This window comes from Ursus americanus, unplaced genomic scaffold (genome assembly GCF_024610735.1).
Source record: "Ursus americanus isolate L20-20 unplaced genomic scaffold, mUrsAme1.1.p SCAF_159, whole genome shotgun sequence".
Taxonomy (NCBI): domain Eukaryota; kingdom Metazoa; phylum Chordata; class Mammalia; order Carnivora; family Ursidae; genus Ursus; species Ursus americanus.
Window position 1 is genome coordinate 60,349 of NW_028273741.1, and position 71,608 is coordinate 131,956.

The 71,608-nt window shown below is 47.1% G+C and overlaps 1 protein-coding gene and 2 pseudogenes across 12 annotated transcripts; all 3 read right to left on the reverse strand.

Annotated features, from left to right (window-relative positions):
- Positions 1-4,806: 4,806 nt before the first annotated feature.
- Positions 4,807-9,509, reverse strand: LOC148106681 (thyroid receptor-interacting protein 11 pseudogene; annotated as a pseudogene).
- Positions 9,510-10,898: 1,389 nt separating this feature from the next.
- On the reverse strand, positions 10,899-51,605 carry LOC148106682 (uncharacterized). Of its 12 annotated transcripts, XM_087860585.1 has the most exons (7): positions 51,241-51,605; positions 24,215-24,306; positions 22,218-22,338; positions 21,424-21,629; positions 20,051-20,168; positions 17,804-17,878; positions 10,899-16,283 (listed from the first exon to the last, which is right to left on the reverse strand). In XM_087860585.1, the coding sequence occupies exons 4-7, from the start codon at positions 21,560-21,562 to the stop codon at positions 16,208-16,210; spliced, it is 408 nt and encodes a 135-aa protein (XP_087716711.1). In that variant the 5' UTR covers positions 21,563-21,629; positions 22,218-22,338; positions 24,215-24,306; positions 51,241-51,605; the 3' UTR covers positions 10,899-16,207. The 12 variants fall into 12 exon arrangements, 1 of the variants encoding a protein (XP_087716711.1); XR_015723632.1 differs by adding exons at positions 22,999-23,135; positions 36,225-36,304 and having other exon boundaries at positions 10,899-16,727; positions 17,804-22,338; XR_015723635.1 differs by lacking the exons at positions 20,051-20,168; positions 21,424-21,629 and having other exon boundaries at positions 10,899-16,727.
- Positions 51,606-60,521: 8,916 nt separating this feature from the next.
- Positions 60,522-66,894, reverse strand: LOC148106683 (thyroid receptor-interacting protein 11 pseudogene; annotated as a pseudogene).
- Positions 66,895-71,608: the final 4,714 nt, after the last annotated feature.

Sequence of the window (71,608 nt, forward strand, 5' to 3'; positions counted from 1 at the left end):
AGGGTGGCCCACCTTAACTGAGGACATGGGGACAGCGTGAACTGTTCCTTTGTTATCTAACTACCCTCAGAGGTGACAAGCACTATCTGGGAGGGAACTGGCCATCGCTGGCCAGCGTGTGTGTTAGCTCCTGTTCTGTTTTTCAAATGGAAGTCACCATCCGTTTCCAAACTAATGTCCCATCTTTGCCAACAAGGTGAGAACCAATGTGAACTGACTGTATCTAGGCGTGAGGTGCCATGAATGTGACTTGCATCTGGCCTGTATGGGTCTCCAAGACTCCCTGTTGAGGTCCGCAACCACACATGCTGACTGGTGTGCTTGAGTTCCACCGACTGGGAGCTGGGCCAGTGCTGGGGCAGACATGCAGATCCTGTTGGGGAAAGCGCACCCCAAGCACAGTCCTGGGGATGACCCTCTCTGGTGTTGGTGGAAGGAAGGAGACCACGACCCCAGGGAGACATAAGAATGGCTCCGTGGCTGCCTCATGAGCACTGTGGTTCAGGCAAAGGGAGTGGCCTTGCCTGTCTCCCAAGCTACCACTCCTTTCCCTGTTACCCTGTGTCCTCCTGAGCCCTCAGAATTTTGAGGTGCACATCCATGGCAGCCCAGGGCCCAGGAGCTGATGAGAAACACAAAAGTGGGGGGGGGTGTTTGGTGTTCCACTTCTCTCCCAGTGCAACCCTCTCAGCCACACACTTGCATTTCTCTTAGTGTTGTTACTTCCCAGCCTGTCGAAGGACTCTAGATGTGATCGAGAGGCTTAAGGCTCCCACTGCGGCCACAGACAAAATGGTCTTCCTGGCTGTGGACTCCAACACTGGGGAGATGGACTGGCATTCCCCCAGGAAGAGGACAGTCAGCCATGGTGCTACCCCCCAGCTGCCTTTCCCCATAAACACCCAGAACATGTGCACCATGTGTGATTGGAGACAGAACCCAAAACTCATGACTTTATGTGGCTAGAAATGAAAAACTATCCTGAGGCAATCTGCAGAGCAGGAACAGTGGGGAGGGGAAGCAGTCCACGGGAGAGAAAGGCTGTAGCAGAAGATGGTTTTGCTTCATCAGCGTCTGGGCTGTGGGTCCTGTGCTCTTTCACTGACCACTCGCTGCCCAAACCTGCTTAGCACAGGATCCCGATCCTCAAGGTTATGGGGGATAGATCCACGGCACCCCTGTGGCACAGTGAAGGTATCAATTCACACCCTGACTTAAGCCAGGAGACTTGAAACCATACAACTATTGCCATGACAGAGGCTCCAACCCTGATGATACTGATTGGAGACTCTCTGGAAGAGAAAACGGAAAGATGAGCAGCGTAAAAAGACACTCCCCCGCCCCCTACGGAAATCCAGGAATAAATAAACTGACAATAAGGAGGAATGGAACCCTCCCCCCCACCCCAAATTAATTCAATGCAGTGTCACAATTTGACCCCATTGGAAATCCAAAATTTACAGGGACATCTGGGTGGCTCAGACGGTTAGGTGCCCGCCCTCTCCTGGGGTCCTGATCCCTGGATTCTGGGATTGAGCCCCATGTCAGGCTCCCAGCTGGGCAGGAAGTCAGTCTGCTTCTCCCTCTGCCTCTCCCTGCAGCTCCCCTTAGCTCCTGCTCTGTCACACCTCTTGCTCTCTCTCAAATGAATAAATAAAATCTTAAGAAAACAAAAAAAAGGAAATCCAAATTTACTAAAATTATTTGTATGGCAAAAGATAAAAGGAGGCCAATTGGCTTTTCTCCTCTACAAAATAATTCTGAATTAGCTTTGTTTTTTTTAATAATAATATTTTTTATTATATTATGTTAGTCACCATACAGTACATCCCCAGTTTTTGATGTAAAGTTCCATGATTCATTACTTGCGTATAACACCCAGTGCACCATGCAATCTGAATTAACTTAATGTCTGCTAAGATGCACGGGTTGGCTAACCTTCATGGACTTAATACGAGGGTTCAAACGATGGTTATACTAGTAAAATAACTGCATTCTCTAGCTTCTGTATTTAATGCTTTGACATCTCAGGCCTTGGTGACTTTGGAGGGACTGTCCCTGACAGGCATAGTTAATTTTTGGAGATGGTCCACAGCTTGCCTCTGAGCACACCTTTCACATGTAAACCAACCAATTCAGGGCCTTTGCCCCCAACCACTCCCTCTAAGAAGCTCTTACACTCTGGGCCACCATCCCCTACCCTGATCACCCCAGGGCAGGGACAGAGTACTCCAGACACCACTGTGGCCCAGGCCCACTGAAATTATTCCAACTAACCAGTCTTAAATCTGCTCACCCTGCCTCACCTGTCCCTTCCCGTGGAAACCACAGTGAAGGCTCTTGCCCACATTTTCCCTTCACTCCCTCTTTCTCCTGACTGACCCTGGTGCTTCCCTGGATGGCCCTTCATGGCTCTCATGACCTCCTTTCTTGGGATCTGTGTTTCTAAAGAGCTTCTTCCTTTGTGACAGTTATTTCTATATCTTCCTTTCTTACCATACCTGATTAGAATATACCCTGGTCCCATTAAAACTCTGAGACCGCCTAGGGGCAGCTGGGTGGCACAGTCAGTTAAACTTTCGGCACAGGTCATGATATCAGAGTCATAGGATTGAGCCTCTTGCTGGACTCTGTGCTCAGGGTGGAATCAACCTGGGATTCTCTCTCCCCCTGCCCCTCACCTCCCCCCTGTTTTACTCTCTCTCTCTCTCTCTCTCTCTCTCAATCTCTAAAATAAATAAGATCTTTTAAAAATAAAACTCACAAGGGAGACCAACAAATTTAAAAGTGGTAAATATTTTGCTATTATATATTTGGCCAATATGTTCTGTTCAGTGCCTATTTCAACATCTTGAACTTGAAGGCGACATGTTTTACCTTGTTATGCACAGGGCACCCAAACCACACTGTTATCACACACAATCCTTGAGGGCAGGAACTTACTGCACCCATCTTTCTCCAGGAAGATAGGTATGACATCACTTTTGTGACATCCTACTGTGAGGACATTTGTTTGACACACTTGTTAAGGACATACAAGTGCAGGGGCGCTGGGGTGGCTCTGTGGGTTAAGTGTCTGCCTTGGTTCAGGTCGTGATCCCAGGATCCTGGGAACAAGCCCCACATAGGGCTCCCTGCTCACTGGGAAGCCAGCTTCTCCCTCTCCCTCTGCCCCACCCACCCTTTGTGCACTCACTCTTCTGCGCTTTCTCTCTGGTAACTAAGTAAAATCTTTAAAAAGAAAAAAGGACATACGAGTCAAACATCGCTCTGTATTTTTTGGGTTCTGGACACAACTTATTTCTTGTTTATAAATTTTACTGAAACCCATTTATGCTGTTACTTGTAAATGAGCCCACGTTGGGTGGGGCTCCCCTCAACAAAAGGCTCTAGGATCGGTCCAAGTTAAAATCCCCTGTTAGGGGGGACTGGGTGGCTCAGTTGGTGAAGCGTCTGCCTTTGGCTCAGGTCATGATCTCGGGGTCCTGAGATAGAACCCCACATTCGGCTCCCTACTAAGTGGGGAGCCTGTTTCTCCCTCTCCTTTGGACTCCTCTGCCAGCTCAAGTTCTCTCTCAAACACATAAATAAACTTTTTAAAAAATCCCCTGTTAGTGCCCTAGTGAAAAGGCTTTAGCAACCTCCTCTCCCACTTTCTGGAGTCCCTGGACCACCCATGGTATCTGTAAATTGTCCATGGGTTCCCAATGCAAGAAACGACCCTCGTTGGCCCTGGGTTATAGACCATGAAAGCAACAATTGCTGGCCATGCACTGGGCTCTCCTGGAAATAGAGACTCTCACGGATTCTGAGCCTTCATATCCAGCTGTCTGTTATTCCGTGGGTCATGGTACCGCCCACGAGCTCAATATGGTTAGCAAGGCCTTCTTGCTACAGGCTGAAGCCAAAGTCAGCTTATCCTACCTGAGGCTGGGGGTGGCTGCCTCTGTCCACAGTCCATTGCCAGACTCCATGGTGCTGGAGGACGTCAGCCCTTCCTTCTACCCTTGGACACCTGGAGATTCCCATGGGATCAACTGAGTGAACATCAATGGAATTGATACATTTGGTTTTGACGACCGCCTCTCACTCTTGCTCGGGTGCCAACTTCACTTCCTAGGGAAGCACCTGTCCTACACCTTAAAAGTCTCAGTGCGGGTTGAAATTGACATGGAGACAGTAGAATCCACTGTGACGGAAAACCTCAGATTAAGACTCAGTATTGGGGCACCTGGGTGGCTGAGTTGGTTGTGTGTTTGCCTTTGGCTCGGGTCACGATCCTAGGGTCCCAGGATTGAGCCCCACATAGGGCTCCCTGCTCAGCTGCAGGCCTATTTCTCCCTCTCCCTCTGCAGCTCCTGCAGCCTGTGCTCTTCCCCTACTTTCTGTGGCAAATAAACAAGTAAAACCTTAAAGTAAAAATGCAAAGAAGTCTGAATGGATGGTTTCCTGCATACAATGGAGCAATTAGCCTTGAACTGCAAATGAAGATTTGGAGTGACTTTTGAGAAAATGGACTAGGCAGTCCATCATGGACATTTGGAATAAAAATCGCTTAAATCCTGATGATAAGAGCTAGTTAAATAATTTAGGGTATATCCATAAAATGCTGGGTTTTCTTTTAAAGAACAAATTGGAATTCATTCACATTTTGGAAGATCTCTAAGGCAGAGTGATTTAAAAAAAAAAAAGTCAGAAAATACTATACTCCCAAATAGGCAAATACACATATATTTCTAAAAGGCCGGAGAGAAATCCCGTTACCCATAGAGTGATTTCCTAGGCAACAGAAAAACAAACGGAACAACAATTAAAAATGAAAAAAAAAGAGAGAGAAATGGGACTTAGCTGAGTAAAGCAAATTTACATTTTTTTTTGATTGTACGCATCTTGTACTTTCACGCTGTTCACCTTGTTTCTCGTACGAGGTGTGTGTGTTCGTGTATTTGGTAAGTTCGGAACATTAAAACCAGTTGATGTGTTCCTTACCCAGGGTATATGTAGATACCTGCTCCTTGTGAAAACATTACAGCATTACAAACAATATTGGAAGTATCCTTGGACCACAGCCTCCAACCCCACCAATGTCTACTCTCATAAGAAGTCACCACTGTTTTCAGTTTGGGGAATACCTCTGCAGTCATTAAAAGACCTCTGTTCTTGTTAAGTCATAAAAGAATATTTTTATTAAGCTGAAAGCAAAACTGCAAATATATTACGTTTTGCAAAAGGCCATTTTGGGCTAAGGTAGACACACAGAGTGACTTGCGTTCTTCAAAGAGCCGTCTCCTCTCTGGCTTGAGAATCGTCTATTTCTTTGAGGGGCCTGTGGCCACCATTCCAACCTTCGTGGCAGGTGACAGTATTTGGGGCGTGTATGTGGGGAAAGCATCAGTGACAGCATTTAGAAGAAGGTGCTCCGATCCATCCGTTTCTGGTCCTGGGGGGGTAATGAGAGACACAGCTGTGGTGCGGGGCTTCACATCTTTTTTTCGGGCTGTGGATCCTAGGGCAGTGTTCAGATGTTGTGGGCCTTGTTTCTTAGCCACTTTTCCCCTTCCTCCTGAATCTGGGGGCTTCACGGCATAAGCAGAGGGTTTAGGTGGTGGAGAAGCTGAATGTGATTCCGCTTCTAGAAACTGGACGAAAAGTCCTGAAAAAGAATTGTTGGCCATAGCTCGGTGACTTGGTTTCCCGGGTGTGTTGGGGGCGCTTCTGGATCCAGGCCCCCCAGTCACCCAGCTGGTAACCCCACCTGGCCTTTCACTGAACAGCTGGCGCATCTGGTCTTCTTGGATCCCCAGCGTGCCTGCCATCAACCTTAAGGCTTCCTGCCGGTCGGCATCAGGTGCTTGCAAAGAGCCCACGAAGAGTCTCCTCAGGAGGGTTTTGTCCACCATGCCTTCGGACTTACTTACTAAGTCCATCAGTTTCTTCTGGGTGTCCTCCAGGACTTCCTGCTGGACCTCGTTCTGTTTCTTGACTTCTTGGAGCTGGTCTTCCTTCAGACCCAAGTCAGCCTTTGCTTTCTGGAAGCGTCCCTGCAATGACTTCAGTTTCCCTTCTAGGCTGTCTGCCTTTTCCATCCACTCGGCGAGTTCCAGCTTGAGGGCGGCTAGAACGTGACCGTACTGCCTCCCTTCCTCCTGGGAGGCTGCAAGCTGGAAGGCGGCTTCCTCTTTCTGCTGGGTGACCATGTGCAATTGCTCCCGCAGCGACTGCACCTGCACACTGGCTCGATGGCTCGCGTTTTCCAAGGCCGTGGAAGACAAAACGAGCTTTCCCTGCAAGACCGTCACTTCCTCTCTGAGTTGAGCCACTTTGCCTTCTGAGACCAAAGCTTCGCGGCGACGAGAATCTTCGGCTTCTGAAGCGACGTGACGCCGTCTCTCCAGCTCCTGGGTGAGGCGTGATTCTCTCTCCCGTAAATGGTGCACCTCCTTCTGGAGGGCACAGGTTTCCATTTGTTTCTGTGTCAGTGTCAGCAGGACTTCCTCTCTCTCCTGTGGACACACAACTGTCTGGTCCTGCACGGATGCAACTGCATCGACGAGCCGCTTCGCTTCCCCGGTCTCGCCCTCTTCTTTCCCTCGCAATACTTGCTCCAAAGCAAGTGCCTTCGCTTCCACCGCAGCGGACTGGGATTCCTCCTCTCTCGGCAGCATGGAAAGCCGCCTGTTGGTCTCTTGCAAGGCCTGATTTTCCATTTCCTTTTCTCTACACGTTTCCACGAGCTTTGCATTTTCCTCTTTCAGTTGACACACATCCGTTTCAAAATCTGCTAGTCTCTCCTTCAAATCGGTGACTGCCTGCCTCAAAAGGTCATTTTCACTCACTTGGCTACTGAAGTTCTCCTGCAAAGAAAGCAATCCCAAACTTTTCGCTTGCAGTCGGAGCTCTTGATCCGGAATGAAATTTTGCAGAACGGCCTGTTTCTCCTTCAGCGGCTCCATGTCGGAATCCCCGTGTTCCTGTTGTTTGCCTTCTCCTGGGGACGCGGCCGACACGGAATCCATCCATCTCTGCTTCTCTTCCTGGAGGGTTCGAATCATTGTATCTTTTTCTTGCATTGATTTTTTTAGCTCTTCTACCTCCTCTTGGCGCAACTGAGAAGACTGGCTCACTACGTCAGATGTCATGGCCTTCAGAGAGTCCGCTGGCTCTGAGGAGTCAGGGGAGGGCTGCAGGAAAATCGCGTCCAGTTTCCCTAAGAGGAGATCCTTGGCGTGGCAATTCTCCCCGATGCTGAGCTGAATTCGTGCCAGGTCCTTCTCTAAGTGTTCTAAGGTTATTTCCTTGCCTCTGTAAGTCTGGATCAGGTCCATAGAGGTCGCCTGCAGTTTGGAATCCTCCTCGCTGCCAGTGCAAGCCCGCGCCTGGAGCTGGCGAAGATCGCTCTGAAGCTGGGATGCCCCCCGCTTCATGTTTTCGACCGTGGTCATCACCTGCTCTTTCCACTCTTCCATGATCTTCACTCGCTGTTTGAACGTGTCCCGTTCCCGCAGAAGCTCCTTGAACTGATCGATGTGAACGCCGCGAACCTCATCACCAGTGCTGGAGGTCTGCAGGATGGTCAATAAAGTCTGACATTTCTGACTTAAGGCATCCACTTCGAGGTCTTTTTCTCGAATAATGTGTGATAAATTCTGAATCGTTTCTCTAAACATCTCCTGACCACTACATTCAATTCTCGGGGACAGTTTCCGATTTTCCTCTTGCATCCTCTGGAGCTCTGCTTCTTTGGCAGCAAGTCTCTCTGTCATTTTCTGATACTCCCTTGTCAGATGGCTATTCTCCCTCGTTTTCTCATTTAAGACAGCCAACACTTGGTCGCTTTTTGAAGCACACTCTTGCAATTGCTGCTGAAGTCGCTCCACGTCCACGTGCTGGCGCTGAGAAGCTGCAGAGATTCTGCTGGAAAGACCCTCGATCTCCAAATCCTTCTGCTGGATAATCTGAGTTAGTTTACCAATCTCCTCTTTGGACAGCCGATCGATGTGTTCGGTCAATCGGATGTTCTGTTCAGTTAGAAGCTTCATCTCCACTTCTTGCTCTTTTATTCCTTGGACTGATCTTTGAGTTTCGCCTTTAGATGGATCAAGCTTCTCACTTCCGTTCTCTCTAGGAAGAGGCTGACTGCTTGTGACTTGAACGTCGTCACAGTGCTCTGCTGCAATGTGCTGGCTTTTGTCAGGCAGCTGGGCTTTCATTTGGTCTAATGTGTCTTGCAAATTCTGAATCTCCTGGTCTTTCGCTGCAAGGAGCTGAGCGCGTTCAATATGCAGCTGCTCCTGCTGGGATTGAAGATGGTCCACTTTCTGCTTCTGCTCCTGTAGAGACTGAAGCAGTCTTATCTTCCCCTGCTGCTGGTTGTGAATGATCTTCTGTTGTTCCTTTACTTCCTCCTCGAGGTCATCTTTTAACTCGTTCAGTTGGAAGACTTCACACTCCAGTTCGAGGATTTTAGGGTCAACCACAGGTACAGGGCGACTCTGTTGTCTCAGGCGCTCCAGTTCTTCTTTCAGATGATGATTTTCGGCGGTCACGGAGGTGAGACGCATGTCTTTGTCCTCCACGGTTTGCTCTAAAAGGTCATTGCTTCTTGAGGCTTTTTCTTTAATGACCTGTGTCAATTGCTTCTGCTCCTCCAAAGCAGAGGACAGCATGTCCTTGGTTTCTCTGTGGTCGGCGTCCATCTGCTCGATCTTCTTTTGGAGGTGGAATAGTTCCAGGTCTTTCTCTTGCATGAGTTGGATCAAACGTGCATGCTCTAAAGGTAACAATTTCTTGATGGTTTGCTTGTACTTCCTCTTCTCTTCCAACGCCTTCTTCTCAGTCCGACACAATTTCGCTACTAACCGCCCTTTTTCGATCTTTAAAGCCCTCACAGCAATGTTGTTTTCCAGACACTCCTCGTTGTGACGGAGAATCGATTCTTCCAGCTGGTGTCTTACATCTTGGAGTGCCAAAACCAACTTCTGGTTTTCTGCTCTGACATCAGAAGCAACGTTCTTCAGATTGTCGTTCAGCCGCTCCATCTCTGCAAGTTGTTGCTCCACCCGTCCAAGCTCACTTTCCCTTTGCTCATACTCACGTAGTTGTTGGCGGTGCCTCTCAATGACGTCGGCCAGTTGCTTCTTGTGGAGACTCTGTAATACCGATACTTCAAGTTGGTGTTCGTCTAGCTTCTTCATCCGTTGTTGTTCTAGGTCCCTGATGGTGGTCTTCAGTTTCCAAATTTCACTGGAGTCTAGTATCTTTGATGACGACTGAGACAAACGCCTCCAGTGACTAACCTCAGCCTCCAGTGTTTCGATGTCCTTCAGCAGTCTGTTGATTTGTGCCTGTGATGTGATGAGGTCGGCGAAGTCCATCTCCTCGCCAGTGGAAGTTCCCTTTCCCACGTGCCCGGTGAAATCAATGTGGCTGGTGAAGCAAGGCTCTCTGCCATCCACTTCCCCTGGGGAATGGTCTAGGCCAGAGCCCAGGCCACCAACCCAAGGCAACATCTCTGCGGGTCATAAAACTGTCCTGGTCCGCTGTGGAAAAGCGTCCAGTGCAGTCGGACTACCCCGCCAAGTGTCCCAGAACCCCTGCCTGCGCGAGCCTAAGAATCCCAAGACAATAAGCGTTTCTAGGCAACGCTTGCGTGGGCCCGGCCCCCCTCCCCTCTGCAGGCCAGGTCCTTAGGAAAGGCCAAGGCCTTGGTCTTTTCCAAGGCCGTCTTTGGCCACTGGTCCCGGTCCCAGCCGCTCATCCCCACGACTTCTCACGCCAGGGCTGGGCCCCTTCCGCTTCTTCCCCCGCTTTCATGGCGGTCCTGGGCGGGTCCCGAGTGCATGCTCATGCCTCACCGCCCCCAGGTGCCTGCCCACACAAAATTCACTTGGCCCTCGACTTTCCCCCTAAGTGGTATCACAGTACACAAACTCCTTTCGCGTGTGCTTTCCACGCAACAGAATCTTTTTAATGGAGGTGAAAGGTACACAGTCCCACGCACCCATCCTCCTAGGAGTGAAGGTCCTAGGTGCATTTGACAAATGTCTACACACGTGTAAGGCATGGCGCTCAAGAGACTTTGGGCATTTCCAACCTCCAGAGGCTCCAGAGTGACCTGTCCCTCCCTGCCTCGTTAGCCTGCGGGGACAGTGAGTCCCACTCCTGGGTTTGCTGGTTCACTGGCGGCCGGGAGCGCTGTGACCCATCAACTGCCTCCCGCAGGTGTGCGGCCTAGACCGGGGAGGGGGTCGCGGGCGGTGGCGAAGACCGTGCTGGATAGGGGGCTCCTGGCATCTCACAGAGAGGCCTGGGGTTCAGGCCTTGGGTGGAGGAGGGGCTGGGAACCACACCCCTTGCCTGGTCCCACAAGGCCCCCGGTGGGCGGTGCCAATGGATGAGAGGCAGAGAGGGCGGGGCGACCCTCCAGGAACAGCTCCACAGCCACCTGGGCCCTGAGGTGATGCAGCCCTCGGAGTGGTTCCCAAGCTGCCCTGCCCAAGCCCCTTGGTCAGCCGCCTCCACCAGGAAGAAGCAATCCAACTGCATGAAGCAGGGGCCAGCTAGACCGCGGGTAGGCGAGTGCGCCGATCTGGGTTGGCACGGGATGAGCCGATTGGGGACGCTGGCCTGGCCGGCTCGGCAGGGCCGGCTGTTTTCTGGGCCGCGCGCTCGATCCCTTGCAGCACGCGGGATCTGGGACCGGGCTGCGCCACGTCGCGACCTGGAGCCCAGCTCTGGGCCAGCGCCAGAGCCCCCGGGGAGCAGCGGGGTGGGTCGTCATCCCGCCGCCCATTGTCTAGGCCCGCAGAGCATCGCCCAGGAGGGAGTGGACCCAAGCCTTCCCCTGACCTCCCCCGGCCTTCCCCTGACCTCCCCCGGGGTTTGCCCCAGGTGAAAACTCAGGTAACCCTTGTGCCTGAGGCCAGGCGGATGCTGTGCTCTGGGGGTGGTGTCCTCAGCCTTTCAGGTTCGCCCTGCTGCTGCGGACCCTCCACGTCCAAGTGCCTGATGGCAGTAAATAAGGAAGGGATGATCAGAGCCCATCCGATGCGCCCAGGGAGTTTCGGTGGTCCATGCAGGGGCTGTACAGGTGTTGCTGTTCCCAAACCCGGGCCCCTATGGACCCGACTGCCCAAGTTTTTGATATTGACAAATTGGGACCTGGGTGGAAAGAATTGTGGAAACGCCTTGGGCCGACTTTTAGTTTAGCTCTTTAATAGCTTTTTAAAAAGCCTTTCTCCCTTTGGATTTGGAAGCAGATCCTTCTCCAGGTTTCTTGGGGACTGTTTTCATGCTTGACAGGAAACATTCTCCATTATGAAATGACAGAAGACACCAGGGTTTGCAGACCACCAGGCTGTTGGAACAGGAACCACTGGTGGTTTTGAGAGGTCCTGGAGGTGACTGTCATGTGCCCAGTTATCTGGGACACATCTTTCAAGGTCTTTTAGGGCAGTTAGCTGTACTGGACCTAGTGACTGTTTTTGCTGGGCAGAGACATGAAGGTGTGAGTCTTCCACAGCTCTTGCTTCTTTTTTTCCAAAAGTTGGGTCAAAGGGGGAGTTTGACTTGGCCAGAACACGTGCGGATAGTTCCGTGTGTGTGTCTGTACCAAAATACTTTGACTTCCCCTCCCATTTCTTCAGTTTCCTTGTTTAAGGTTTGGGTCCCCCCCCCCCACCATAACTTTTTGCTTAGTGGCTTAGTTTTGTTGTTTAATTGTGTTGCTACCCCACCCTATTACCTTAGTGTGCATTTATCCTGTTGCCAGAGTTGATGCCTGTCCCCTAAGCCTAGTGCTGCCTACTTTTCTGTCATTTGTAGGAAATGATAGAAATAATGCCCAGCGGGAGGTAGACAGGATAGTAGTGATGTAGTTTTGGAAGGCAGGTGAGGTTTGGTGGGCTGAGATCTCGAGCCAACGCCCGAGAAAGAATTCTTGAGACGTCTTTAGGGCAAAATGCTGGTTTTCTTAAAGCACTGGGACAGGATCCCTGGGCAGAAAGAGCTGCTGTAATGGGGTTGTGGGGGCAACTGATTACATACTTGGGAGTTGGGAGAGGGAAAGAAAAGGGAGGGCTTCAAAAGAACTTTCCTACGCTAAAGAGGATACTGGAGACCTTGCCATTGTCAGGTTAAGGTTGTTTTCCCTTCTAGCAAGGTATTAACATTAAGATAGTTGGAAGTTTCCTGGAGGAATGTCACAGGGTATCAGCCTGTGCTTTGTCCTTCTGCTCCCTCTTCAGGAGTGGGGGCCAATGATTCAACAGAGAATCTGTAAATGAATCCTAAGATAATTCCTTGTGAGCTTTCTTACCCCCGCCTCCCTTTGCATTCTTAGTAACATGCCTTGTAAAATCAATATTCAATGACTGTCAAGACTGATTTGTCATGTTGTCATTCTGGCCTCTTTATATACTGTATCAGGAAAGGGGTGTTTGCTTTTTTTGTGCAAAGTTCTGAGGTATTTATTTATTTATTTATTTATTTATTTAATTTTATTTAACAGAGAAAGAGCACAAGCAGGGGGAGCTGCAGGGGGAGAGGAGGAAGCAGGCTCCCCACTGAGAACGCAGCCTGACCTGGGGCCCTATCCCAGGACCCTGGGATCATGACCTGAGCCGAAGGCAGAGCCTTCACCAACTCAGCCACCCAGGGGCCCCAGTTCTGGGCCTTTTCAAGCTACCAAGCCAGTCGGCCCCTCTTTGGCCCCAGCTTCCTCTGTAGCAGCTTCTCTCTTCACACCTGGATTCTGGCCATACGTGCCCCACTTCTAGTTTATGGAGCAGGCCGAGCATTCTTACCTCTTAGCCTCTACCTGAGATTCTCCGGAGTTCCTTTCACCACACCAGCCCTGTAGCTGCCTCCTACTCATTCTTCAGCTCTCCAGGCCAAGGTGTCTGCCTCTAAAAGGCCTTCCCTGATGCTCCGACAGAGAATGGATGGCCCCATCCCGGGGAACGTTCCTAAGTCCACACAGCACCTGGTTTTCTATGATGCAGTGGCCTCTTTACTTGTTATTGTTCTCCAGTAAACAAAATGCCTTGAGAGCCCTTGCTGTCTTTCTCTTTCATCTCCCAGGGTCTGCTGTGCTGCCTAGCACAGGGTAGAAACTCCACAAAGACTATCAAATCCAGTGTAAATCTAGTTCCTACCAGATCGCCCTGGCGGTGTGAGCCCAAGTATGGGAAAATGAAAACTGGATAGAGTCAGTGGTGATTCCTACTGGGACTGTAATTCTGGCCCTGACCTTTGACTCTGTTTGAAAATCTTTATTGCTCGATGCCAGTGGAAGCCGAGGCTATTACAGAGCTATGAAGGGTGTGGCAGTTATGCTCCCAAAGTCAAAACTGTTTTTCTGGGGAAGCTTTTGCTTCACTGCTGTCGATTTCCTCGACATATCTGTATTCCTTCCACTCCGGTCATTGTCAAGGCAGAGGGAGGAAACACGGAGGCAGGAGAGAGCCTAGAATTGTGATTCTGTGTTATCGTGTTACTGACAGACATCAGAAGTGGGATTCTGGGTGCACTGCACTCAAGAGGAAGGCTAGAAAGCGTAGGTCCCCTTCGCCCATGAGTGAAGTCGTGTGTGTGAATGGCATGCCCATCGTGTGTGTTATCCATTCATAAAAGGCCATGTTGTCTTCCCAAGAACAAGGACCTTGTCAGCAACCGCACAGTGAGGTTCCATGAGACGAACATGGGGGAGCATTAGGAATGGCTGCAAGGAGGGAGTTCTCATGATGTGATGTGTTTACAATGGGAGGATGAGCGTGTTTCAGAAGATGGTTGTGTATCACAGACATGAGGCTATGTGGTGGTCTCATGACAGGGGGGTCCCAAAGAAGAGAATTAGGATGGCTGATTCATCAAGGGGCACTTATGGAGGCCACACTGTGTACTGTTCAAGGTATTAAAGAATCACAAGTGAACACAATCCAGTTTCTGCCCTGAAGGGGCTCAATAGATCTGTGGAAGAGACAGACAAGCAAGAAATAATTATAGACCATGAGACAAGTGTTTAGAGAGGGACAGCTAATACAGTGAGCAACACTCCACTCTGAGTGAATGGACTGAGGTACCAAAACCAAACAAACAGACCAGAAGGAAATTGGAGCAGAGCCTTTCCTCCCATGTGTAAGCACGACTTTCAATGTTCTCTCCTATTGATTAGGTCTCTTTTCCTTGTAAGAGAACCCAACTCGAATTGCCCTAAGCCAAGATGGGAACTTTACTGGCTCATATGTGACCCAGAGTCCAAAAGGACTATGGCTGCAGCCAGGGCTGGATCCAGGGGTTCCACTCTCTAGACAGGCTGTGTCCACAAGGAGACACCCCTGCCCCACCCAGGTTTCCTCCCTCCTCAGTTCAAGTCCCAGAGGGACATAGACTACTTTTCACTGTGGCTAGAGCCCCAGGACAGACTCTGAAGATGTCTGGCTGGGTCCCATGCCATGCCCTGGAAATGCAAATGGAGTCAGCCCCACCCAAACCACAGGGAATGGCAATGGGGGAGTACTGGTCCCCCAGAGAACACTGGGTGCTGTTACCAGCAGGGGAGAAGGAGTGCTGGTCAGAATACACTAAGTATTACATCGTGTCTTTTGTAGGGAAAGAGAACCGTCATCTACTCTTGTGAAAATACAAATTAGTAAAGAGGATCTTGAAGAACAGTTTGGCAGTGGCTATTAGAATTCATAAGGGGCAATTCCTTGAGCCAGCAATTCCTGCACATACGCACCTGTACCTGTGCTTTCTACAACACTGTTTAATAGAAAACCATATAAAATGCAGCTATCTAAAGGACCATCAGTACTGAATACATTAAGTAAAATGGAATTTCCATGCAAAGGAGAACTAGAAAGCCATCAGAAATAATGAGGCCGAACTATAAATGACAATAGAAGCACAGCCATGAGTTACTAGGATCCAGAATAGTTACAAAACAGGACGTGTCAATTATTCCCTTTTATTAAAATTATACATAAATCTATTTATTTTACGAAATGTAGATTCACTCATTCAACAGATATATATTGAACTACAACCTATGTATTTATTCAGTGTATATGTACAGTCTTTCAGCAAAAACTTACTGACCCTTCTAGGTGCCAGGCACTGGACTGTATTTGTGTTTTCATGTGTGATATTTATCCGTCTCTAGGTGTACTGTTCATCCATAGGAGAAAACACTCTGAACACTGGTTATCTTGGTGGGGGGAGAGATTATGCCCGGTCTTTACTTTCTACTTCATACATTTCTGCATCGATGGATCAAAGGTAATGCAAAGCGTTAGCTCCTTCATTATAGGTAATCATTCCGACACAAGTATTCACCAAATATACAGAAAGTTATGATAGCGACAGTGTGGAGAAAACAGCCAGGCCAGCACATGGCACAGCCTGCACAGGTTCTACTTATAATCTGTAGGACGGAAACGAAGGATGGGGGAGATGTTCTTTCTGGGAGTCTCTTCACCAGGAGCATGACTGTGGCACTGTGGTTGCACAGAGGCCTGTCTCGCTGTCTCATGTTTCCTGTGTTATCTGTGTCCACCATCCCAGAAGGCCATCCTCTCTGGGCATGTCCTCTGACCTGAATTATTAGTAAGCCCCCGAATACTCTGCCAGACACAGACTGAAAACGATGGAACATTCTGGAAGAGGTTTACCTTGGACTGAAAGGCTTAGAGGTGAGCAGGGAGTTGCTGGAAACACTCATACTTAAAACGTGAGGGGAAACCTGGAGCACAGGGGCCGAGGAGGTGATATAACAGGTGGAGCAGATCAGGTACAAGACAGCGGGGAGCAGTGGGGGCGGGACGGGAGGATGACAGCCCCCCTCCATGAAGCAGCCACCTAGGACTTAGGGTCTGATGCTGCCAGATTGGATGTTCACAAGGAAAGCTGGAAACAGAGATTTTCAGGAAAAAATCTACTTTTGCACTGGTTGTAAATCACTGAAACCCATTTTGTAAAGACTGAAGAACGGGGACCTATGGACATCTGTTTTAAATTCCTTCGTGGTAAATGCGATGTAGTGTAAACGTATCAGCAGAAGTACACTCCGCGTGACAGCGCAAGTGCTCACCCGCAGGTGCAGACAGACAGACAGACAGACACACACAGACACAAACACACACCCCTTTTAAAAGGAAAAGGGGAAAAAAGCAAAGAGCGTTCTGTAGTGCACATCGTACCACGTAGGTTAAGGGTACTTGCCGATTTGAAGTGGGTCCCCCGAATGTAGTTCTGTAATGGGTTGTGATAAGAAAGGCTTGACTCTGTGGGAAGATGGGAAAGAGAGAAATGAGTCAAGGAGCTCAGTTTCAGCAGAACCACAAACACCCACTCCAGGAATGGCACATACATCCTGCTCCTGTTCAAAGCAAGGGCCACTCACTCCACAGGGCCGTCTGCTTCCTGACGTCTGGCCCTCGGCACACACACTCACACTTCAGTGGATCGGGGCTCCGGCGAGGTCACTAAGCAGGACACTCCGAATACGATGCCCACTCACAATCTCATCATGAAATACTGAACACTCAGAAATCGCTCAGGATACGTCAACAAGGATTTTCCCGATGTTCCAGGTTTTCCAAGTCGTCTCCAGTTTTCTGCCTCTTCTCAAACAAAATCTTTAACACAGTGCTCATTGCTCACAGTTCACTGAAAAAAGGACTCCTGTTCAGACTTGAAGTGAGTAACGTTGATGGGATGACTCCCTCCTCCAGGATATGCAAAAAATCAGACCTCAGAGAGCCGAATCCTCCATCACAACAACCATACAAAGGCCAATGCGTTTTTCAGCCCAGAAGCACCTCTGGGCTTGAGTGAGAGCCCGCTTCCTCTTAGTTCACTCGGGGTCCCAACAGGCTAGGACATCGTCTGCAGAGGCACAGCCTCAGATGCCAGACGGCAACCGAACAGCATATTTTCTGTAACGGAATCCTGTATTCGGAAAGGGTGAAAACCTTGTTTTCATAGGGTAAACTAGATCAACCTCATACGTGAAAACTATTTCCAGATGATGAGAATTAGAAATCCTTGAAGGACAAGCTGAAACTTTTATGCTCACCAAAATTTTTTTTAAAGGCAATTCTTGGCATTTTATTGAAATCACTCATTTAAAAAGAAGGAAGGGAGTTCCCTTCCAAACCCTCGGGCTTGAGGCCAGGGCTTAAATCTCAGCTCCACCCCTTCCTTCACAGGTGCCATGATGGAAATTCGCTTCACTGCCTTCTCCCTCGGTTTCCCCACCAGAATTCACGAGGCTGCTCTGAGCACTGAATGAGGGGATGCAAGGGAAGCATTGCACACGGTGCTACAAAAGCTCCCAGCAGAGATTCACAAACTCGCCCTCTACAACTCTGCAAACTCCTTAAAACCTGGTCAGCGTGGCCCCCGGAATATCTCACAGACCGTAAATGACTAAGTTCAGCCTCCCATTCATTCGCTCAAACAATATTGACGACGCATCTGCTCTGGGCTGGGCACCTCTCTATGCCCTGGAGATAACGAAGTAGACAGAATACACAGAACAATTCAGATCATGAAACTAGTGTAGGTCATTTCAAGGTTCAGAGAAATGACGTTCATGGACAGAACAGTCACAAGGGAGAGTGTATTGCATGTGGAAGACTGCTCGACAGGTTGGAATGAGGTCCCGGGGCCAGCAAGAAAGCGGGGAGGGGGTCCAAGGGGATGGCCCCCTAAAATGAGGTCTCCAGCATGCATCCGGCCCCCTCCTGACCGCTGCCTCTGACTCTGCCCGGCTCTGTCCTCTGGTCCAAGCCACACTTACTGGATGCTGGGCAGCTTTCTCGTGACAATCACTGCAAAGTCGACCTCAAAAATATTTTCATGGGAGATCTTCATCCTGAGGAAAAATACACAGCAAGTTTGCTAATTCTGTATTCCCGCATACATTTACTGACCATCATCATGTACCGAGTACTAAGCCCCAAACAGCAACGGGCTATTTCAGGGATTTAAATCAGGAACGATATGGTCAGAAAGGTACTTTTCAGGTGACTTTGGTCTCTGTGTGGAGAATGGATAGAGGACAAATGTTAGGAGATTCTCAGAGCCGTCCAGGAAGAAGGTCCAGGGAAGAATTCACAGGGAGCCTGAACTGGGGGAGCAGCCACTGGCATGGAGGTGGGGAGGCACTGAGAGGCGCTGGGGAAGTAGGAGCTAACAGATTTTCCAAAAAGCAGACTGAGACAGATTAGAGAGGGTCAGGAAACAATTGTGTGTTTGGGGGGGAGGGGTCGGGGCCAGCATGTGCGGGATCAAATAGGATACAACAGCAAACATCACAAAGCATCCCCGTCAGTGAGGGCGAGCACTGTCTTGTGGTACATTTACGTTTTTCTGTGAGAGTCGCCTACGGTGGGTGGGAAAGGGCAGGGGTCTGCAGCCAGGGAATGGGGGTCAGATGCCATCCACCACGTGTCTGCTGTGAGGCGCTGCAAGTCACTAAACTCCCTGGGCCAAGCTTTCCTCGTGTGCACAGTAGAGAAACTGACTGCACCTCACGGGGTTGTGAGGACTCATGAGGAAATAAATATACAAGCCACACGCACAGCAGGACCTGCGCTAGTAAGCGCCAAGGGTGTGCCTTTGATTTACTGACACGGGTACACAGATGTGGGGCCTGGCCTGGGCTGTACATGTATTTTTACTGTGGGCTGCAGTAGAGAAAGTGTGAAAGCCACACACAGAGACACACACACACAAACATACACACTGAGTTAGACAAAGACAGTCATACGCACAGAGATGCAAAGACCCACACACAGCGGCACACAGACAGAAGAGACAGACACAGAAACAGAGATACAAAATACAGACATGTAGACACACAGACCCCTACACACAGACACACAGAGAGGCAGAGACACAAAGACACAAACACAGAGACACAGACACACACACGCAGAGACTCACAGAGAACGACACACACACACACACATAGAGAGACACACTAACGGCCCTGCTCCACCACCTGCCTCCCCAGCCTGGTCACCCCCTGGGCTCCTAGCACATTCCCCCCATCTCTGTCGTGTCCACTCACTCACTCAGCCCTGAGGAGGATTCTCGAACGCATTCTCTCCTCAGCTCACCAACTGCAAGGACACCCCTTTCTGGCCTGTTTCAACCACACACTGCGTGTCTCCTGCAACAGCTCCTCACACCCCTGAGGCCTGGCAAGAAACAAGGCGCTCCACAACCTGCTGACTGTTCGGCATCCCCCCCGCCATGCATGCTTTTAACACCCTCGTGTCCACCTTACTTCTATTCCAGAAATACAGAACCAGTTGGTCAAAGGGGAAAGACAAAGAGAAACACAGATGCCGGTGTCCAGAATCCGGTGGTGGAGTCGCCGGTGCAGGCTGGGCCAAAGGAAAAGCGGGGGTCAGGATGACACCCCTGTTTCTGATGTGAACAACTGTGCAGGGAAGAGCACCGTGTATGTAGACGGTAGTATGTAGTATGTATATTAACTCACCTATGTAGACAGTCAGGAGCGATGGGAAGCAGGGATGGGGGAGGGTCGCTGTCTTAGGGGTTGGCAAGATGGGGTCAGAAATCACAAGCAAGCATTTTCTAGTAGGAGGTGATCCCTATGGGTTAAGTTTCAGGACCATAGGTCCAGCTACCCCCAACCTAGTGGAAAAATCAGAGGGTCTGGTTTGGGGGAGAGGGAGGGTGACAGAGGGACACAGCAGGAGAGAGTAAAGGACCGCTTCGTGATGTATCAGAAAAGACAGGCTCACCCATCTCAACCATTCACTCTCAGAGCTGCCACACATGCCTGCCCGTCTGCAGAGCGCGGCGATGGACGAGCTAGCTGAGGCTACTGGGAGGAAAGGCTTAGGGCAGACGAGAACTAACTTCTGCTAGGAAACTCCACAGCACCCTTCCAGAACATTACTCCCACGACAGGAAAGGGTAAGGAGAGTCTAAAATTCCCAAAGACAATGAGAACAATTAAAAGCAGATGAAGGACAGCATACACTCCCACATCTTCTGTAGGACTTCTTACTTTAGTATAAAGAGCTTCCCCTTGGGGCGCCTGGCTGGCTCAGTCGGGTGAGCGGCCGACGATGATTTCAGTTCAGGCCACGATCTCAGGGTCCTGGGATCCAGCGCAGCATTGGGCTCTGTGCTTAGAGGGGAGTCTGCTTAAGATTCTTCCTCTGCCTCTGCCCCTCCCCCCCCAATAAAAGTCAAATCTTTAAAAAAAAAAAAAAAAGAACTCCCCATGCATCAGCTACTTGACCTTCAGAAGAACTGACTAAGGGGTCACTGGGGAGGGAAAGCTACCAAAAGGCACACCTCGAGCCTCTAAGGAACAGACAGCTTCTTTCTGGGCTTTCGAAAAGGAGCAAAATGGCTGCAGCACATGTTTCCACTTTCGACTCTGGGATTCCCTGAGCCCGTCTGACACGCCACTCACTGAAAGCTGGCGAGTCACAGGAGGCAAGAAAGACACCGAAGACAGGACCGGCTCCTGGATGGCAGCTGGGGACCGCCGTGAGGAAGCACAGCCCTTGGACTGGAAGGGATCCCGCAGGGCCAACCGCAGCACGGGCTGCCCGAGGTGAGACCCACCCTCTGCGTCCTTGATCCTTGGGTTGTGTGAAAACAGAAGTCGGGAGACACCGATCAGCTGAGGTCCCTTAAAGGGATTCACTGCCCCTTTATTCTGTTTCTGTGATGGTACTGGCTTTCCTGGGCCCTCCTGGTGCCCGCTGCCCGAAGTGGGGAGCCTTCAACTGCCCAAAGTCTTGGGCCCCGGAGGTCATACAGAACGAGCTCCCACGATGGCGGCAGCAAAAAGCCTGTGACCCGCTGCCTCTGCTGGTGCAGCTGGGGGAACATCCCGGGGGAAGGTGCATGAGACAACGAGACTGGCAGCCAAGATTTTCCCTGCCCCGTTCTACAAGCACATACCTCTCAATACAGGGATTAGCAAATTTACTGTAAATGGCCAGAAAGTATTTTAGTCTTTGCAGGCCAGACAGCCTCTCTTGGAACTACTCAACTCCGCTGTCATGCTGGTAAAGCAGCCATAGAGAAGATGCAGCTAAATGGGAGTGGCTGTGTTGCAATAAAACTTTATTTACGACGATAGCTGAGTGGGCTAAATTTGGCCCGACAGGCCCAGGCTCCAAGAAGCAAAGAAGCATTGTTTATTTTTTATTATTTAAGAAACATATATATTTAAAAAAACCCTTTGGACCAATATAATTATCAAACAAAACAAAACACCTCCACAATATCTTACTGACCCTGTGCTCTTCGCCTTCCTCACTCCTGAGAGAGAACCTTTTTCTTGGAAGGGGTACCTAAGTCTCAATGTACCTTGTTCCCAGGAATAAAAATGTCAGATTTGTTCATTATTAACCCACGTACGTGACAGCGGGGAGAATCCAAATGTCGGGACCAAGTCGAAACGGTGTCGGGCCGAGAGGAGGCATTTCTCCAATGCCTTCCACTCACACTGCACACGTTCTGCCACTGCCTTCTGCTCCCGTTCCTTCCACCACACCATGGTCACTGAGGTACAGACGCACCACAGCCCAACAGACCGCAGAGACCCCCCTGAACAAGCACAGGCTCTGTGTAGAGAACAGGGAAGGAACCTGGATTTGGAGGAGCTGCTGCCCATTTGGTCCCAGTTCTGCCACTAACCAGACTCGTCTCCTTTCCTGTGAGTGAGCATAGTTACACCTGTTCTTGCTCCCTAACAGAGCAGGTGAGGGACCAAATCAGGTAATAGCTGCAAAAGGCCTTTGTGTCATCGCACAATCACCCAGCCGTGTGCACCTCCAGCCTGTATCAAAGACACTAGCAGGATGACAATAAAATCTTCGTTATTGCCAATATGGCAGATGCAGGGGCTCTGGCTCTCATAATTCCACGGGCAGGGTTCTTCCACCCATGCAGAGGAAATGTCTACTAGGATTTTTATCCTAAGCCCTGTTTGTAACAGCAAAGGATGAGATGAAAGGCACCCATCCTTCACCAGGGCTCTGGGGACACTAAGTATGTGGCTGACGGGGGCAGCAGGTGCAAGCATCTGGGGACAGGGGCGCGAGACAGACCGTCACTGCATTCCCTCTGAATATATTTTAACATTTCTGAACCAGGCGGGCACCTTCACAGGTGAAACAATTTGGGAAAGAAGAGGCAGAATTTTCATTTACCTTTAATCTCCAGAGGTGGTATCCGTCCCAGTCCCAAGATTTAGAATTTGACAATGACATTCTGTCTTCCGTAGAAATGCCTTTAAAAGCGGACTGACGCCATGGACGTGAGCGAAATATCCTGAGAGAGAGACAGAGACAAGCTATTGCTCAGTGAGGTGGGATATCATCCCTGCAGAGCACACGCCAGGAGAAAAGCAAATCAGGACCCTTCTGCTCTTCCTCCGGGTCAGCGGGTTATTGTGGACTTCATGGGAGAAAGAGTGACTTTCACATTCTCTTCCTTTTTTAAATTTAATTCAAAGCTGCTACAAGCAAAGTAAGTACAATCTATTTAATGATTTAATGGAATTAACGATCTTACAAATAAATTGCCCCTTGGGGCACCCGGGTGGCTGTTGGTTAAGCGTCTGCCTTTGGCTCAGGTCAGGATCTCAGGGTCCTGGGATCAAGCCCTGCATCGGGCTCCCCGCTCAGCTGGGAGCCTGCTTCTCCCTCTGCCTCTGCCCCTCCTGCTCATGGTCTCTCTTTCCAATAAAGAAATAAAATCTTTAAAAATTAAAATAAAATGTCCCATTATTTTACATGGGAAAGACAAGTGTTTTACATCAAAATGTCAGATCTAAATGTTCCTTTTGGAAACGCGCTTTTTCATAGCTAGGTGAAAGCTACTCAGGACTCGGCTCAAACTCAGAATTGCGAGATCATGACAAAAATAATGTTTTGGGGTCAGGAAATGGGGCAGATAAATGTCAAAACAAACAAAAAAAGTATTTCTTACCGTGTTCCCTTCATCTCCATTCTCTGTGGGTAAGAGCCTCTATGTTTATAAAAAGGCCTCACAGAGCATCGGTGGGAGGGGAAGCCAGGAGTAAACGTTGCCCAATAAACGGACTTGTTTAGCTCCGGAGTGGGGAGCTGGAGCAAAGGGGATGGGAAATAAAAGAGGGGGAAAAGGAAGATAAAATCTGTGTTCTAAAGCCTTGTGCTTAACTATTTTAAGAACAAAATTGGGGTAGCATTTAAAAACTTACTGCAGTCCTATTGATTCTGCTACTACACAATTTGAGCTTGTATTTTACGTGTCTCTGGCTTTTTATTTTTCGAGGAAATCATTTTTATTGTATGTTATAGAGTATCATCCACAACAGGCTGATTATTGGGAAAAAACTTTAAAAATGCTCACCACACGCTGTTTGGGAAGCACTCTCCTAGTGGGCCCCAGTCTGGAGATGCCAGCCCAGGCAGAGGAAGAGGCAGGCTGGCTGACATGCTGCCTCGGGCACCCAGCTCCCAAGGCCCCGAGGTGGGTCCCTGCCTCTGCAGCAGTGGTATAGAAAGCTTCCTCAGGAGCCCAGGAGGGAGGCTTCAGGCCTCTGAGCCAGGCCTGGCCCCATCTTCCTAATGCCTGGGTTCATCCTGAGCTCCAAGTAAGCTCCACGTCCTTTTTCTCAGGGACCACCACGTTAAACGTTCTTTGCATTTCTTATAGAATCTACCCATAGGCTCCATCTTTAGGGCCAGGATTCCTGGCACACACAAGGACTGTGGTCACTTGGTTAATTTCTCAGTCTGGCTGAGACTGAGTCACCCTCCCACCTCAAATCCTTTCTCTGCCTTGATAGAAAGGACTTGCAGAGCCTAACAGTGTTATTACTGCTTTAATAAAGCCAAAAAAGTAATTCCTTACTTGAACAGACAATTCACAGTGAAAGATCATATAAATGGCTCTTAAACATACAAAAATGATTTTCAACTTCACCCCCAAAATCAGAGGATTATAAAACAAAATTACTGTAAGATAACATTTTCCCATATCAGATTAACCACAATGAAAAGGTTCATAATACACTGAGTTCATGAGGATGTTGGGATAGGAGCACATTCATATGCCTGGAGAGAGTGAACACTGGAACTCTCTCTTTTTAAGCATGAATTCCTAAAACCTCAGGCCTCTGGGCTGATGAGGGGACGTTGGGAGGGAGGGGGTCACTTGCCTCTGTTAATTTCGGAGGACCTCCTCTCCTTAGACACTCTTACAAAATGCTGGATGTAAGGGTCATACCAGTAGTCAGGGCTTACTGCAAACCTGGAACAGAGGAAAGGAGGCAGATGAATAGAGGTCATTAGGTTCTGGCCCAGTTCTCAGGACCCAGGTCGAGGAGGAAAATCATCTACCTCAAAAGGCCAACAGAGGCACGTTTGGTGCTCCCTTACCAATGTCAACAGACGCGGCCATCCCTCTTGGTGCTCACATACACGGCCCCTCAACCTCCCCACAGTGGCCATTTCTTTCCTCTCTTTACTCATGCGGCTAACTCTTTTTCCAGGACCCTAGAAAGCACATAACCTCACCTCATACCTCACCTAGAAGACCTGCCACCACCTATTCCCTCAGCAAACTCACTGGCCAGAGCCAATCAGACAACTCTGCTCAACCAGAAGTTCTGTGTCCATAGGAAAGGAGATCCAGGATTGTTTTGTGAAACTTGCAAATGACTACCTAAGTATTTCCCCCGGCTCTGTATTAGGTACCAGTCCTTCCACATCCCTTAAGCAGGTCATAGTGGGAAAACCAGGAACAAATAAACACAACTGCTACAACCTAGAAAATGCTAGAGTAGCCTGTACTCTCTGGTCTATACAACCGGAAAATGCTATGGTAGCCTAAACTCTCCCTGGTCTACACTACAAGGAAGCAAAGTTTTGGTGTTCTAAGCCGGGGAGCTGAAGTCCAAATATCCCTGAAGGTCTTCTGTCAAACCTGAGTGGAACTAGCCTTAGGACAACAAGACGTAGGGGAAGGAGCCTGGAACGCTAAGGCCATGCCAAGTCACTGTGGGCCTGGAGTCTGCTCTGCCCCTCATCAGTTATCTTGTGAATTAATATATATGTTTACCATTTATTTATTTTTTAAGGTTTTATTTATTTATTTGAGAGAGAGAGAGAGAGAGAGAGAGAGAATAACTGAGAGAACACAAACAGGGGAAGTAGCAGAGGGAGAGGGAGAAGCAGACTTCCCACTGAGCAGGGACCCTGATGGGGGGCTCGATCTCAGGACCCTGAGATCATGACCTGAGCCCAAGGTAGCCGCTTAACTGACTGAGCCACCCATGCACCCCTGTGTTTAACATTTCAACCAAATGGAGGTGTACCTGGGTGGCTCCGTCAATTCAGTGGCTACCTTGGGTTTAGGCTCACATCATGATCTCAGGGTCCTGGGATTGAGCCCCGTGTCGGACTCTGTGCTCAGCAGGGAGTCTGCTTCAGGATTCTCCCTCCCTTTGCCCATCCCCGTGCTCACTCTCTAAAATAAATAAATATTTTTTAAAAAGTAATACATGGAGGGAGGCAAGATGATGGAACAGCAGGGGACCTCAATTCATCTGGTCCCTGTAATTTAGCTAGATAACTATTACGTCTTTCTGGACACGTATGAATTCAATATGAGATGTACAGAAAGAATTGCTGGAATTCTACAAAGAGAAATGTGACCACTTTTTGCAAAGTAGAAGGTGCGGAGAAATGAATCTGTGGGGATATATGGGAAGATCATCTGCAGGGAGAGGGAGCCTGTGTGAGCTGTCCACAGGAAAGTGACATAACCCCAGAGTGCAAAATCAGACCTTTAGAAATCTGCTCCAAGTGAGAGACGTCCCTGCCTGAAAGGTGCTCAGGTGGCGAGGTGGGGCAGAATCCCAGGTGGGGCAGTGTGGTCTCAGGATCCCTAGGGTCACAGGAAAAACAGGGGTACCTGAGCCAGCAGAGTTCCCAGGCACTGGAGCCGGGAAATCTGTTAGGGTCAGGGAGCAGAGGAGGGGGATTGCCATAAACCTCAAACCGCAGCTTGGTCAGGCAACAGCTATCATGTGGGGGCCCTGCAAAGGACAGAAAAGCCGCGACCCTCCGCCTTCTCCTGGGAGGATCAGTGCAGGCATGCACTGCAGGAGACTGCAGAGTTTGGTATACACAAAAGTGAAGACCCCTTATCCCTGAGGGTTTACTGAAGAGAGGGAACCATGATCTTTCAGCACAGGGACTGGAGATCAGGGCATGACCACTTTCGTTTTCATCCTCTAAAGAGGCCCAGAAAGCCTTCAGGGAACAAAAGCCATACAGACCAACTAGAGGCAGTTTACACTGAGCCTGGCCCCCTGGAAATGGAGGGTACAACTCCCCCCAGGCAAAGACACCTGAGAATCAGCACAGCGGGCCCCTCCCCGAGAAAACCATGTGGAAAAACAGGTGAACACCAAGTTTAGAAGCAAGCACTAGGGGAAAACAGTAAATAAAATTCAAAGGTTTTCTCGTGATTTGTTGATCTTTCAGTTTAAAATTTTCCTTTTCTTTTTTCCTTTTCAACTAGTTTCTTATATTATCAACTCTTTGCTTTTAAGTCTTTTTTTAACTTTCATTTTTTTACATTTACATTAGATATATTCTTCATTTTTGGCTTCTTTTCACTTTATTCAATTTTATGTTTCTGTATATGTATATATACATACACACACACATTGGTGATTTTACATTATTGGGATTTAGTGTCTTTTAACAAACAGACTAAAATATACCCAAGACCAAGTGGATCACCTGTTTTGAACACCTGGGAGATTATATTCTCTCTTCTCCCCCACCCTCTTTTTTTTTCTTTTTTGGTTTCTGACCTCTTTAGATTTGTCTAGTGTGGATTTTGCTTGGGTCGTGGTTAATATTTTTGATTTTGCTCTCCTGTTCATCCATTCTTCTGTGAGCAAAATAACTAGAAGGAGGAATTCACAACAAAAGAAAGAACCAGAGGCAATACTCTCTGCCACAGATCTAATTGATATAGATATAAGTAAAATATCGGAGCTGGAATTCAGGATAACTATTATAAAGTTATTAGCTGGGCTTGAAAAAAGCATAAAGAGAGTAGAGCATATTAGTGCAGAAATAAAATCTAATCGGGCTGAAATTTAAAATGCTTTACCTGAGATGCAGTCTAAATTGGATGCTCTAACACCTAGGGTAAGTGAGGCAGAAGAGAGAGTAAGTGACATAGAAGACAAGTTGATGGAAAGGAAGGAAGCCGAGGGAAAGAGAGAAAAACAATTAATGGACCATGAAGGGAGGCTTCAAGAAATCAGCAATACCATAATGCAAAACAATAGAATTACTGGGGTCCCCGAGAACAAAGAAAGAGAGAGAGGGGAGACAGAAGGTATATTTGAGCAAATCATAGCTGAGCATTTCCCTATCCCAGGATGGATACAGGCATACAAGTCCAAGATATAGAGAGGACCCCCCTCAAAATCAATAAAAAGAGATCAACACTCCAACATACAAGAGCGAAGCTTGCGGATTTCAGACATAAAGAGAAAATCCTGAAAGCATCTCGAGACAAGAGGTTCCTAACCTAAAGGGGTAGCAACACTAGGCTGGCAGCAGACCTATCCACAGAGCCCTGGGAAGCCAGAAAGGGCTGGCATGATATATTCAGGGTACTAAATGAGAAAAACATACAGCCAAGAATACTTTATCCAGCAAGGCTGTCATTCAGAATGGAAGGAGGAATAAAGGGCTTCCTGGACAAACAGAAACTGAAAGAACACATGACCACTAAACCAGCCCTGCAAGAAATATTAAAAGGGATCCTCTAAGCGAAGACTGAGCCCAAAAGTAATGTAAACCAGAAAGAAACAGAAACGATCTACAGAAACTGGGACTCTACAGGTACTACAAAGGCACTAAATTCATATCTCTCAATAGTTACTCTGAATGTAAATGGGCTAAATGCTCCAATCAAAAGACACAGGGTATCAGATTGGATAAAAAAGCAAGACCCATTCATATGCTATCTACAAGAGACTCCGACACCTCCAGATTGAAAGTGAGGAGGGTACAGATCCATTTATGATGCTAATGGACTTCAAAAGAAAGCTGGGGTAGCAATCCTCACATCAGACAAATTAGATTTTAAACCAAAGACTATAGTAAGGCAGGAAGAGGGATGTTATATCATACTTAAAGGGTCCACCCAATAAGAAGATCTAACAATTATAAATATTTATGCTCCTAACATGGGAGCAGCCAATTATATAAGTCAATTGAAAACCAAATTAAAGAAACACATTGATGATAATACAATAATCATAGGGGACTTCAACACCCCACTCACAGCAATGGACAGATCATCTAAGCAGATGATCAACAAGGAAACAAGGGCTCTGAATGACACGCTGTACCAGATGGACTTCATGGATATATACAGAGCATTCCATCCTAAAGCAAAAGAACACACATTCTTCTCCAGTGCACATGGAACATTCTCGAAAACAGATCACACTGGGTCACAAATCAGGTCCCAACCAATACCAAAAGACTGGGATTATTCCCTGCATATTTTCAGACCACAATGCTTTGAAACTGGAACTCAAGCACAAGAGGAAATTTAGAAGGAACACCAACACTCAGAAGCTAACGAGCATCCTACTAAAGAATGAATGGGTCAACCAGGAAATTAAAGAAGAATTTTAAAAAATTCCAGGCAACTGGGTGACTCAGTCGTTAACTGTCTGCCTTCGGCTCAGGGCATGATTCCAGGGTCCTGGGATCAAGCCCCACATTGGGCTCCCTGCTTCTCTGAGAGCCTACTTCTTCCTCTCCCACTCCCCCTGCGTGTGTTCCCTCTCTCGCTGGCTGTCTCTCTCTCTGTCAAATAAATAAATAAAATCTTAAAAAAAAAAAAAAGAATTAAAAAAATTCTTACCGAATGCAAATGAAAACGCAGCTACTCAAAACCTTTGAGATACAGCAAAAGCAGTCCTAAGAGGAAAGTACATAGCAATACAAGCCTTTCTCAAAAAAAATTTAGAAAAGTATCAAATACACAAGCTAACCTTACACCTAAAGAAGCTAGAGAAAGGACAGCAAATAAAGCCTAGACCAAGCAGGAGAATGGAAATTATAAAAAGCAGAGCAGAAATCAATGAAATCAAAACCAGAAGAACAGTAGAACAGATCAATGAACCTAGAGCTGGTTCTTTGAAATTATTAATAAGACTGATGAACCTCTAGCCAGACTTATCCAAAAGAAAGGGGAAAGGACCCAAAATAATAATATCATGAATGAAAGAGGACAGATCACAACCAACACCAAGGAAATACAAACAATCTTAAGAACATATTATGAGCAGCTATATGACAACAAATGAGGCAATCTGGAAGAAACGGATGCGTTCCTGGAAACTTACAAACTACCAAAACTAAATCAGGAAGAAACAGAAAATCTGAACAGACCCATAACCAGCAAGGCAATAGAAGCAGTGATAGAAATCTCCCAACACACAAGAGTCCAGGGCCAGATGGTTTCCCAAGGGAATTCTACCAAACATTTAAAGAAAAACTCATACCTATTCTTCTGAGGCTGTTTCAAAAAATAGAAATGGAAGGGAAACTTCCAAACTTGTTCTACAAGGCCAGCATTACCTTGATCCCAAAACCAGACAAAGACCCCATGGGTTTAAAAATTCTCACCAACATACTATCCCGTAGGATACAACAGTACGTTAAAAGAAGGATTCACCATGACCAAGTGGGATTTAGTCCTGTGCTGCAAGGGTGGCTCAACATTCGCAAATCAAATCAACATGATACATCACATTAATAAAAGAAAGGACAAGATGCATACGGTCCTCTCAATTGATGCAGAAAAAGCATTGGACGAAATGCATCATCCTTTCTTGATTAAAATTCTCCACAGTGTTGGGGTAGAGGGAACATACCTCAGTAACATAAAAGACATCTACGAAAAGCCCACAGCGAGTATCACTCTCCATGGGGAAAAACTGAGAGCTTTTCCCCTAAGGTCAGGAACACGACAGGGATGCCCACTCTCACCACAGTTGTTCAAATAGAAGTCCTAGCCTCAGCAATCAGACAACAAAAAGAAATAAAAGGCCTCCAAATGGGCAAAGAAGTCAAACAATCACTCTTTGCAGATGACACAATACTTTATGTGGAAAACCCAAACGACTCCACCCCAAAATAGCTAGGACTCATACAAGAATTCAGCAACACGGCAGGATATAAAATCACCGCACAGAAATCAGTTGCATTTCTATACACTGACAATGAGACAGAAGAAAGAGAAATGAAGGAATCGATCCCATTTACAATTGCACCAAAACCCATAAGATACCTAAGAATATACCTAACCAGAGAGGTCAAGGATCTGTATTCCAAAATCTACAGAACACTTAGCAAAGAAATTGAGGAAGACACAAAGAAACAGAAAAATGTTCCATGCTCATGGATTGGAAGAATATTGTTAAAATGTCTATGCTACACAGAGTAATCTATACATTCAATGCAGTCCCTATGAAAAAACCATCAACTTTTTCACAAAGCTGTAACAAATAATCCTAAGATTTGTATGGAACCAGAAAAGACCCCAAAGAGCCAAAGGAATGTTGAAAAAGAAAACCAAAGCTGGGGGCATCACAATGTCAGACTTCAAGCTCCATTACAAAGCTGTAACCATCAAGACAGCATGGTACTGGCACAAAAACAGACACATGGATCAATGGAACAGAACAGAGAACCCAGACATGGACCCTCAACTCTATGGTCAACTGATCCTCGACAAAGCAGGAAAGAAATCCAATGGAAAAAGGAGAGCCTCTTCAATAAATGGTGCTGGGAAAATTGGACAGCTACATGAAAAAGAATGAAACTTGACCACTCTCTCACACCATACACAAAGATAAACTCAAAATGGACGGAAAGACCTTAATGTGAGACAGGAATCCCACAAAATCCTAGAGAACATAGGCAGCAAGCTCTTCCACCTCAGCCGCAGCAACTTCTTGCTAGACACATCTCCAAAGGCAAGGCAAGCAAAAGCAAAAATGAACTATTGGGACTTCATCAAGATAAAAAGCTTCCACACAGCAAAGGAATCAGTCAACAAAACTAAAAGGCAACCCACAGAACGGGAAAAGATATTTGCAAATGTCTTATCAGATAAAGGGCTAGTATCCAAGATCTATAAAGAACTTATCAAACTCAAAACTCAAAAAATAATCCAGAAACGGGCAGAAGACATGTACAGATATTTCTCCAAAGAAGACACACAAATGACCAACAGACACATGAAAACCTGCTCCATATCATTTGGCATCAGGGAAATACAAATCAAAACCACAATGAGATAAAACTTCATACCAGTAAGAATGGTTTAAATTCACAAGACAGGAAACAAATGTTGGCAAGGATGAGGATAAAGGTGAACACTTTTACACTGTTGGTGGGAAGGCAAACTGGTGCAGCCACTCTGGAAAACAGTATGGAGGTTCCTCAAGAAGTTAAAGATAGAGCTACCTTGGGATGCCTGGGTGGCTCAGTCAGTTGAGCATCTGCCTTTGGCTCGGGTCACGATCCCAGACTCCTGGGATCACGTCCCGCGTCGGGCTCCTTGCTCAGCGGGGAGCCACCTTCTCCCTCTGCCTCCCATTCCCCCTGCTTGTGCTCTCTCTCTCTGACAAATAAATAAAATCTTAAAAAAAAAAGAGCTACCCTACAACCCAGCAATTGTACTACTAGGTATTTACCCCAAAGATACAAATGTAGTGACCCGAAGGGGCACGTGCACCCCAATGTTCACATCAGCAATGTCCACAACAGCCAAACTGTGGAAAGAGCCAAGATGGCCATCGATAGATGAATGGAAAAAGATGTGGTATTACCATCTATACCACATCTATACCATGTGGAATATTACCCAGCCAACAGAAAGGATGAAAATTTACCATTTACATCCACGTGGATAGAACTGGAGGGTATTATGCTGAGCGAAGTACACTAACCAGTCAGTAAGACAAAGTCAATTATCATATGGTTTCACTCATATGTGGAATATAAGAAACAGGCCAGAGGACCTAGGGGAAGGGAGGGAAAACAGACTGGGAAGACATCAGAGATGGAGAAAAACCATAGGAGACTCTTAACTCTAGCAAACAAACTGAGGGTTGCTGGAGGGGAGGTGGGTGTGGGGGTGGCGTAATTCGGTTATGGGCATTAAGGAGGGCACGTGATGTGATGAGCACTGGGTGTTACACAAGACTGACAAACTACTGAACACTACATCTGAATCTACTGATGTACTGTAAGTTGGCTAATTGAATTTACATTTTAAAAAAAGTAATAAATAAACCAAATGGAGTTGGTTTTCTGTTATTTACACCCTGAAACATCCTAAATGATATCCTGAGCGCATCAGCTCATTTCCACTTGCTTGAGGAGTAAGCTGAAAGGGGTAGGGTGTGGGTGTGGGTCTGTGTGTGTATGATGTCACCCAGCTGAGTTCTGAGCTCCCAGAAGCAGATAGATATTCTATTTTCTCTTTATATCCACTGACAAGGCTTACTGCTCTCTTGACTACAGTCGGTGCAAATCCTGTACCAACATGTCCCCCCCAGTCTCCCACGTCCATGTTCCCACATCCACAGACACCCATAAGGAAGCACATACCTTCAGCTACTCAAGGCAGCAACTCAACACAGAAACACACAAAGTACGCACTAAGGGACACAATTACCTGCAAGCCCAGATTGTCAAGGAAAGCTGACCTATAGAGTTTTACAAGGGTGAACAGGCTCAGTTGTCTAAAATGGTGCTTTTCAAACAATGAATTGTGACCCATCCATGTCATAAAATCAATGTAATAGTTTGCAAATCACCGTCTTAGAAAATACAGTCAACTAGAGTAAACTAGAAAAAATCAGTATGGACTACATACTGTAAGAGTTAAAGACTGTTTCAGGAAGCTTTGGTCGAAGTATGTGTTCTGGGTATAAGTGTCATGAAAAATCTGTTCTCCAAACAAACAAAACAAAACAAACTCTTCAAGAAAGAAAGCAAACTGATGGTTGCCAGAAGTAAAGGGGGGGGCGAAATTGGTGAAGGGGATTAAGAGTTACAATATTCCACTTATATAAATAACTCACAAAGATGAAAAGTACAATGTCTGGAATATGGTCAAATAAAATTGTAACAATGCCCTACTGTGTGACATATAGTGACTATACTTAATCGTGGTGAGCGCTGAGTAATGTATACAGACTTGTCAAATCACTATGCTGCACACCTGAAACTGATATAACATTGTATAGATCGATTACTTCAATAATTAAAACAGAGACAATTGCTCTCTGTTGGTGGTTTGAGGAGCACTGTCCTCAAAGGCATCATCTAGTGCCATCTAGTGGTAAAAGCCACATCTGCAGTTGAAGCAAGAACCACAGACCAGTGATGAGAACAGTCCTCAAACATGGATGTCTGGTTGGAAGGAAAATTCCAAATGACTGGCCAACCCTGACATCCGGTGCCAGAACCCTTCAACAACACCAAGCCACTCCCTGAGCACGCCCCACAAAGAAGGCACTCGCTCCACCACTCAGCAGCTCTACCTGCTGAAAAGCTGACCAAGCTGCCTTCCTCTAGGAGCTCCTCCCTGTACTTCCTACTGCCCTCTCCTGGATGACAAGGAGCAGCTGCTGCATTCGCCCTCAGTTTAACACTATGGATCCAGTTCAAGCAATACCTGTCCAGTGTCTGCTAAGTGCCAGGCATTGGGGATACCGTGGGGACCCCGGGAAGAGCAGACACAGAGAGACATAAGAGCTTATGCCAGATGAAGGACAACAGCATGGGGGATGGAAGGACCTGCACTAGAGAAGGTAAAAGGGAGGCCTCCCTGAAAAGGGAAGGCCACGTGGAGCCCCACAGAATCGGAGAGAGCTGTGCAAAAGGCATTCCAGACAGGACACACAACAGATAGAAATGCTCTGGGGCAGGAAGCGCCTTGGAATGTTCCAGTAGCAGAAGGCAGGCATGGAGGCTGAAGAACAGCAGAGAAACAGGAGAAACATCAGAGATTTCTGGGGTGCATGGGTGTGTATGTGTATGTGTGTGTTTTAACTTCTCTTTGTTTTAAAATGTTTCTACACTAACCATATGCCGTATTTCATTCTAAGACACCATCAATTGTAAGACAGAAAAAAGAAGAAACACTGCCAGTCAGTCAGTGTTTTTCTTATTGCTTAGAATTCTAATTTTGTGTTTATGAAAAAGCCCTTTTAGACTTATTTGAACAGAATGAAAGGAAAAAGATGAGTGACATGGGTTGGTTAGGTCTTCCCTTTCAGGATATCTGGGAGTTTCCACCCAGCATTGACCTTCGTGCAGCCAAGCACACTGGCGAGGCTGCGCTTCTGAAGAGATCGCCATCATCGGCTCTGAGATTTCTTTCCAAGCTCCTGACCCTCCAGGTGTAGGCTGTGTTACTGAGTCTTTCTTGGTCTGATCAGAAGGTATCGATGGATGGTTCTCGAACAGCAATTAGAATTTGTGCCCCTTCTTCAAATGGCCCCTAGATGGTACATGGACTGAAGCAGCCAGGGGCTGTGAGTGCAGCGGTCCAACCACTCCACGAGGAAGACTGAGCACGTCCATGTGCACACGTAATGACAACTCTAACACGATGCTCCAGTGACTGCAGGACACACCAGGAAGAAATCAGGGGTGCCTGGGTGGCACAGTCTGTTGGGCAGCCGACCCCTGGTTGTGGCTCAGATTGTGATCTCAGACTCTTGAGATTGAGGCCCATGTCTGGCTCTGCAATGGGCGTGGAGCCTGCTTGGGATCTTTCTCTCTCCCCTGCCCTCCCCACCACTGCTCATACGTGTTCTCTCTCTCTCTCTCTCTCAAAAAGTTAAATAAATAAATAGATATTGAAATAAAATGCCAAGAATGAAAAATCTCAGATTTAGAAAGACCTTTTAACAGTGTTCATTCAATCCACGATTGTCCTGAAATTTTCATGACATTCACCATGCACCTGCTCCATTTAATATTCCTTTATTTTACATTTTTTAAATATTTTATTTATTTATTTGAGAGACTGAGAACAAGCAAGAACGACAGCACAAGCAGGGGGAGTGGCAGAGGGAGATGAAAAGGGAGAAGCGTGCGGGGAACCCGACATGCAGCTCAATCCCAGGACCCTGAGATCATGACCCAAGCCAAAGGCAGATGCTCAACCCACTGAGCCACACAGGGGCCCCTCAACAGTCCTTTAGATCAACTCACTTCTTTTAGCACACAGGTGTGACGTGCTACCTAATATTTTCTTCTAACACACCCTGTAATCAATACCTTTGAAAATGTAACATATCTACCAGGGTGCCACCTAAAGTCACCTCACATTCCTCCCGTGGGAAACGCGGATCTGGTCCAGCCACCTGTTCATTCAAGAAGCACTGACTGACTTTGCCCTATCGGCAGGAGTGTCACCTGCAACACTGGGAACTTGCCAGGAGAGGTGTGACATGCCCGCCAGCGGGCAGTTCTTCGTCTGAGGGAATGGGAAGGGGCCCTCCCCGCTCTCCCAGCCAGTGAGGGTCGAGGCTGGGGCTGCTTCATTTCACTTCTAATCAACAGTGCTGAGTGCTGACTCCAGTGCCAGGCATTACTCCGCATGCTGGACAAACAGGAACACGTACAACCCTCGGAAGCAGCCTATGTGGAAGGCACCGCTTTACAGACAGAGGTCAAGGCTGTTTCCTCAAGCTGTGCAACCTTGCAGGAAACTTCATTCTATTGCTTTTCAAACCTACTTACCCACTTGGACTGCCATCCCTCCCCCAACACTTCAGTTGCGCAAACGGTGTCTGTGTGGATGTGTGTGTGTATTTATATGCAGGGTACGTACATATATACGTACCTACAATGTATATTTATGCAATTGCAAAAATCAATCCGATACTCTTAGCATCGGTTTTCAAGTTTGGAATGTTAACTGCAGGCTGCATACTGGCCTGTAAGATATTGCTCTACCTCTCATTTTTATCGTTGTTCTTTTGCATGGACTAGTCTCAGTGTTTGGTTTCTATTTCTTGTTGGTTTCGTTCTTGGTTATAAATGGAAGGCAGGAAGCAAAGTCTTAAGGGCAATAAACTTTGTACCTACACAGACTTTGAGTCTGTTTTCCTTCTTGTGAGCGCCGTTGCTTTCCTCAGCGGATCCGCAAGGCCTAAAGTGTTAATCACCTAAGGAAAATACAAAACAAAAACAAAGAGTTTTGTCAGAGTTTATCACTGACTCAATCTCTTCATAATTAATTGGCCTGTTTAAAACATCCGGTGGAAAAAAGACAGTCTCTTCAATAAATGGTGCTGGGAAAATTGGACAGCTACATGCAAAAGAATGAAACTTGACCACTCTCTCACACCATACACAAAGATAAACTCCAAATGGATGAAAGACCTCGATGTGAGACAGGAATCCATCAAAATCCTAGAGGAGAACATAGGCAGCAACCTCTACGACATCGGCCAAAGCAACCTTTTTCATGACACACCTCGGAAGACAAGAGAAACAAAAGATAAAATGAACTTGTGGGGCTTCATCAAGATAAAAAGCTTCTGCACAGCCAAGGAAACAGTCAAAAAAACTAAGAGGCAGCCCACGGAATGGGAGAATATATTTGCAAATGACGCTACAGATAAAAGACTGGTATCCAAGATCTACAAAGAACTTCTCAAACTCAATACGCGAGAAACAAATAAACAAATCACAAAATGGGCAGAAGATATGAACAGACACTTTTCCAATGATGACATACAAATGGCTAACAGACACATGAAAAAATGTTCAAAATCATTAGCCATCAGGGAAATTCAAATCAAAACCACACTAAGATACCACCTTATGCCAGTTAGAATAGCAAAAATTGACAAGGCAAGAAACAACAATTGCTGCAGAGGATGTGGAGAAAGGGGATCCCTCCTACATTGCTGGTGGGAATGCAAGTTGGTACAGCCACTCTGGAAAACAGTGTGGAGGTCCCTTAGAAAGTTAAAAATTGAGCTACCCTATGACCCAGCCATTGCACTACTGGGTATTTACCACAAAGATACAGAAGTAGTGAAGAGAAGGGCCATATGCACCCCAATGTTCACAGCAACATTGTCCACAATAGCTAAATCATGGAAGGAAACGAGATGTCCTTCAACAGATGACTGGATTAAGAAGTTGTGGTCCATATATACAATGGAATATTACTCAGCTATCAGAAAGAACGAGTTCTCAACATTTGCTGCAACATGGACGGCACTGGAGGAGATAATGCTAAGTGAAATAAGTCAAGCAGAGAAAGACAATTATCATGATTTCTCTCATCTATGGAATAGAAGAACTAGGAAGATCGGTAGGGGAAGAAAGGGATAAAAAAAGAGGGGTAATCAGAAGGGGGAATGAAGCATGAGAGACTATGGACTATGAGAAACAAACTGAGGGCTTCAGAGGGGAAGGGATGGGGGAATGGGATAGACTGGTGATGGGTAGTAAGGAGGGCACGTATAGCATGGTGCACTGGGTGTTATACGCAACTAATGAATCATCGAACTTTACATCAGAAACCAGGGATGTACTGTATGGTGACTAACATAACATAATAAAAAAAATTAAGAAAAAAAACAAAACGGGCGCCTGGATGGCTCAGTCAATTGAGTGTCCGACTCTTGATTTCAGCTCAGGTCATGATCTCAGTGTTCAGGCTCCAAGCTCAGTGCAGACTCTGCTTGTCCCTCTCCCTCTCTCCTTCCCGCCCACTCTGTCTTTCTGTCTCTGTGTCTCTCTCAAATAAATAAATAAATAAAATATTGAAAAGAAAAAACAACGCTGTGCCTCAATTAACTAAGACTCATAGGCTAACGTTTCCTCCCAATGGAAGCTACTGGGATTGCCTTCTGGCTTCATCTAACAGCCAATTACTTCACAAGGATTAACAGGATATAAAATCTACTCTCTCTGTTGTAAGGAGTCCCTGAATAGTGGGCAAGACGTTAATGGAAAATGAACCAACATTCACAAGAGGGTGAAATAAGGAGAAGTCAATCAGAAAGTTCCGCGGTACAATGTCTCATACCTGACTTAAACAAACAAACAATAAAAAAAAAACAGTTAATACAGAATAGAATAATAGGATACCATGGACCTGAATAATGCTAACATACTTCTGGAAAAAATAAAACACTTAAGAACATGTATTCTGAATATTTTCTCCCAGCCTGTCTTGCCTGCTCATGTTCTTAGTGTATCTATTTTTCCTTTGTAATTAGTGCTTTTTATGTTCTGTATACAAAACATTTGCCTACCCCAAGGTCATCAAGATACTCTCCCATGTTTTCATACAAAAGTTTTATGGTTCTAGCTTTTCTCTTTTTCAAGATTTATTTGATAGAGAGAGTGTGCACAGGGGAAGGGCCAAAAGTAAAGAATCTCAAGCAGACTCCTCACTGAGCGTGGAGGCTGACACAGGGCTTGATTCGACACGGGGCTTGATCTCATGACCCCGAGATCATGACCTGAGCCAAAATCAAGAGTTGGACTCAAGTGACTGAGCCACCCAGGCGCCCCCTGGTTCAGCTTTTATATTTAGGTTTAGGATCCATTCCAAATTAATGTGTGTGTGTCAGAACGAGGTACGGGTCAAGCTCCATTTTCTTTCCACCTGAATATCCAGTTCAAACAGAATAATTCATTAAAAAGACTTCCTTTCCCTCACTGAACTGACTTGACACTCTGGGCAAAAATCAATCAACAGTACTTGTGTTTGGTCTATTTTTGGACTCTCTATTCTGTTCATTGATCTATCTTTATGCCGAAGACTTTGATTACTGTGGCTTTGCTATAAGTCTTAAAATTCAGCAGGAATACGCATTCTTCAACTGTGTTCTTTTGAAGACTATTTTGGCTATTCCAGACCCTTTGCCTTTCCATATACATTTTAGAATCGATCTGGTCATTTCTTCTAAAAAAGATGGCTACAAGTTTGACTGGGATTGCATTGTTTGCATGAATCAAGTGGTGGAGAACAGAAATCCTGATGACAGCAAATCTTCCGATGCATAAACAAAGCATATCTCCCATTTATTTCAGTCTTCTTGAATTCTTCCCAACAATGTTTTATTTTTTCTGTGTAAAGGTGTTTCATGTCTTTCTTGAGACTTATTCCTAGCCAGTTTGGTTTTCTGCTGTTGTTTTCGTTTTCTAAGTAGGTTCCACACCCAGCATGGAGACCAATGCAGGCCTTGAACTCACAACCCTGAGTTCAAGACCTGAGCTGAGATCAAAAGTCACATGATTCATCGACTGAGCCACCCAGTCACCCCAAAAGCTTTACATTTTTTTTTAAAGATTTTATTTATTTATTCGACAGAGACAGAGACAGCTAGAGAGAGAGGGAACACAAGCAGGGGGAGTGGGAGAGGAAGAAGCAGGCTCATAGCGGAGGAGCCTGATGTGGGGCTCGATCCCAGACGCCGGGATCACGCCCCGAGCTGAAGGCAGACGCTTAACCGCTGTGCCACCCAGGCGCCCCCACTTTACATTTTTTGATGCTACTGTAAATATTTTAAATTTTCATTTTCTTATACATGTATATTTACAATACATCTACGTGACAAAGAATTCCTATTCAGAATATATCATAAATTCCAATAAGTCAAAACCAAAAACAACAGGAACAGCAAAAATGGGCAAAAGACTTGAACTGACAGTTCACAAAAGATGTACGAATGCCCAATAAACACACAAAAAGGTGCCTAAGATCATTTGTCACCAGGGAAATGTAATGTGAAACCATAATGAGATGCTATCTCACCCTCACTGACAGCACAGAAAGTCAACGAGGATGCTGAGCAACTGGGGTGTTACTATATTGCTGGTGGGAAGTGTAAACTGATAAACCACTTTGGAAATTAGTCTAGCAGTTCAATATATCCCCACCCTGTGACTAAGCAATCCCATGAAGCAATTTTGAGAGAAATCTAAGACTTCTATAAGAATGTTTATTATAGCCTATTCATAATGACCAAATTATTGGAAACAACAAAATGTCTAATCATCAGTTGAACAGATGAACAAATTGTGGTATAGGCACACTACATACAAAGGAACAAACTATTTTACACTGACAAAGACTCTCTCCTTGACCAAACTCTAGCCAGATTCCTCTGAACCCCCTTCTCGACAAGGCCTCAACCTTGGCTTATCATATGCAGACTGGGCCAAACACTAACATAGTTTCTAACAGCTCAAGACCCCAGCCCTAGGACAACGCCAGTCCCCCTTAGTCCATGACTGAGAAAACTCAAGGCATCTACTGTTTGCTCAGCCAACACTGAAAAGTCTGGCTCCTGTCTCCCAGTGAGTAAATGCAGGTGGTTTCACATGGAACAACGCCTTTCTCACTTTTTGTAATCTTTTACTTCTCTGACTTTATTCATACCTGGCCTTACTCCCTCATTCTCTCTTTAAAATGCCCTCTGTACAAACTGAGTTTGAGTTGAATTCATGCTGGACTCTTTTCCTGATTGCAGGAGTTATTGCTGATTAAAATCTGTCCTCACCACTTAAACTAGGATCTGGCTTTGTTTATCTTTGATAAGTGAACACAACATGGATAAATCTCAAAGAACACACTGAGTGGAAGAAGACAAAAGAATACATACCATTCGATTCCATTTACACGACCTACAAGATAAGGCAAATCTAATCTACCACAGATTCTGAAATCAGAAAATGACCAGTGGAGGTAAGGAGCCTAACTAGAAAGAGATACAAAGGAAACTTCTGGAGTTTCATATACAGTTCATATTTGGTTTTGGTGGTGGGGCACAGATATACAGTTGACACTTGAACAACACAGGGGTTAAGGGTGCTGACACCTGTGCAGTCAAAAATTTTCATTTAACTTTCAACTCCCCAAAAACTTCACTACTAATTGCCTACTGTTGACCAGAAGCCTTACTGATAACATAAACAGTCCATTCACATATATTTTGTATGTTAGATGTATTGTATATTGTATTCCTTCAACAAACTACACTAAAGAAAATATTGTGAAAATCATAAAGAAAATATGTTTACAGTACTGTACTATATTTATCAAAAAATCTGCATATAAGTGGACCCATGCAATTCAAACCCATGTTGTTCAAGAGTCAACTGTATACATTTCTTAAAATGCTCATCAAACTGAATAATAAGACCTGAGCATTTCATTTTACAAATTATCTCCTTTTCTCCCCTGCCCTCCCACCTCCATTTGCTTTCTTCCCTTTCACCTCTGTCTCTTAAGAATACTTGAGGTAATTTTTTTCTTTTTCTTTTCTCTCTTTTTTTTTAATAGGCTACACACCCAGCATGGAGACCAACGTGGGGCTTGAACTCAAACCCTGAGATTAAGCCATTCAATCCGACTGAACCACCCAGGCACCCCGACCTAGGGAAATTATAAAGGAAAAAAAAAAAAAAAAAGAGCCAAGAGAGATGTAGCTGACCCTCCAAATTCCCCTTTCAATATCCACCTACCCCTTCTTCCTTACTAAGAGGACCCCAATTTTGTTCAAGGTATCAATCTGCCCTGTGAGAAATTCTCCCCTCTCACATGTTCCTGCACCTAGAGGTAGGGCCACATGCTTAGTTCTGGCCAATGACATGTATGTTGAAGTCTACACCACAGGCTTCCTGAAAAGCTATTGCTTTCACAGACTTACACACATACCTTTGGTCAGTGTCCCTTTCTTTTCTTCCTTCCTGCAGTATAGCTGCTCAAATGAACTAAGAAAAGGGTGTTATTCCCTAGTACAAACCTCTTCTTATTCTGAGAAGCAAGCTGTGGGAGCTCTCAATCAATTCACAACTAAGTAACTTTGCAAGTCAAAATGTTCATGCATCAAAATGAAAAAAACAAATTCCAACTGGAAGTGAAGAAGACAGACACATGGCTGTGTTAAAATATATATAACAATTTAGTATCTAAGTGATGTTTCAAATCCATGGGGGATATAGACCATCACTAGATGTTGTAGGGACCAAAACTGCTACCTTATAACATACAGAATAATAAAAATAGATAAATGGTCTAAGCAGTAGGAGCCCAAACCATAAAAGTGCTAAAAGAAAATGTAGTGATTGAAAATGGTCTTTTAAAGCATTATCCAAAGCCACAAGCCATAAAGTTAGACTGTGAGATTTGGCACCATAAAGATTCAGAATGAAATGTATCATGAAATGTATGGTACAAGCTAAACTGAAAGGCAACAGTTTGAGAGAAAATACTGCAACAAATACAGAGGCAAAGGACTACTATCCTACATATAAAAAGTTCTTACAAATCAATAATAAAAATATAAATACCCAAACAAAAAGACAACAACCCAGTAGGAAAATGATAAGGAGAGAAGGCTCATGTGAAAAAAGTATCACTGACAGTGACCAACTAAAAATGCTCAGTCTTACTACTGATTATAAAAATATAAATTTAAGGGGCACTTGGGTGGCTCAATCGGTTAAGCATCTGACTCTTGATTTTGACTCAGGTCATGATTTCGGGATTGTGGGATCCAGCCCCAGTCAGGTTCTGTGCTCAGTGTGGAATCTGCTTGAGATTGTCTCTCTCGCTCTCCCTCTGGCCCTCCCCTGTGTTCATTCGTGAACAAGTAACTCTTTAAAATATATATTTGTATATGTATAAATATATATTTATATATATAAATTTAAACACATATACAAAATAAATATGTATATATAATAAATATATATTTAGATTTAAATATAAAACATAAACATATATATATATATAAATTTAAAACAGGCATTATCTTCCCCCCCCACCCCCGCATGTTGACAAAAAATTTAAGAGACTGAGAAATACTCTGTGATTAGCATCTTATTTACTATAGGTCAAAACAGAAACTGACATAATCACTCTTGAGGATCATTTTGCAGAAGCTCTTACCCTGAAATCCATCTCACTGGAAAACTCAAACACACATGCAAAAATATGTTCATCACAGGGGCGCCTGGGTAGCGCAGTCGTTAAAGCGTCTGCCTTCGGCTCAGGGCGTGATCCTGCTGTACCGGGATCGAGTCCCACATCAGGCTCCTCTGCTATGAGCCTGCTTCTTCCTCTCCCACTCCCCCTGCTGTGTTCCCTCTCTCGCTGGCTGTCTCTCTCTGTCAAATATATAAATAAAATCTTTAAAAAAAAAAATATGTTCATCACAGCCCGATCTTAATAGCAAAATCATAGCCACCCAAATGACAAACAGAAGAATCATCACGTAAATTACAACCGCACTGTGGAATACAATTCAGCCATTAAAAAACACAAAAAACACTGTATGCACAGTATATTCAAATTAGTCTGAGTGGGAGAAATGTATTTACTTTTGTCATTTAAAAAGTTAATCCTGGTTCCATACAAATTTAAGGACTATTTCTTCCAGTTCTTTGAAAAACGTTCTCGGTATTTTGATCGGGATAGCATTGAAAGTGTAGATTGCTCTGGGTAGCATGGACATTTTAACTATGTTAATTCTTCCGATCCATGAGCATGGAATATCTTTCCATCTTTTTATGTCTTCCTCAATGTCTTTTAAGAGTGATTTATAGTTTCTAGAATAAAGGTCCTTTACGTCTCTGGCTAAGTTAATTCCAAGGTAACGTATGGTTTTTGGTGCTATTGTAAATGGGATGGATTCCCTAATTTCTTTTTCTTCGTTCTCGTTATTCGTGTACAGAAATGCAACTGATTTCTGAGCATTGATTTTGTATCCCGCCACGTTACTGAATTGCTCTATAACTTCTAATAGTTTGGGAGTGGCTTCTTTTGGGTTTTCCATATAGAGTATCATGTCATCTGCGAAGAGAGACATTTTGACTTCTTCTTTGCCGATCTGAATACCTTTCATCCCTTTTTGTTGTCTGATTGCTGTTGCAAGGACTTCTAGTACTATGTTGAATAATAGTGGCGAGAGTGGGCATCCTTGTCGTGTTCCTGATCTTAAGGGAAAGGCTTCCAGCTTTTCCCCATTGAGAATAATATTTGCAGTAGGCTTTTCATAGATGGCTTTTATGAGATTGAGACAACATGGACGGCACTGGAGGAGATAATGCTTAGTGAAATAAGTCAAGCAGAGAAAGACAACTATCATATGATTTCTCTCATCTATGGAACATAAGAACTAGAATGATCAGTAGGGGAAGAAAGGGATAAAGAAAGGGGGGGTAATCAGAAGGGGGAATGAAACATGAGAGACTATGGACTATGAGAAACAAACTGAGGGCTACAGAGGGGAGGGGGGTGGGGGAATGGGATAGACCGGTGATGGGTAGTAAGGAGGGCACATATTGCATGGTACACTGGGTGTTATACACAACTAATGAATCATTGAGCCTTACATCGAAAACCGGGGATGTACTGTATGGTGACTAACATAATATAATAAAAAATCATTATTAAAAAAAAAAAAAAGTTAATCCTTAAGGAGGGCCAGGTTGGCTCAGTCAGGAGAGCATGTGACTCTTGACAGGATTGTGATTTCCAGGGGCGCCTGGGTGGCTCAGTCCTTAAGCGTCTGCCTTCGGCTCAGGGCCTGATCCCTCCCTTGTGGGATCGAGCCCCACATCAGGCTCTTCCTCTGGAAGCCTGCTTCTTCCTCTCCCACTCCCCCTGCTTGTGTTCCCTCTCTCGCTGGCTATCTGTCAAATAAATAAATAAAATCTTTAAAAAAAAATTGTGATTTCCACCCCATGCTGTGTGTAGAGATTAAATATTAAATCTTAAAAAAAAAAAAAACTTAACCATTAAAAGAAAAAAAATTAGTATTCTAGATCTCAGACCACTGTTTTTCACAAATATTTGCCAAAATTTAATTTGTTCCTTACGGGAAAAATGGGGTGAGGGGACAAAAAACCCAGAAAATCCATGATTTATTTGACTTTCCTGATGAGCACGTTTGGCTGCCAATTTGTCCTCACCAGAATATTTTCATTCTAAACTGACATGTCTTCTCTGGGGAGGGAAAGCACCAATCCCCACCATCAGAATATTTCAGATCAAAAGTTCAGCCCTGCTCTCTGGGCAGAGCCAGGAAGATGCCATCAGTGAGCTGGAAAGGCCTAGCTAAGCCTTCCAGAAAATGCTACCTCTCCCAAGAGGTGATCCTCTGACCCACTTGCACCTCAAGAGTGACTTTTTTTGATGCAGTTGAAATCAGGTTAACTTCTGGAATTCTCACAATAGAATCTCAGTCTTCCAGCCCCTGGCCTGGTTTCTAAAACACACAGACCACTCAAAACCAGGGAAACAGAACATGGCAATTTTGAGTCCTCATCAGGAAATAGAACCTTGAGCATCTACATTCAGTTCCTCGTCACTCTGCTGGCTGAGGAATACTTCCTAGGGGTCTACAAGGCACGTGGCCCTGAGACACACACGGTCCCTCTTGGCACCATGATTCTCACGGGGGAGACAAACATTAAACAAGATGTCTCCATTGCGATGGGGCTGACTGCCACGAAGAAGATACATAGAGAACAGATAATGGGCTGGACCTTGTCTGCAGGTGTCAGGGGCCGCCGGAGGGAGCCGCATCCAACATGAGCCAGAAGGCTGGGGACCTTCTTTCACTCATCGGCCTCACCCACATCCAATCTGTCAGCACATCCCATCAGCTTTTTCTTCAACATGTACCCAGAACCTGGTCTGTGTTCATCACTTCCACCCCTACCATCCTGATCCAAGCCGGCAGCATCATGTCTTGGAATATTCCAGTAGCCTACTAATTGATCTCCCTGCTTCCACCCTCACTGTTCTCAACAGAGAAGCTGAAGTGATCCCATAAAACCCAAGTCAGGTCACCTCACTCTTCACTTCAAATCCCCCAGTGGCCACCACCCCAGGTCCCTAAGACCCCATCTGCTATCTCCTCCTTCTCCCTCACTCTGGCCTCCTCATTCCTGGAACAAGTCAGCCCAGCTCTCTCCACGGAGGCCTTCCTACTCCCCCTTCTCTGCCTGGGACACTGTTCCCACAGACATGCACAGGGCTCACTCCCTCACCTCCTGCAAGGCTTTCCCCAACGCTGTCCTCAGGGTGCTTCTCCGGCCATCCCAGCTCAGATGATAAACCCTTCCAGCCCTCCTACAGCATCCAGCACCCCTGACACGCCGGACTGCTTGCCTCTGTGTTCCCTGGCGCTTCTGTCTCTGGAAGAAAGGCTCGCTAACAGCTCCACCATGGTCTGTCTGGGTCACATCTGGAACCACATGAGAACGGAGCCTCCGGCAACTGAGTAGGCATTCAATAAAGAATGTGGAGTGACTGCATTCATCTAAGGGAAGATGAGAGCTCATGAGGCAAGGGGGGTGGGGGTAAAAGCATCTTGGGCAGCGGGAGCAGCCAAGCCGCCCCAAGGCCGGCGGGCACACTGGAAGGACTGACCAGATCGTGTAGGGCAGGGAAGGCGAGGGGGAAGCAAGACTGGTGAAGGAGGACGGAGCAGCCTTGCAGACACAGAAGGAACATCTGGGTCTATCTCAAACAGCAACAAGAAGCCAGGAAACTAGGCAGTGACATGATCGAACGGGCCTTCCACAAACCTCTGGCTTCAGGGGGAGACAGGGATTTGGGGGAGGCAGGAGCACCTGGAAGCTCAGCGAGCAGACTGGCAGCATGGCTCAGACCACAAACGACTGTAACTGGGACTGAGAGGGAAAAAGCAGAGGTGGAGAAAAGGACGTAGATTCCAGAAATATTTTTTTTAAAGATTTTATTTTACTTTATTTATTTGACAGAGAGACAGACAGCCAGTGAAGAGAGGGAACACAAGCAGGGGAGTGGGAGAGGAAGAAGAAGGCTCCCAGCAGAGCAGGGAGCCCGATGTGGGGCTCGATCCCAGGACTCTGGGATCACACCCTGAGCCGAAGGCAGACGCTTAACGACTGCGCCACCCAGGCGCCCCAAAATTCCAGAAATATTTTAGCAGATAAAGTCACAGGTCTGGGTGAATGATCGCATAAGGGGGTGAGGAAGTAAAAGCAGAGTTCCAAGATGACTCCTCCCTTTTGCACATGGGAGCTGGAGGACACAGTGGCCCCATTCACGGAGTTGGGGAGTAGCAGTGGCAATGAGGAAAATACAGGAAGGGGATCTCAAGCACACTTTTGGAAAGAATGGGTTTGAGATAATTATGAGACATCGGAATGCAGATTTCCAGTTGGCAGCGGGAGACCCAGGGTTCCGTGAGAAGATCATGAAAAGCAAAGTGAGTCATGCCACACAGTGCAGATTCTCACCTTGCGGCTCATGGGGAATCAAAAGGTTTCCAGGAACACGTAACAGAAGATCTGGGATTCCAAAAGAATCACCCTGGCCAGAGCAGGAGCACGTGGATGGGACAGGGAGCTGGACGTGAAGGACTTGTTGCAACAGAGCAGGTAGGAGAAGGGCCCTGAGCCAGAAAAGGAAAGGGGAACAGACTTTCCCTTGACTTTCCCTTGGTCACCAATGCATCTCCCACAAGGCTGCCGGGGATCCGTCTAAAGCAAACGCAGAGCATGTCAGCTCCCCCACTTGAAACCCTTCTACCTCCCGCATTTCGTTATCTGACAACTTCTCCAGAATTCTTGTTGTTACTCACTCCTCGACCCAGTGTCTTGTGCCCCTGACACAGCCCTGTGCTTCAATGTCCAGGCTAGTTTCTTCTACCTGGAAAACACCTATTTGCCTTTTGAAGACTTCCCTCCTCTACTGTGAAGGAAGGAAAAGCAGCGGTGACATCGAGGAGGTCGCCTGGCACCTTGAGCCAGGCTGCACTGCTGGTAGAAGCGGGCCTGGGGCTCACAGGGAGGCCATGTGGTTCTCCTGTTGGACACAAACCATCTCGCAGAATAGCAGCACAACGTGACATAGCCAAGGTGATGAAGGGAGACAAAAAAGGACCACTTCCTCTTGTCCAAACAGACAAAAACCAGGTTGTCATGCCAGGTGGAAAATACCAATCATTCCTCTCTCCCAGCTGATACCAGCAAGTGCCTTCCTTCTGAACGACACCAGTTGTCACACTACTCATACCTCCTTCTAGAAAAGACTGATGGAGCTACCCAATCCCAGAACTGTCTCACCTCCAGTCGGAACGCAGTCTAGAGCACACCTTTGTGTGCTTCTTTGAAGCACACCTGCTTCTTTGAACACTCCCCAAAACATCCACCCAAAGTCCAAATCCTGTAAGTTCTTTCTAACACCCTCTTTCTTATTCACCAGCCCCACAGTTCCCCATGATGTGGGTTTTGCCTCAGGATGAGTAACGAACCCACTGTGTTTAAGGACAGGTGTGCTTCCAGTGGCTTTTCTGGAGGATGCTGACCACTGTCACAGTAGGAAAGGATGGTTCCCTTTTTTAGAGGGACTCCTAGGTGTCCTGGGAGGCCAACTGGCTTTCTTAACGTTATTTTTTAAGGGTTTTATGACTGTAACCTAGGGCGGCAGGCACCAGCCTGACCCACAGCTAGGACATAACTAGGACTCCATAACTGCAACCAAATAATATTCAGAACAGAGGGAAATCAAGAGGTGCCTAGGTGGCCCAGTCGGTTCAGTGTCCAACTTCTGATTTCGGCTCAGGTCATCATATGAAAGTCCTGAGATTGAGCCCCAAGTTGGGTTCCACACTCAGTGGGGATTCTGCTCAAGATCTTCCCCCCCCTTCCATCCTCTTCTGCCCCCGCCCATGCACGCTCTCTCTCTAAAATAAATGAATAAAATCTGTAAAATAAATAAATAGTGGAGGGAAATCAGAAGTAGTAATAATAATTTAAGGAAGGCTTCACTCTGTGCCGGATCCTGTACTAACTGCCTTGGACCTATTTCTCATTTCATCCTTACATCCCAAAGGTGGGTTACCATTCTAATCCCCATTCCAAAGAATGGACTGAGGCAGAAAGTGATTTCCCCAGGTAATGCAAGGAATCCCTACGTTATTAATAACATGACTTTCTGACAAGGCTTAAGGGTTTAACACACTACAGTGAAGATGCAGATCACAAAACTTGAAGGACAGAGCCCTGGAAAATGTCCTCAAACATTAATTTATGTAATCTCCCAATCATGTTGCATGTTGTTCCGATGAAGGAAAGCCCAGTGCAAAAAAAAAAAACCTTGAAGGATTGCATCCCGATGGCACACATGCCTGGTCTTTAGAGCCTGAGACCTATCCCAGAAGATTCTGACTCAGTGAGTCTAGAGGAGGACCTAAGCATTTGTGTTTTCTTTAAAAAGCCCCACAGGCTCTGCTGATCTGCCCTCTGGGCTGGGTACAACTGCCTAGAATCTCTGCAATTCCAAACCCAAACCTCCCTTACAATGTTGACATGTCTGCAGACACAGGGGGGCACTGGAATCTAAGAGAAGAACAGAGAAATTATCAAAACTATCCCATGGAGAGTCAAGAAAAGGCAAGCTCTAGTTATACTACTTCTCTGTCCTTATTCTGTGTCTGAATTACTCTACGGTCAATTTACTTTTTTTTAAGTAAGCAACTTTGCAAAAACAGTTACCAACAAATATTAAATAATCAATAGTACCAATAAATTTTAAATAAACCTAATCGTAACATCGTACTGAAAAGTATTCTCTCTCTCTGATCACATCGATGGCACTTCAGATTCTCTTAGCAAATAACAGTCAATATGAGAAAAATTATTTCTAATTCAACAGTGTGACACACGTGGTCAACAGCACCTGAATGCTGGAGAAGAAATGAAGTTGGGTGGAAGCCATTAGCCTTCACAAATTTCACCACACACTGCCTCCAAGTCTTCAATACTTAGAGATGTATTCATCTATTTCTTGAATCAACCACCACTAACACCTACTACATGCCAGACATGGCTCTAAGTGTTTTATTAATGTTAACTATCATTTAATCTTCACAGTCATGTGTGAAGAGGGATTATCATCATCCCCATTTCTCAAATCAGGAAACTGAGATGCAGAGTGGTTTAGTAACACAGCTCATAAGTGGCAGAGCTAGGATCAGCTTGGCTCTGGACTCCATGTTTCAATCACTACGCTTAGTGTCCAAGAACCTACAAAAAGTGCAAGTCTTAACCCCAAACATTGCCTTTCCCCAACCTACAGTCCCTACATGGCCCCAGCTTCAAGGACATTCTCTCAATTCCTTTAACAGTTCACACTCCTCTCCTATTCTAAGGGAACACTCCCCCCCCCACATCCCTGTTTATTCTTAGCCTTCTGTTCTCAGCTTATATGATATTGCCTAAATTACAACCTCTAATGCACACTGTATTTCTCAGCACTCAAAGCAAAGCGGTAATTATGTATATCATGGGTAATTATTTGCTTCCTGTCTTTTCCAGCCAGGTGGTAACTACATCATGCACCATGCCAGTCCTATTTATCATGTGTTCCCCGTCACTGAATACCCACCACCCACCCAAAAGAAAGGGTCAACCACAAAGTACACTCTCAACAATTTCTGTTGAGTGAACCAATGAATGAAGTACACTCCAGCCTCGTGCTTTCCGACTTGTCACACTTATCTGTGCTCACAACGCTGCCCCACAAGACCCCTAAGAATGTAGACTCTTGCGGCAAACATGCAAGAGCTCTGAAAAGTACTGGCTCTGCACACCAATATTACGTGCTCCTAGGCAGACCATGCCCCCCCTACACACACACGCACACACACACACCCCTTGACTGGCCCGACCTCAGGTGCAGTGGGGATCCTGACAACCCCCAATGGAAAGTAACCTATTCAAGAGGGAGAACCTGAACTCCTCCTCCCCCATCAACACCACACTTATTTGCTTCTCCTCGGTCTTGCAGACAGACTTTAGCCCCAAGAAGGCCAAGCCCCCGTCTACCTGGTTCAGCGCCGGAGTCCCACTCACGGCATCCCCAGGCCCGGCGCACAGCACAGGTGAGGTAATTATCACCTCCACGAATGAAGCCCCGCTCTGGGCACTTCACACGTGTGAAACCCGGGGCGCACGACTTGACGGCTACCTTCTAGTGCACAAGCGAGTTCCTGAGACACAGGCCCGCCTCCCCCCACACAAACCCCAGTCCCCCGGGGACGCCCCCGGGGACCCCGCGCCCCGCAGGCACCTCTGCACATAGAAGCATCTTTGCAAGTGCCGCGCACACCGTCGTCGTCGTCTTGTGTCTGTCGAGGAGGAAGAACAGGAGGTGAAAGAGGGCGTCCTCAGGCTACTGGCCATGTCCGTGGAGGTTCCGGGATGCTGCGCCCACCGGGAACACGGAAGAGCGTTCCGCAGGCGCCAGGGGAACCAGCCAGCCTCGGAGAAGGTAGGAGGGGTTGGTTCCACCGGGCTCAGCTGAGGCGGCTTAGGGACGCCGCATACGTCGGCTGCCCTGACAACCTTCCCGCTCATTGGCGACTCTGCCCAGACGCTGATTGGACAATTTCTCCGCCCCCTCAGGAAGGGTTCATTGGATTAAAAAAATATAGCCCCGCCCACTAAGTGCAGAATCGCTCTGGGGGCGGGACGTAAAGGGAAACGGACGTAAAGAGGCACCGCAATGCATTCCGGGAATTGTAGTCATGGATGCACGGGGAGAGCACCAGAACATTTTCTGTCATTCACAGGAGGGGGAAGAGCTGCAAGATCCTCAGCATTGGGGCGAGGCGCAGAGAATCCAGCCTGAGGAAACAAGTGTTAGTGTTACATTGAGTCGGGGCTCAGTCTCAACCACTGAACAAATGTTCATGGAGCGCTGACTCTGCGCCAAGAGTTGTGCTAAGTAAGGGCTTTGCGCACATAATCGCCTTTCAAATGTGGAGGAAGGAATGTGCGGAAAACTGCTACAATAGGAAACTATGTCGTAGTGAAAGCGAACTAGAGCTGCCAGTTACAAGCATCAATGGCTGAAGTTAAGAAACAATATTCAGTGAAAGAAGGGAATAGAACATTTTTTAAAAGTTCAAACCAAGCAAAACGAATGTTTAGAGTAAATGCACATAAATGATAAAATACTATACAGAAGAAGAAAGGAATGAGGGGAGGGGAAACAATCACCACATCTGTGACATTTAGGGAATGGGGAGGGTAGAACACTGGAGGAGAAGGATTATATAGGCCCTTCAATCATTTCTCACGTTCGGGTGGTTCACATGTGTTTCATGCATATTTAAGACGTTCCTTATATATATATTTTGTACTGGACTTCTTAGAAAACATTTCCTAGAAAAATAAAGAAGTGCATTTGTATGTTCCATTTCTCTGTCAGGAGCACTGAATGGAGCTACTCAAACTTTAAGAACTCACACACACACACACACACACACTAACAATAAAATGTCAGGGTACATATCTTAGGGCAAGATCAGATATCAAAAGCTTACTTAGTATTTAATGGAGGGACAAGAACTCATTGATACCCAAAGTAGAAATGACAGTGGAGAAGGCTGAGCTTAGGGAGGCTTGCCAGGGGGAGTGGTGAGATCAAATACACCACTTTCGTTGAGTGGTCCTCTGCCAAGAGGGTAATGCAAACCACTGAATGAGCACAGTCTCCTACCTTGGCAGTGGACACATTCCATGGGTGTGAGTAAGTAGTAAGTGTGAAGGGCAAGTAGTATAAAGTGTCAATCCCATAGGTGTGGATGGTGAGGCTGAGAGTAATTGGAAGAAGGTGGAGGCAGATATATTGATGTGCCTCTTGTCGTTTTCTAAGGAAAGGACACCTCTGTTCTGCAGAAAAAAAATCTGATTCAGAGGACACTGGTCCGTTTTTCACTGAGGGCCACGCCAAAGGCTTCCTGCAGGCAGGCCCAACTCCTTTAGAAGTTGCTGATGAAGGAGCTAGACCTTTATGACACGGGAGTGGAGTTTGTTACTGGCTAGTTCAGGCGTCTCACTCAGGCTGTGCGATGCCTCCAAAGAGGAGACTATACTGGGGTAGTCCTCAACTACGTCATGAGACAATGTCAGAGAACGTTCACTGCCAGCTCATCTGCATCCTCTGACAAAGTCAAGGAAAGAGAATCTGAAATGTAAAACCCCTGTGGACATTCATATTGGAGCAAAAAGCAGGCATTAACCATGAAACTTCTCCGCAAGAGGCTAAAGTAGGCATTTGGTGTTCTGTCTATCCAGCATTCTTTCTTCTACAACAGCCTGAGTTAATGATGAAGAACTAAACCCTCCTTTCAATCCGTGTGGATTAGATGAGGCTCCTCGCCTGAAACATGGTGAAACTTACCAAGGCCTGGCCGGTCACACACACAAACACCCTCACCATACTTTAGAGCTGGGGAGGGTGGTGGTGGGTTTGTCCAATCAGAATGAATGCCAGGGTCGAACGGGAGGGAGTGGCTAGGCTAGAAGAGCTCTCTTTTTTGCTGGACTGGAAGGATGTACTTACAGAGTTACTGAGAACGATCTTGCCACCTCATATAGGCTGACAATGATGCTAATGGGAAGGCTAATGGAGTCTGGAGCACTGGATGCTCAGTTAGGGGTGACCCCGGTTTGCAGTATGGGAGCTGACGGGACAATCCCAGGAGCCTGTGGAATTGATGGATCAGGAGGATCTCGACTCAGAATGATGAAAGAAACTGACACCCAGCACTTGGAGCTTGCATCCTGAGCTGGGCACAAACGATCCCTCCTTTCCCAACAGCACCTGGTAGGACCTCAAACTACCATCTTCCTTCCCTGCTGGTGCTCTTTTCTGAGTCTGGGGCCTATGAGCTCATCACAGCTTTAAATGCCTACAGTCCGTTGAAAGGCTATCTTTCCTCAGTTGAGTTGCTTTAGCACCTTTTTCAAAATCAGTTGGATGTATTTGTGGGGACGATTTCTGGGCTCTTTGTTCTGTTCTATTGATCTGTGTGTGTGCCCTGCAGATGACACACTGTCTATCCAATTATAAGTATCTAATAAGTTTTGAAACTTGGTACACTGTATGTTCCCATTTTATGATTCTTTTATTAAATTGTTTTTGAAACTACTCTAATTCCTTTGTCTTTCCACATTACGTTTTTGAATAATCTTATCTATCACGACAAAAAAGGGAAAAAAAAGAAAACCTTACTGGATTTTACAGCAATTGCATTAAATCTCTCTATAAATCTGGAGAGAGGGGCGCCTGGGTGGCACAGCGGTTAAGCGTCTGCCTTCGGCTCAGGGCGTGATCCCGGCGTTCTGGGATCGAGCCCCACATCAGGCTCCTCCGCTACGAGCCTGCTTCTTCCTCTCCAACTCCCCCTGCTTGTGTTCCCTCTCTCGCCGGCTGTCTCTATCTCTGTCAAATAAATAAATAAAATCTTAAAAAAAAAATCTGGAGAGAGTTAACATCTTTACTACGCTTAATCTTACAATTCACGAGTATTGTGTATCTCTCCATGTATTTGTATCTTTGATTTCCTTTATCAGTGCTAAATACCTTTCAGCATGTGACTCCTGGACATGCCTTGTGAGATTTATCCCCAAGTATAGTTTTATTACTAATTGTGAGTGTGTTTGATTGTGGTGCCCACATGTTCATATCTAGTATATAGCAGTACAACTTACTGTATGTGTTTATTCTGTGTACTGTTTCACCGTGAAACTCCGTTATTAGTTCTAAGAAGAATTAGATTTTCATACCCTCTTGTGGCATAAGCCTGAAATTAAGATTCCATACTAAGGGCTGTCTTGATGCCTGGGAAAATCAAGGAGGGGCTCAAATGGCCAAATGCAAAGTAAGGTCTCCTAAACAAAAACCCTTCTCACCACAGGGACCAGACATGGTGCCTGTTGATTTTTGAGGAGCAGCATTCAGTTCCCTAGAAGCCCACTAAGTTCTTCAAGCAAGCCACTCATATACCCTCCCATCGGAACCAGGACTTGCAGCCCCCCTCCACCTTTAGGACACAGTCTTGCCTTCCAAGCCCCTGCTTATTCTCTGTGTTCCCAAGAGCAATCCCTGTGTAGCCCTGCACAGTGTGGGGGATCCTACCCCTGAACTGTGAACATATGTGACTAGTGAACTGCTGTCAATCACAGCTGTCGGGTGTCAGGTGATCCCCACAGGTTTGCAACAGGAAGCTCTCTCTCACCAGGGAACTGAGGAGAAGGTGAATAAAACAAGTGGCATCACAAACAGGGTGGCCCACCTTAACTGAGGACATGGGGACAGCGTGAACTGTTCCTTTGTTAGCTAACTAGCCTCAGAGGTGACAAGCACTATCTGGGAGGGAACTGGCCATCGCTGGCCAGCGTGTGTGTTAGCTCCTGTTCTGTTTTTCAAATGGAAGTCACCATCCGTTTCCAAACTAATGTCCCATCTTTGCCAACAAGGTGAGAACCAATGTGAACTGACTGTATCTAGGCGTGAGGTGCCATGAATGTGACCTGCATCTGGCCTGTATGGGTCTCCAAGACTCCCTGCTGAAGTCCGCAACCACACATGCTGACTGGTGTGCTTGAGTTCCACCGACTGGGAGCTGGGCCAGTGCTGGGGCAGACATGCAGATCCTGTTGGGGAAAGCGCACCCCAAGCACAGTCCTGGGGATGACCCTCTCTGGTGTTGGTGGAAGGAAGGAGACCACGACCCCAGGGAGACATAAGAATGGCTCCGTGGCTGCCTCATGAGCACTGTGGTTCAGGCAAAGGGAGTGGCCTTGCCTGTCTCCCAAGCTACCACTCCTTTCCCTGTTACCCTGTGTCCTCCTGAGCCCTCAGAATTTTGAGGTGCACATCCATGGCAGCCCAGGGCCCAGGAGCTGATGAGAAACACAAAAGTGGGGGGGGGTGTTTGGTGTTCCACTTCTCTCCCAGTGCAACCCTCTCAGCCACACACTTGCATTTCTCTTAGTGTTGTTACTTCCCAGCCTGTCGAAGGACTCTAGATGTGATCGAGAGGCTTAAGGCTCCCACTCCGGCCACAGACAAAATGGTCTTCCTGGCTGTGGACTCCAACACTGGGGAGATGGACTGGCATTCCCACAGGAAGAGGACAGTCAGCCATGGCGCTACCCCCCAGCTCCCTTTCCCCATAAACACCCAGAACATGTGCACCATGTGTGATTGGAGACAGAACCCAAAACTCATGACTTTATGTGGCTAGAAATGAAAAACTATCCTGAGGCAATCTGCAGAGCAGGAACAGTGGGGAGGGGAAGCAGTCCACGGGAGAGAAAGGCTGTAGCAGAAGATGGTTTTGCTTCATCAGCGTCTGGGCTGTGGGTCCTGTGCTCTTTCACTGACCACTCGCTGCCCAAACCTGTTTAGCACAAGATCCGGATCCTCAGGGTTATGGGGGAAAGATCCACGGCACCCCTGTGGCACAGTGAAGGTATCAATTCACACCCTGACTTAAGTCAACAGACTTGAAACCATACAGCTATTGCCATGACAGAGGCTCCAACCCTGATGATGCTGATTGGAGACTCTCCGGAAGAAAAAACAGAGAAAGATGAGCAGCGTAAAAAGACACTCCCCCGCCCCCCACGTAAATCCAGGAATAAATAAACTGACAATAAGGAGGAATGGAACCCTCCCTCCCACCCCAAATTAATTCAACATAGTGTCACAATTTGACCCAATTGGAAATCCAAAATTTACACGGACGTCTGGGTGGCTCAGACGATTAGGTGCCCGCCTTCTCCTAGGGTCCTGATCCCCGGATTCTGGGATTGAGCCCCATGTCAGGCTCCCTGCTGGACAGGGAGTCAGTCTGCTTCTCCCTCTGCCTCTCCCTGCCACGCCCCCTAGCTCCTGCTCTGTCACACTTCTTGCTCTCTCTCAAATGAATAAATAAAATCTTAAAAAAAAAATCCAAATTTACTAAAATTATTTGTATGGCAAAAGATAAAAGGAGGCCAATTGGCTTTTGTCCCTACAACATAATTCTGAATTAACTTTATTTTTTAATAATAATATTTTTATTATGTTAGTCACCATACAGTACATCCCCAGTTTTTGATGTAAAGTTCCATGATTCATTACTTGCATATAACACCCAGTGCACCATGCAATCTGAATTAACTTAATGTCTGCTAAGACATGCGGTTTGGCTAACCTTCATGGACTTAATACGAGGGTTCAAACGATGGTTATACTAGTAAAATAACTGCATTCTCTAGCTTCTGTATTTAATGCTTTGACATCTCAGGCCTTGGTGACTTTGGAGGGACTGTCCCTGACAGGCATAGTTAATTTTTGGAGATGGTCCACAGCTTGCCTCTGAGCACACCTTTCACATGTAAACCAACCAATTCAGGGCCTTTGCCCCCAACCACTCCCTCTAAGAAGCTCTTACACTCTGGGCCACCATCCCCTGCCCGATCACCCCAGGGTAGGGACAGACTACTCCAGACACCACTGTGGCCCAGACCCACTGAAATTATTCCAACTAACCAGTCTTAAACGTGCTCACCCTGCCTCACCTGTCCCTTCCCGTGGAAACCACAGTGAAGGCTCTTGCCCACATTTTCCCTTCACTCCCTCTTTCTCCTGACTGACCCTGGTGCTTCCCTGGATGGCCCTTCATGGCTCTCATGACCTCCTTTCTTGGGATCTGTGTTTCTAAAGAGCTTCTTCCATTGTGACAGTTATTTCTATATCTTCCTTTCTTACCATACCTGATTAGAATATACCCTGGTCCCATTAAAACTCTGAGACCGCCTAGGGGCAGCTGGGTGGAACAGTCAGTTAAACTTTCGGCACAGGTCATGATATCAGAGTCATAGGATTGAGCCTCTTGCTGGACTCTGTGCTCAGGGTGGAATCAACCTGGGATTCTCTCTCCCGCTGCCCCTCACCTCCCCCCTGTTTTACTCTCTCTCTCTCTCTCAATCTCTAAAATAAATAAGATCTTTTAAAAATGAAACTCACAAGGGAGACCAACAAATTTAAAAGTGGTAAATATTTTGCTATTATATATTTGGCCAATATGTTCTGTTCAGTGCCTATTTCAACATCTTGAATTTGAAGGCGACATGTTTTACCTTGTTATGCACAGGGCACCCAAACCACACTGTTATCACACACAATCCTTGAGGGCAGGAACTTACTGCACCCATCTTTCTCCAGGAACATAGGTATGACATCACTTTTGTGACATCCTACTGTGAGGACATTTGTTTGACACACTTGTTAAGGACATACAAGTGCAGGGGCGCTGGGGTGGCTCTGTGGGTTAAGTGTCTGCCTTGGTTCAGGTCGTGATCCCAGGATCCTGGGAACAAGCCCCACATAGGGCTCCCTGCTCACTGGGAAGCCAGCTTCTCCCTCTCCCTCTGCCCCACCCACCCTTTGTGCACTCACTCTTCTGCGCTTTCTCTCTGGTAACTAAGTAAAATCTTTAAAAAGAAAAAAGGACACACGAGTCCAACATCGCTCAGTATTTTTTGGGTTCTGGACACAACTTATTTCTTGTTTATAAATTTTACTGAAACCCATTTATGCTGTTACTTGTAAATGAGCCCACGTTGGGTGGGCTCCCCTAAACAATAGGCTCTAGAATCCGTCCAATTTAAACCACCTGTTAGGGGGCGACTGGGTGGCTCAGTTGGTGAAGCCTCTGCCTTTGGCTCAGGTCATGTTCTCGGGGTCCTGAGATAGAACCCCACATTCGGCTCCCTACTAAGTGGGGAGCCTGTTTCTCCCTCTTCTTTGGACTCCTCTGCCAGCTCAAGTTCTCTCTCAAACACATAAATAAACTTTTTAAAAAATCCCCTGTTAGTGCCCTAGTGAAAAGGCTTTAGCAACCTCCTCTCCCACTTTCTGGAGTCCCTGGACCACCCATGGTATCTGTAAATTGTCCATGGACTCCCAATCCAAGAAACGGCCCCCCTTGGCCCTGGTTATAGACCATGAAAGCAACAATTGCTGGCCATGCACTGGGCTCTCCTGGAAATAGAGACTCTCACGGATTCTGAGCCTTCATATCCAGCTGTCTGTTATTCCGTGGGTCATGGTACCCCCCACCAGCTCAATATAGTTAGCAAGGCCTTCTTGCTACAGGCTGAAGCCAAAGTCTGCTTATCCTACCTGAGGCTGGGGGTGGCTGCTTCTGTCCACAGTCCATTGCCAGACTCCATGGTGCTGGAGGACGTCAGCCCTTCCTTCTACCCTTGGACACCTAGAGATTCCCATGGGATCAACTGAGTGAACATCAATGGAATTGATACATTTGGTTTTGACGACCGCCTCTCACTCTTCCTCAGGTGCCAACTTCACTTCCTAGGGAAGCACCTGTCCTACACCTTAAAAGTCTCAGTGCAGGTTGAAATTCACATGGAGACAGTAGAATCCACTGTGACGGAAAACCTCAGATTAAGACTCAGTATTGGGGCACCTGGGTGGCTCAGTTGGTTGCGTGTTTGCCTTTGGCTCGGGTCACGATCCTAGGGTCCCAGGATTGAGCCCCACATAGGGCTCCCTGCTCAGCTGTGGGCCTATTTCTCCCTCTCCCTCTGCAGCTCCCGCAGCCTGTGTTCTTCCCCTACTTTCTGTGGCAAATAAACAAGTAAAACCTTAAAGTAAAAATGCAAAGAAGTCTGAATGGATGGATTCCTGCATACAATGGAACAATTAGCCTTGAACTGCAAATGGAGATTTGGAGTGGCTTTTGAGAAAATGGACTAGGCAGTCCATCATGGACATTTGGAATAAAAATCGCTTAAATCCTGATGATAGGAGCTAGTTAAATAATTTAGGGTATATCCATAAAATGCTGGGTTTTCTTTTAAAGAATAAATTGGAATTCATTCACATTTGGAAAGACCTCTAAGGCAGAGTGATTTAAAAAAAAAATCAGAAAATACTATACTCCCAAATAGGCAAATACACATATATTTCTAAAAGGCCGGAGAGAAATCCCGTTACCCATAGAGTGATTTCCTAGGCAACAGAAAAACAAATGGAACAACAATTAAAAATGAAAAAAAAGAGAGAGAGAGAAATGGGACTTAGCTGGGTAAAGCAAATTTACATTTTTCTAAAATTGTACGTATCTTGTACTTTCATGCTGTTCACCTTGTTTCTCGTACAAGGTGTGTGTGTTCGTGTATTTGGTAAGTTCGGAACATTAAAACCAGTTGATGTGTTCCTTACCCAGGGTATATGTAGATACCTGCTCCTTGTGAAAACATTACAGCATTACAAACAATATTGGAAGTATCCTTGGACCACAGCCTCCAACACCACCAATGTCTACTCTCATAAGAAGTCACCACTGTTTTCAGTTTGGGGAATACCTCTGCAGTCATTAAAAGACCTCTGTTCTTGTTAAGTCATAAAAGAATATTTTTATTAAGCTGAAAGCAAAACTGCAAATATATTACGTTTTGCAAAAGGCCATTTTGGGCTAAGGTAGAAACACAGAGTGACTTGCGCTCTTCAAAGAGCCGTCTCCTCTCCGGCTTGAGAATCGTCTATTTCTTTGAGGGGCCTGTGGCCGCCATTCCAACCTTCGTGGCAGGTGACAGTATTTGGGGCGTGTATGTGGGGAAAGCATCAGTGACAGCATTTAGAAGAAGGTGCTCCGATCCATCCGTTTCTGGTCCTGGGGGGGTAATGAGAGACACAGCTGTGGTGCGGGGCTTCACATCTTTTTTTCGGGCTGTGGATCCTAGGGCAGTGTTCGGATGTTGTGGGCCTTGTTTCTTAGCCACTTTTCCCCTTCCTCCTGAATCTGGGGGCTTCACGGCATAAGCAGAGGGTTTAGGTGGTGGAGAAGCTGAATGTGATTCCGCTTCTAGAAACTGGACGAAAAGTCCTGAAAAAGAATTGTTGGCCATAGCTCGGTGACTTGGTTTCCCGGGTGTGTTGGGGGCGCTTCTGGATCCAGGCCCCCCAGTCACCCAGCTGGTAACCCCACCTGGCCTTTCACTGAACAGCTGGCGCATCTGGTCTTCTTGGATCCCCAGCGTGCCTGCCATCAACCTTAAGGCTTCCTGCCGGTCGGCATCAGGTGCTTGCAAAGAGCCCACGAAGAGTCTCCTCAGGAGGGTTTTGTCCACCATGCCTTCGGACTTACTTACTAAGTCCATCAGTTTCTTCTGGGTGTCCTCCAGGACTTCCTGCTGGACCTCGTTCTGTTTCTTGACTTCTTGGAGCTGGTCTTCCTTCAGACCCAAGTCAGACTTTGCTTTCTGGAAGTGTCCCTGCAATGACTTCAGTTTCCCTTCTAGGCTGTCTGCCTTTTCCATCCACTCGGCAAGTTCCAGCTTGAGGGCGGCTAGAACGTGACCGTACTGCCTCCCTTCCTCCTGGGAGGCTGCAAGCTGGAAGGCGGTTTCCTCTTTCTGCTGGGTGACCATGTGCAATTGCTCCCGCAGCGACTGCACCTGCACACTAGCTCGATGGCTCGCGTTTTCCAAGGCCGTGGAAGACAAAACGAGCTTTCCCTGCAAGACCGTCACTTCCTCTCTGAGTTGAGCCACTTTGCCTTCTGAGACCAAAGCTTCGCGGCGACGAGAATCTTCGGCTTCTGAAGCGACGTGACGCCGTCTCTCCAGCTCCTGGGTGAGGCGTGATTCTCTCTCCCGTAAATGGTGCACCTCCTTCTGGAGGGCACAGGTTTCCATTTGTTTCTGTGTCAGTGCCAGCAGGACTTCCTCTCTCTCCTGTGGACACACAACTGTCTGGTCCTGCACGGATGCAGCTGCATCGACGAGCCGCTTCGCTTCCCCGGTCTCACCCTCTTCTTTCCCTCGCAATACTTGCTCCAAAGCAAGCGCCTTCTCTTCCACCGCAGCGGACTGGGATTCCTCCTCTCTCGGCAGCATGGAAAGCCGCCTGTTGGTCTCTTGCAAGGCCTGATTTTCCATTTCCTTTTCTCTACACGTTTCCACGAGCTTTGCATTTTCCTCTTTCAGTTGACACACATCCGTTTCAAAATCTGCTAGTCTCTCCTTCAAATCGGTGACTGCCTGCCTCAAAAGGTCATTTTCACTCACTTGGCTACTGAACTTCTCCTGCAAAGAAAGCAATTCCTCACTTTTCGCTTGTAGTCGGAGCTCTTGATCCGGAATGAAGTTTTGCAGAACGGCCTGTTTCTCCTTCAGCGGCTCCATGTCGGAATCCCCGTGTTCCTGTTGTTTGCCTTCTCCTGGGGACGCGGCCGACACGGAATCCATCCATCTCTGCTTCTCTTCCTGGAGGGTTCGAATCATTGTATCTTTTTCTTGCATTGATTTTTTTAGCTCTTCTACCTCCTCTTGGCGCAACTGAGAAGACTGGCTCACTACGTCAGATGTCACGGCCTTCAGAGAGTCGGCTGGCTCTGAGGAGTCGGGGGAGGGCTGCAGGAAAATCGCGTCCAGTTTCCCTAAGAGGAGATCCTTGGCGTGGCAATTCTCCCCGATGCTGAGCTGAATTCGTGCCAGGTCCTTCTCTAAGTGTTCTAAGGTTATTTCCTTGCCTCTGTAAGTCTGGATCAGGTCCATAGAGGTCGCCTGCAGTTTGGAATCCTCCTCGCTGCCAGTGCAAGCCCGTGCCTGGAGCTGGCGAAGATCGCTCTGAAGCTGGGATGCCCCCCGCTTCATGTTTTCGACCGTGGTCATCACCTGCTCTTTCCACTCTTCCATGATCTTCACTCGCTGTTTGAACGTGTCCCGTTCCCGCAGAAGCTCCTTGAACTGATCGATGTGAACGCCGCGAACCTCATCACCAGTGCTGGAGGTCTGCAGGATGGTCAATAAAGTCTGACATTTCTGACTTAAGGCATCCACTTCGAGGTCTTTTTCTCGAATAATGTGTGATAAATTCTGAATCGTTTCTCTAAACATCTCCTGACCACTACATTCAATTCTCGGGGACAGTTTCCGATTTTCCTCTTGCATCCTCTGGAGCTCTGCTTCTTTGGCAGCAAGTCTCTCTGTCATTTTCTGATACTCCCTTGTCAGATGGCTATTCTCCCTCGTTTTCTCATTTAAGACAGCCAACACTTGGTCGCTTTTCGAAGCACACTCTTGCAATTGCTGCTGAAGTCGCTCCACGTCCACGTGCTGGCGCTGAGAAGCTGCAGAGATTCTGCTGGAAAGACCCTCGATCTCCAAATCCTTCTGCTGGATAATCTGAGTTAGTTTACCAATCTCCTCTTTGGACAGCCGATCGATCTGTTCGGTCAATCGGATGTTCTGTTCAGTTAGAAGCTTCATCTCCACTTCTTGCTCTTTTATTCCTTGGACTGATCTTTGAGTTTCGCCTTTAGATGGATCAAGCTTCTCACTTCCGTTCTCTCTAGGAAGAGGCTGACTGCTTGTGACTTGAACGTCGTCACAGTGCTCTGCTGCAATGTGCTGGCTTTTGTCAGGCAGCTGGGCTTTCATTTGGTCTAATGTGTCTTGCAAATTCTGAATCTCCTGGTCTTTCGCTGCAAGGAGCTGAGCGCGTTCAATATGCAGCTGCTCCTGCTGGGATTGAAGATGGTCCACTTTCTGCTTCTGCTCCTGTAGAGACTGAAGCAGTCTTATCTTCCCCTGCTGCTGGTTGTGAATGATCTTCTGTTGTTCCTTTACTTCCTCCTCGAGGTCATCTTTTAACTCGTTCAGTTGGAAGACTTCACACTCCAGTTCGAGGATTTTAGGGTCAACCACAGGTACAGGGCGACTCTGTTGTCTCAGGCGCTCCAGTTCTTCTTTCAGATGATGATTTTCGGCGGTCACGGAGGTGAGACGCATGTCTTTGTCCTCCACGGTTTGCTCTAAAAGGTCATTGCTTCTTGAGGCTTTTTCTTTAATGACCTGTGTCAATTGCTTCTGCTCCTCCAAAGCAGAGGACAGCATGTCCTTGGTTTCTCTGTGGTCGGCGTCCATCTGCTCGATCTTCTTTTGGAGGTGGAATAGTTCCAGGTCTTTCTCTTGCATGAGTTGGATCAAACGTGCATGCTCTAAAGGTAACAATTTCTTGATGGTTTGCTTGTACTTCCTCTTCTCTTCCAACGCCTTCTTCTCAGTCCGACACAATTTCGCTACTAACCGCCCTTTTTCGATCTTTAAAGCCCTCACAGCAATGTTGTTTTCCAGACACTCCTCGTTGTGACGGAGAATCGATTCTTCCAGCTGGTGTCTTACATCTTGGAGTGCCAAAACCAACTTCTGGTTTTCTGCTCTGACATCAGAAGCAACGTTCTTCAGATTGTCGTTCAGCCGCTCCATCTCTGCAAGTTGTTGCTCCACCCGTCCAAGCTCACTTTCCCTTTGCTCATACTCACGTAGTTGTTGGCGGTGCCTCTCAATGACGTCGGCCAGTTGCTTCTTGTGGAGACTCTGTAATACCGATACTTCAAGTTGGTGTTCGTCTAGCTTCTTCATCCGTTGTTGTTCTAGGTCCCTGATGGTGGTCTTCAGTTTCCAAATTTCACTGGAGTCTAGTATCTTTGACTGAGACAAATGCCTCCAGTGACTAACCTCAGCCTCCAGTGTTTCGATGTCCTTCAGGAGTCTGTTGATTTGTGCCTGTGATGTGATGAGGTCGGCGAAGTCCATCTCCTCGCCAGTGGAAGTTCCCTTTCCCACGTGCCCGGTGAAATCAATGTGGCTGGTGAAGCAAGGCTCTCTGCCATCCACTTCCCCTGGGGAATGGTCTAGGCCAGAGCCCAGGCCACCAACCCAAGGCAACATCTCTGCGGGTCATAAAACTGTCCTGGTCCGCTGTGAAAAAGCGTCCAGTGCAGTCGGACTACCCCGCCAAGTGTCCCAGAACCCCTGCCTGCGCGAGCCTAAGAATCCAAAGACAATAAGCGTTTCTAGGCAACGCTTGCGTGGGCCCGGCCCCCCTCCCCTCTGCAGGCCAGGTCCTTAGGAAAGGCCAAGGCCTTGGTCTTTCCCAAGGCCGTCTTTGGCCACTGGTCCCGGTACCAGCCGCTCATCCCCACGACTTCTCACGCCAGGGCTGGGCCCCTTCCGCTTCTTCCCCCGCTTTCATGGCGGTCCTGGGCGGGCCCCGAGTGCATGCTCCTGCCTCACCGCCCCCAGGTGCCTGCCCACACAAAATTCACTTGGCCCTCGACTTTCCCCCTAAGTGGTATCACAGTACACAAACTCCTTTGGCGTGTGCTTTCCACGCAACAGAATCTTTTTAATGGAGGTGAAAGGTACACAGTCCCACGCACCCATCCACCTAGGAGTGAAGGTCCTAGGTGCATTTGACAAATGTCTACACACGTGTAAGGCATGGCCCTCAAGAGACTTTGGGCATTTCCAACCTCCAGAGGCTCCAGAGTGACCTGTCCCTCCCTGCCTCGTTAGCCTGCGGGGACAGTGAGTCCCACTCCTGGGTTTGCTGGTTCACTGGCGGCCGGGAGCGCTGTGACCCATCAACTGCCTCCCGCAGGTGTGCGGCCTAGACCGGGGAGGGGGTCGCGGGCGGTGGCGAAGACCGTGCTGGATAGGGGGCTCCTGGCATCTCACAGAGAGGCCTGGGGTTCAGGCCTTGGGTGGAGGAGGGGCTGGGAACCACACCCTTTGCCTGGTCCCACAAGGCCCCCGGTGGGCGGTGCCACTGGATGAGAGGCAGAGAGGGCGGGGCTCCCGTCCAGGAACAGCTCTACAGCCACCTGGGCCCTGAGGTGATGCATCCCTCGGAGCGGTTCCCAAGCTGCCCTGCCCAGCCCCTTGGTCAGCCGCCTCCACCAGGAAGAAGCAATCCAACTGCATGACGCAGGGGCCAGCTACACCGCGGGTAGGCGAGTGCGCCGATCTGGGTTGGCACGGGATGAGCCGATTGGGGACGCTGGCCTGGCCGGCTCGGCAGGGCCGGCTGTTTTCTGGGCCGCGCGCTCGATCCCTTGCAGCACGCGGGATCTGGAACCGGGCTGCGCCACGTCGAGAACTGGAGCCCAGTTCTGGGCCAGCGCCAGAGCCCCCGGGGAGCAGCGGGGTGGGTCGTCATCCCGCCGCCCATTGTCCAGGCCCGCAGAGCATCGCCCAGGAGGGAGTGGACCCGAGCCTTCCCCTGACCTCCCCCGGCCTTCCCCTGACCTCCCCCGGGGTTTGCCCCGGGTGAAAACTCAGGTAACCCTTGTGCCTGAGGCCAGGCGGACGCTGTGCTCTGGGGGTGGCGTCCTCAGCCTTTCAGGTTCGCCCTGCTGCTGCGGACCCTCCACGTCCAAGTGCCTGATGGCAGTAAATAAGGAAGGGATGATCAGAGACCATCGGATGCGCCCAGGGAGTTTCGGTGGTCCATGCAGGGGCTGTACAGGTGTTGCTGTTCCCAAACCCGGGCCCCTATGGACCCAACTGCCCAAGTTTTTGATATTGACAAATTGGGAACTGGGTGGAAAGAATTGTGGAAACGCCTTGGGCCGACTTTTAGTTTAGCTCTTTAATAGCTTTTTAAAAAGCCTTTCTCCCTTTGGATTTGGAAGCAGATCCTTCTCCAGGTTTCTTGGGGACTGTTTTCATGCTTGACAGGAAACATTCTCCATTATGAAATGACAGAAGACACCAGGGTTTGCAGACCACCAGGCTGTTGGAACAGGAACCACTGGTGGTTTTGAGAGGTCCTGGAGGTGACTGTCATGTGCCCAGGTATCTGGGACACATCTTTCAAGGTCTTTTAGGGCAGTTAGCTGTACTGGACCTAGTGACTGTTTTTGCTGGGCAGAGACATGAAGGTGTGAGTCTTCCACAGCTCTTGCTTCTTTTTTTCCAAAAGTTGGGTCAAAGGGGGAGTTTGACTTGGCCAGAACACGTGCGGATAGTTCCGTGTGTGTGTCTGTACCAAAATACTTTGACTTCCCCTCCCATTTCTTCAGTTTCCTTGTTTAAGGTTTGGGTCCCCCCCCCCACCACCATAACTTTTTGCTAAGTGGCTTAGTTTTGTTGTTTAACTTTGTTGCTACCCCACCCTATTACCTTAGTGTGCATTTATCCTGTTGCCAGAGTTGATGCCTGTGCCCTAAGCCTAGCGCTGCCTACTTTTCTGTCATTTGTAGGAAATGATAGAAATAATGCCCAGCGGGAGGTAGACAGGATAGTAGTGATGTAGTTTTGGAAGGCAGGTGAGGTTTGGTGGGCTGAGATCTCGAGCCAACGCCCGAGAAAGAATTCTTGAGACGTCTTTAGGGCAAAATGCTGGTTTTCTTAAAGCACTGGGACAGGATCCCTGGGCAGAAAGAGCTGCTGTAATAGGGTTGTGGGGGCAACTGATTACATACTTGGGAGTTGGGAGAGGGAAAGAAAAGGGAGGGCTTCAAAAGAACTTTCCTATGCTAAAGAGGATACTGGAGACCTTGCCATTGTCAGGTTAAGGTTGTTTTCCCTTTTAGCAAGGTATTAACATTAAGATAGTTGGAAGTTTCCTGGAGGAATGTCACAGGGTATCAGCCTGTGCTTTGTCCTTCTGCGCCCTCTGCAGGAGTGGGGGCCAATGATTCAACAGAGAATCTGTAAATGAATCCTAAGATAATTCCTTGTGAGCTTTCTTACCCCTGCCTCCCTTTGCATTCTTAGTAACATGCCTTGTAAAATCAATATTCAATGACTGTCAAGACTGATTTGTCATGTTGTCATTCTGGCCTCTTTATATACTGTATCAGGAAAGGGGTGTTTGCTTTTTTTGTGCAAAGTTCTGAGGTATTTATTTATTTATTTATTTATTTATTTATTTATTTTATTTAACAGAGAGAGAGCACAAGCAGGGGGAGCTGCAGGGGGAGAGGAGGAAGCAGGCTCCCCACTGAGAACGCAGCCTGACCTGGGGCCCTATCCCAGGACCCTGGGATCATGACCTGAGCCAAAGGCAGAGCCTTCACCAACTCAGCCACCCAGAGGCCCCAGTTCTGGGCCTTTTCAAGCTACCAAGCCAGTCGGCCCCTCTTTGGCCCCAGCTTCCTCTGTAGCAGCTTCTCTCTTCACACCTGGATTCTGGCCATACGTGCCCCACTTCTAGTTTATGGAGCAGGCCGAGCATTCTTACCTCTTAGCCTCTACCTGAGATTCTCCGGAGTTCCTTTCACCACACCAGCCCTGTAGCTGCCTCCTACTCATTCTTCAGCTCTCCAGGCCAAGGTGTCTGCCTCTAAAAGGCCTTCCCTGATGCTCCGACAGGGAATGGATGGCCCCATCCCGGGGAACGTTCCTAAGTCCACACAGCACCTGGTTTTCTATGATGCAGTGGCCTCTTTACTTGTTATTGTTCTCCAGTAAACAAAATGCCTTGAGAGCCCTTGCTGTCTTTCTCTTTCATCTCCCAGGGTCTGCTGTGGTGCCTAGCACAGGGTAGAAACTCCACAAAGACTATCAAATCCAGTGTAAATCTAGTTCCTACCAGATCGCCCTGGCGGTGTGAGCCCAAGTATGGGAAAATGAAAACTGGATAGAGTCAGTGGTGATTCCTACTGGGACTGTAATTCTGGCCCTGACCTTTGACTCTGTTTGAAAATCTTTATTGCTCGATGCCAGTGGAAGCCGAGGCTATTACAGAGCTATGAAGGGTGTGGCAGTTATGCTCCCAAAGTCAAAACTGTTTTTCTGGGGAAGCTTTTGCTTCACTGCTGTCGATTTCCTCGATATATCTGTATTCCTTCCACTCCGGTCATTGTCAAGGCAGAGGGAGGAAACACGGAGGCAGGAGAGAGCCTAGAATTGTGATTCTGTGTTATCGTGTTACTGACAGACATCAGAAGTGGGATTCTGGGTGCACTGCACTCAAGAGGAAGGCTAGAAAGCGTAGGTCCCCTTCGCCCATGAGTGAAGTCGTGTGTGTGAATGGCATGCCCATCGTGTGTGTTATCCATTCATAAAAGGCCATGTTGTCTTCCCAAGAACAAGGACCTTGTCAGCAACCGCACAGTGAGGTTCCATGGGACGAACATGGGGGAGCATTAGGAATGGCTGCAAGGAGGGAGTTCTCATGATGTGATGTGTTTACAATGGGAGGATGAGCGTGTTTCAGAAGATGGTTTGTGTATCACAGACGTGAGGCTATGTGGTGGTCTCATGACAGGGGGGTCCCAAAGAAGAGAATTAGGATGGCTGATTCATCAAGGGGCACTTATGGAGGCCACACTGTGTACTGTTCAAGGTATTAAAGAATCACAAGTGAACACAACCCAGTTTCTGCCCTGAAGGGGCTCAATAGATCTGTGGAAGAGACAGACAAGCAAGAAATAATTATAGACCATGAGACAAGTGTTTAGAGAGGGACAGCTAATACAGTGAGCAACACTCCACTCTGAGTGAATGGACAGAGGTACCAAAACCAAACAAACAGACCAGAAGGAAATTGGAGCAGAGCCTTTCCTCCCATCTGTAAGCACGACTTTCAATGTTCTCTCCTATTGATTAGGTCTCTTTTCCTTGTAAGAGAACCCAACTCGAATTGCCCTAAGCCAAGATGGGAACTTTACTGGCTCATATGTGACCCAGAGTCCAAAAGGACTATGGCTGCAGCCAGGGCTGGATCCAGGGGATCCACTCTCTAGACAGGCTGTGTCCACAAGGAGACACCCCTGCCCCACCCAGGTTTCCTCCCTCCTCAGTTCAAGTCCCAGAGGGACATAGACTACTTTTCACTGTGGCTAGAGCCCCAGGACAGACTCTGAAGATGTCTGGCTGGGTTCCATGCCATGCCCTGGAAATGCAAATGGAGTCAGCCCCACCCAAACCACAGGGAATGGCAATGGGGGAGTACTGGTCCCCCAGAGAACACTGGGTGCTGTTACCAGCAGGGGAGAAGGAGTGCTGGTCAGAATACACTAAGTATTACATCATGTCTTTTGTAGAGAAAGAGAACCGTCATCTACTCTTGTGAAAATACAAATTAGTAAAGAGGATCTTGAAGAACAGTTTGGCAGTGGCTATTAGAATTCATAAGGGGCAATTCCTTGAGCCAGCAATTCCTGCACATACGCACGTGTACCTGTGCTTTCTACAACACTGTTTAATAGAAAAGCATATAAAATGCAGCTATCTAAAGGACCATCAGTACTGAATACATTAAGTAAAAAGGAATTTCCATGCAAAGGAGAACTAGAAAGCCATCAGAAATAATGAGGCAGAGCTATAAATGACAATAGAAGCACAGCCATGAGTTACTAGGATCCAGAATAGTTACAAAACAGGATGTGTCAATTATTCGCTTTATTAAAATTATACATAAATCTATTTATTTTGAGAAATGTAGATTCACTCATTCAACAGATATATATTGAACTACAACCTATGTATTTATTCAGTGTATATGTACAGTCTTTCAGCAAAAACTTACTGACCGTTCTAGGTGCCAGGCACTGGACTGTATTTGTGTTTTCATGTGTGATATTTATCCGTCTCTAGGTGTACTGTTCATCCATAGGAGAAAACACTCTGTACACTGGTTATCTTGGTGGGGGGAGAGATTATGCCGGGTCTTTACTTTCTACTTCATACATTTCTGCATCGATGGATCAAAGATAATGCAAAGCGTTAGCTCCTTCATTATAGGTAATCATTCCGACACAAGTATTCACCACATATACAGAAAGTTATGATAGCGACAGTGTGGAGAAAACAGCCAGGCCAGCACATGGCACAGCCTGCACAGGTTCTACTTATAATCTGTAGGACGGAAACGAAGGATGGGGGAGATGTTCTTTCTGGGAGTCTCTTCACCAGGAGCATGACTGTGGCACTGTGGTTGCACAGAGGCCTGTCTCGCTGTCTCATGTTTCCTGTGTTATCTGTGTCCACCATCCCAGAAGGCCATCCTCTCTGGGCATGTCCTCTGACCTGAATTATTAGTAAGCCCCCTGAATACTCTGCCAGACACAGACTGAAAACGATGGAACATTCTGGAAGAGGTTTACCTTGGACTGAAAGGCTTAGAGGTGAGCAGGGAGTTGCTGGAAACACTCATACTTAAAACGTGAGGGGAAACCCGGAGCACAGGGGCCGAGGAGGTGATTTAACAGGTGGAGCAGGTCAGGTACAAGACAGCGGGGAGCAGTGCGGGGGGACTGGAGGATGACAGCCCCCCTCCATGAAGCAGCCACCTAGGACTTAGGGTCTGATGCTGCCAGATTGGATGTTCCCAAGGAAAGCTGGAAACAGAGATTTTCAGGAAAAAATCTATTTTGCACTGGTTGTAAATCACTGAAACCCATTTTGTAAAGATTGAAGAACGGGGTCCTATGGACATCTGTTTTAAATTCCTTCACGGTAAATGCGATGCAGTGTAAACGTATCAGCAGAAGTACACTCTGCGTGACATCGCAAGTGCTCACCCGCAGGTGCAGACAGACAGACAGACAGACACACACACACACACACAAACACACACCCCTTTTAAAAGGAAAAGGGGAAAAAAGCAAAGAGCGTTCTGTAGTGCACATCGTACCACGTAGGTTAAGGGTACTTGCCGATTTGAAGTGGGTCCTCCGAATGTAGTTCTGTAATGGGTTGTGATAAGAAAGGCTTGACTCTGTGGGAAGATGGGAAAGAGAGAAATGAGTCAAGGAGCTCAGTTTCAGCAGAACCGCAAACACCCACTCCAGGAACGGCAAATACATCCTGCTCCTGTTCAAAGCAAGGGC

Excerpts from the sequence above, each read along its gene's own strand:
- LOC148106682 (XM_087860585.1), bottom strand. The coding sequence starts at position 21,562 with ATGGTGTGGTGGAAGGAACGGGAGCAGAAGGCAGTGGCAGAACGTGTG. Across the intron at positions 17,879-20,050 it reads GGGAAGCTCTTTATACTAAA|GATGAAGATCTCCCATGAAA; the intron begins GTAAGAAGTCCT and ends ATTTTTCCTCAG. Across the intron at positions 16,284-17,803 it reads AGAAAGCTGCCCAGCATCCA|AGTCAAGCCTTTCTTATCAC; the intron begins GTAAGTGTGGCT and ends ATCTTCCCACAG.